We start from the raw sequence: 72,089 nt of genomic DNA, 5'->3' as shown, positions 1-72,089 counted from the left end.
CAGTCGAATGGTACATAAGTATATACAAGATAGATCATAAAATAATTCAAGAGATGCGGCATTAAGTTATCATCCAATTTGTTTTGTTCCAGCATTTTCCAGTGTCAGCATACCAGTTTCCTTAGGGTTTCTATTGCAGAAAAATATTATTGTTTATTCTTGTTGTTCTAAATTTTGTATTTTTTGTTTAATCTCATTCTTTTCTATGTGCCCCATGCAAGTCAAAGGTTTGTGCATGCCCTTCACACCCAACATTTGTAAATTATTGAAAATCTTTTTAAAAAATCACCTTAACATTAATCAGGACCAGAAGTGTCACTATCGCGTTAATATGCAATTCAGAATTAACCATGAATGCAGAAAATGTTCCAAAACCTATTTATTAAAAAAGGAGAGAAAGAAAGAGGATTATAATTACCGTGGATGTGAAGGATCCTGAAGACAGAAACAGAACAATTATTGGGGGTTACACTTTCTTCCAGTCTCCGTTTCGCGGACCAACGACAGGCTTGTGAGAAAATGCTCGCGCCACCAGAAAGTCACCAAGCTTGCTCCGTGATTTTCGAGTTGCTATTTGTCATGTTGGTATAGAGTTTAAGTGTTGCCTTCGAGAGAACGCACCCCGCGACGTCTGAAATGGGGACTGTATATAAAAGCCATGCGCTATCCAGTGTGTATAATAAACTATGGTATACGACGCAATGAATGAAGATGTGTATGCTTAAAGTGTCGTCTGCTTTTCTCGAAGCCCGGGCTTTTTGATTGGTCGGCTGACATTCGACGAATCACAGAAGCGAGGCTGGCGCCATGTAAATCTTTTCTCTCTCATTCCCCCTCTGTCTTTCTACATTTAGTGTGGTGGGCAAGTTCTTTATCAAAAGTAAAGATAGTTCTCCCTTTTGTAATTATTTTTTTGTGCTACATTTTCTTCTTCTTTTTTTCCTTCACGCATGCCTTAGTCAAGTTAGTTATTATTATCATTATTTCAGAACCACTTTGTCTTTTAATATACCGCTTAAATAACTGTTTACTCAGTTTAAAAGCTTGTCTAATATTATTATTCCATGTAATTTGTATTATAATTTTGGTTGATCCTTTGTTTCATATGAAAAAAACACTTTTAATGCATCTCTGATTTTATTTGCCGACTGGAGATTTTTTGACGTACATTCGTTATCCCTGCACCCAGCTAACTAGAATAAAAAAATAACAATTTTAGATTTTTCCTTTGTCGAATCTTTATTATGGGAGTATCCATTTCCTATCCCATTAGAATGCTCTGTTTAGATGTCCTACTTTTCACGTTTTCGTTTGTCTGGAATTAAACAAATGTGGAATTATAAACTGATGTAGCAAGATGATCAGCAAATTCATATCCAGGACAAATTCATGAAGATTCGCCTTGTAAAAGTGTATTACGTGTACTACTTATTTTTTTAACATGATTAGTTTGTTTGTCTCTTTGGAATGATACCTGCCCTCCTTTCTCCTCCATAACAAAAGGGAAAGGATGAAAATCTTTCTGCATTTAGATGTAAAAAAAAGAGAGAAAAAAATCTTGAAAATAATTGGGTGTTGTTACAGGAGGGAGAAGCGTTAAAATGGAGGAAAAAAACATCAAACGCAAGACCCCAAGGCAAATCTTTTGAATGCACGCTTACGAATGAAAAGCAAATTGCGTTAATTTTTAAAAAGTTCCATTAATTACGATTGCAATTTTGATTTTAAGGATCCCTATAATACTGTGTTTTTTTTTAATTACCAATCTCTTTACACTATGGTCATTGACATCATACTTTTGAATCCCATCAATATATACAGCTGCGAAGTGATGGAATAATTATCCCCCCCCAAAAAAAAAAAAAAAAAATTATGATAATAACAATAATAAAACAAAATAATAAATTAAAATAAATGGATAAAATACTATGATACGTTTTTCCACATGCTATGATGTACAATATCAAAGCATTAGACCAAGAGATGTTGGACCGTGTGGTACAATTAGACCATCCGTTAGTAAACCAAGTGGATATAAACTTCTGGGTTCCAGGACATTTGCTCCGGAACAAATTCCACACGTCATTGGAATGACCAACTTCACGATACCCTATCCTAACCTAACATAAAACCCTTTTGCAACCATAACCCTCACCTAACTCTATAGCCTGTATTCTGAAGTCGGGTTTAACTTAGACCACGGTCTAACTCTGTGCTAACATTATGGGGAGGCCCCCCCCCCCCAAAAAAGAAAAAAAAATGTTTATATTGTATATATTTATTTATTTATTTATTTTGTTTTATTTATTTTATACTGCAGGGTAGGCCTGTTCAGTTCTTAAAAACTGCTTTACAAAGGCGCCCTGCAGTTTAAAATACATGTCAAGATAACTATGAACAACAACAACAAACAACATCAAAAATACAAAATACAAAATATCTAACATCAGAAACAATTAACACCAAAATATAGAGTGGGAAGTGACAATTTAAACATACATAGCATTGTAAATCAATGGAATATCATTTCGCTCTTTATCAATTCGTATGAAAGGCTTTGCATAATTTTTTAAAAACTAACAAGGAGGTACAAACTTGTAAATTTGAAGGAAGTGCATTAAATAATTTGGGTCCGACATATGAGAAAGATTTTCTTTTATGTTCAATTCTAGCTTTGGGAAGCTGAAGGGGGCATCGTAAAGAATACCGTGTCCTGTATTTCACGGGCCGTTTACATACTAAAGGTTTTAAATAATTTGGAACTAAATCATTCATTATTTTATATACAAGAACACAATACTGATATTTTATACGCTGATCTACTGATTGCCACTTCAGTGACTGCAACAAAGAAATTTGTGATGTATTATAATCTTTTTTCAAAAGCATTCTGGCATATTTATTTTGAAGTTTTTGTATCTTATCTAAATGTATTTTTGCACTGCTTCCCCAAGATGTAATACAGTAATCAATGTAAGGTAAAATCATAGAAAAGTACAGCTTCTTCATAATATCAAAGGACAGTAAGTGCTTAATCCGCCTTACACAACCTATTGCCCGAGATATTTTACAAACGATATTAGTAATATGTTCGCACCAAGTCAAGCCCGGATCGAGCATGACACCTAAGTGTTTAATCTTTTTTACATTTTCTAATTGTATGTTCCTGAATTTCACTGACAAATGAGCACCCCTCAACTTTTTCTTTTGACCAAATACCATGGCTTTTGTTTTTTGCGGGTGTAAATGCATATTATTTAAGTCTAGCCATTTACTTATTGAATCAAAATCATCTTGCAAATACTTTTGTACCTCCTTAATTGATTCACCGTGATTAAAAATGGCGGTATCATCAGCATAAAGAGACATTTTAGAATGTACATGCAATTTCAAATTACACATGTCATCAATAAAAATACAAAATATCAATGGACCCAGTATAGATCCTTGTGGGACACCTGATTTTATCTTCAAAAATTCACTGCGACAACTGTTAATCATTACAAATTGCCTTCTGTCTGTTAAATACGATTCCATCCAGTTGTATTCATTGCCAGTAATACCATAGTACTTAAGTTTTGCAAGTATAAAATTGTGAGGAATAACATCAAAAGCTTTGCGTAAGTCCAAGAAAATACCACCAGTAACATGTTTTCGGTCCATTTTATCATACAAAAAGTCTGTAATCTCAGTTAGACAAGTGGCAGTAGAATAATTTCTTATGCTTACTATTTTGATGCCTTTTACTTTCATAATGAGGAAATATACTTCAAAATATTTCAGTAATCATTCCCAGACAATTATGAACAATTTGAGTGTCATATGAGTTTATAATAAATTGGATATGTACTGTTATGGATTTGCGCCACAATAATATTGGCTCTCCATGCATACTTAACCACAACTTTAAACCAGGGTTTATAGTTTAAACCTGACTTCAGAATACGGGCCATATCTTAGACGAAATAAAGCCAGGAGCTATAGTCGCCGGAGTGTCGCGTCACGTACCAAACTTCTGATCACTATATATGCAGGCCCAAATACTCCATTTGTTCATTGACAACGCACTGTCTGCTGATTGTGAGACGTTCCTCTGTAATTTGGTTAAAACTGACATGTAACATTCTTTATCATTTCAACTTAATTACAGAAAACAATACGATTTTTGTTCCAAGTCATACGGTTTTAGATGCTGTATTAGTAAATAAAAAAAAAACCTTAAAATGGTTATCGCTTACGGTTTTTCATTTAACAGATTCCCAAGTACAGGGGGCCGTTGCAGAAAGAGTTGCAATCAATTGCAACTCTAAAAATCATGCGCAACTTGATTTTCAACCAATCAACAGCGTGCATTTGGGACTTGCGATTGATTTTTTGACTTGCGTTTAAACGCAACTCTTTCTGCAACGGGCCCCAGATCGTCTTACTGTATACATCTGTCTGTGTAGATTGGATGGCTTATTCTAACAGGCCATGTTCTTTGTTTATTAAAGTTAGCAAAATCACCTTGGCTGCTTTTAAAGTTAAACATGTTCGTTAATTGAAACAAAAAAAGAAGGACGAAAAGGATTCTTTTTCTCCCGTTGATGTTCCGTAAATGATCGCGACTGTCACTTTTACTTAACTTTCATTGAAACTGAAAACCCCAACTAGCATCCTTCTTATCTTCTTCGTCATTACCACAACACGCGATACATTTAGCACTGATCCCTCTTTCAATTCTATTAAACTTTAAATCCTACTCTCTTCGTGGAAAGTAGTGGTGACAAATTAGATTTGAAATCGTAATATTTGGATCACAACTCTCCACTTTGCCTCAGACTGCAGAAGATGCAGCGAGAAGAAACACGACTTAAGCAAATGCTACATTTTTCGTCTGCAAATAGAGATTTAAGTTGTATGTTATTTTCTCCGGCTTCTATCTCGCATTTCACTCTCAAACGGCCGCGGGCAATGGAGAGATCTTAACGCAGTGCGGTGTATAAGATCCGTTTTGGCGGGAGACAGAAAATTAGAGCCGCCGGAGTCAGGTGATAGGGGAAAACGCGATTTGCCTGCGCAGTCAACCCACACCACAGATCAGTTGACACCGATCGCTGCCTAGCAAAGCATGGCCGGAGGCTACGCCGACGGGCACGGCAGAGATGGGCATGAAGCGCTCCGTCGCCTGCCGTCCATCGTTGATCAAGTTTGGGGACTGTGTCGCGGTAATCATTCGAAATAGTGGTGAAAATACGGAAGACTAGGTACGAAGAAAAATGGTACATTACACCCTTTTTGGGTCTCTTTTTACCACGTTGATTTAGATTGTACTGGCTATCATTCCCGTATTGCGAACCCGCTAAACCTTAATTTTAAGCAGCTTTCATTGAATTAGAGTCACAAATTAATGTATGTAATTGAATAGCGCAATTAATTACTATACATGAAGGAAATGGTCCTTTTCTTTGTACGACTTTGTATAGACCACCTCTTAAGTTAAGTTTCAATGTATCCGACCCCCCCCCCCCCCCAGATTGTCAAGCAGTGTCTTTCTTATTCATTGCGAGTTTTTACTTTTTCATATTAATCTTTCTTTTTTCTATCTTCTAAGTTTCTTCTCCTCTTCCATCCTCTTCTTTTATACTTCTTCTTCTTCTTCTCTTCCATCTTCTATACTCTTCTTCTTCTTCTAACTCTTCTTCTTCTTACTATTTTTTTCTTCTATATTCTTCTTCTTTCTTCTTCTCCTTATTCTTCGTCTTCTTCATCTTCTTCTCTTTCTTTTTGTTTTACTTCTACTTTTTTGCACTTTTTCTTCGTCTTTTTGTTGTTCTTATTCTTTCAAGTTCCTCTTCCGTTCCAATTTTTCTTACGCTTTAAAAAAAGTCCTGACCCGAAAATCGGTCCATTGCCGTTAGAGCCACAATGAACGGTTCTGGGTAAAATTGACTTGGCATGGGCCACGGAACGGTTTTGGAAGTGGGGGGGGGGGGGTGACCATGCAAAAAAATCACACTAAAAAATTGTAATTTTTACGTTTTGTACACTGTTTTGGAAAAAAGTGGAGGCTGAAGCCACCAGCCTCCCCCCTCCCGTTCTGCGACCCCATGCTCGGAATTACTCAGATGTGACCAATATATATTTTTTTCTTCTCTCTAACATTTCTGTCCACTTTCTTGGTCACATCTAACTTGATTTCGTTTCTTGTGTTTGTTTTCGTTTTTATATATTATAATATATATTTTAGCTCGGAACGGAGCGCTGCCAGTTCAACAACATCACCACCTCTGTACCATCATCAAATTTCATTAGATTAGTTATAACAATAATAATATCCATCATCATATTCACTATTATTTGTCAATTTGTAAATAAAGACCGTTTTAAGCAGAATGCACCGTATATAAGTTCCCGCCTACTTCCGAAATAATAATTCATTCGATTGAGATCAATGAGGCACCCATCCACGAGTCCATAATGCTTGTTCGGCTTGTCCACCAGCCGGCAAACAAAGGCACGCGACCCAGCATTCGATGTACCCCACCACTGCCGAGGTTTCCACCCACTGATCCCAAAAAGAAAGATGAGGCAAAATTACCAGATTGAGCTAAAACCAGGTGCTCCTTAATGCTACCACGTGTTATTAAGTTAAAAGCAGAATGGCAGAAAACTAATGCGATATTGGCGGCTTGCATACAAGCATGTGAGTGATGTTAGCGTATGATTCCATCATCTCGCCCAATTTAAATTCGCCGTCTATTTTTTTTATATTTCTTCTACCCTTTTTTTGTTTCCTCATTCCCTCGTTCTACATAAGTCTGTGAAAATTGGATCGTGGGCTATCTCTATAGCATTCCCTTTTCATGCCGACTGCAAAAAAATGCTTTAATCCCATGTTAAGACATGCCAAAAGGTGCTTCAATTAATGCTTATTTAGCATCCAATGCCCTCTAACGATTTCAGTGTACTTTTATGAACACTTTTTTTTATACTTCGTGAATCGCCTCGAAGTGAGATTGGGGAGGGATGACATTTGAGGACTACGGAGTTACAATCACGAATGGTGAGAATGTGTACCGTTAAAAGTTTAAACCAATAACATGGCATATAATCGCGTTTTCTTTAAGTGGTACAAGCGTTAAGGAGCTTAGGGTAATACTTTCATCTTTCATCGTGATCTTGTTACATCGCATAATGTTTGACCGGACGAAGGAAAAGGCGAAGTACTTTTTGTAAACAGAAGAGAAAGGTATTGGGTTTGGATTGCATTGGGCATAATAAAGGATACAAGCAGTAGAGTGATATACACAAGATGAGGCGCCACAGCATGGCGCATGTACGAGCGAGTAAAGCGAGCAAGCGAAAATTGTGACCTTCTTAAAATGAAAATCTGATAGATTGTGACACGATATTCAGAAAATAACGTATCCTACAATATTCTTGTTCTTTCTCTTTTATTTTCCATTGTTTTTGTTTCCCCTGTTCGTAGACCTTTGGGGTGGGGACAACGGCCCCTTGTTTCAACGGCACTTTTACATTACAAATTTATATTTTACTTCTCAGGGGGGGTAGCGGCCCCACACTGTTAAAAATAATTTAAACGATGGTCTTTACTATGTGAATCGCACAGTAATTTTTTTTTGTTTAAACAGAAAATCTTAATCATGCTTAAATTAATGATTAAATACTTGAATTTAAACTTTGTTCTTTAAGATTTTAAACACTTCTTTGAAATGTTTAAGCAACTGCTGTGCGATTCACATAGTAAACAGCGTTGTTTAAATTATTTTTAACAGTGCAAGTTCCCCCATCTGTAAACATGTCAGGGAGGGGGCGGATGGGAGAATGGATTGCTAATGAAAAGAACTAGTATACCAAATTCACTGGCGGATCCGGGGGGGGGGCACAGCCGGCCCGTGCCCCCCCCCCCCTTGAGAAGTGAAATAGTAATTTGCAATGTAAAAATGCCGTTGAAACAGAAGTGTGCCCCCACCCCGCTTTGAAAGTAAAGACTTTTTTCTTTTTTTTTGCTTGTTAAATTTTCTGGGACGAAATATCCTTAATTTTTTGTTAAAAACTTTTTTTTTCTTGTCAATTTTTTTCCTGGACGAAATATCCTTAATTTGTGGTTGAAAACCCTTTTTTTTTGCTTGTCAAATTTTTCCTCGGAAAATGTGCCCCCCCCCCCCTGGAAAATCCTGGATCCTGACCAAATTATAAAGTCTAATAATGATATTTAGACCAGTGTATATAATAATCACTTTATTTTTGGCATAGCCGTGCTAATATTAAACCGACATTTATCACCCCCCATCATAAAGTTGTTCTCCTCTTTCTGTTTTCTCTCTCACTCCATCTATGTCGACCCATCACAATTATCTCTTATGCTTAGCCCATCCAAATCATCCTTTCTCAGTTTCTCTCTCGAGAAGGGGAAGAAAAGACAACAAATAGGTATGGCCTACAATCTCATTTAACTTTCATTTAATTGAATAAATTTTTGTAAAAATAATGAACAATATATTATTTCTCCAAGTCAATTGAAAATGAAATGACCTTTGACCTTGACCCAGTAACCTGAAATTACACTGATCTTATTTCTGATACATGTTAATCAAATCCAAGTTTAACATAATACAGAATAATAATTTCAACATTATCTTAAAAATTCAATATTTTAATTTCAGTCATGTTATTTTTGACATCAGTTGACATCAGTTTATTGACACCCAAATGACCTTTGACCTTCGCCTAGTGACCTGAACTTTCATTGGTCTATTTACCGATACTTGATAACAATTATATGTTAGTCCTATTCAATAGGGACTTATACTTTCAACATAACCTATAGTTCAGTCATATGATTATGCCACAGAATGGTCAAAAATTTAATTGACTGAATGATTTTGACCTTGATTAATATGTGTCCGGAAACTCATTTAAATGATCAGCGAAACCTGATTACTTTTATTTCAAATTTCATGAAACAGGTCATTATAATTTACAAGTTAGATAACTATTTAAAAGTTTAACCTTGGTTAAGATTCCAATACCGACGCCGCCGCACCACCCTCGGAAAATTGGCGTCTATAGTATACATGTAGTCTCGCTCTGCTTAATACTCGATACAAAAAATCGTGACCGCTTTTTTTAAGGTGGGGCGAGGTTGCAGTATTGATTCATATTTATTCTTGAGGAGTTTCTATATTCTGGGGGAAAAAAGCAACAAAACCATCTGTGTGGAAGCAACATATATTCAATCAATAGAATAATTACAATGCCCCCCTCCCCCAAAAAACAAAAACAAACCTACAATATCATTATGAAAAAAAACCCAAACTATCAGATAAAGCAAACTTAGTCGAATCCGAATAGATTACCCGCTCGACTGAAGACTGCGATTTGTATTAGTAAAAGACGACATAACTTTTAAAGAAAAAGTTCACCCTGATGAAAATTTTGTTGTAAAAATACCCCCCCCCAAAAAAAAAAAAAATATATATATATATATATATATATGTATATCAATAAATAATAATTGTAAAAATAATAACAGAATATGTGTGAAGGTTTGGGGAAAACCCATTAAAGATTAAGAAAGTTATTTGAATATCAAGATTTTGAATTGAGACGTCATATACGAGCAGGTGCCCCATATGTTACGATACATAAAATGCAGACATTCCGATTGGTTAATGACTATGATATTTTTCTTCTTTCATGAGCGCGTATAAAATGATTCGTCTGTTGATACAGTATACTAATGGTACAATAAAACCCACTTTCAATTTTATGAAGAAAAAAAAAATCTAATAACTTTTTAAATCTTTGATGGAATTTCCTCAAACCTTCACAAATATATTTATTTTGTGCTATTTCCACAATAAACTTTTGGTCACGGAGAGCTTCCCCTTAATAAGATTATTTTGAGCAATATGTATCGTCAATTTGGTGTTGCCTTTAAAGGGATGGAATGACAAATGTATGGTATTAAAAGATTATTTAATGAAAATATTGATGCTTTGCCAACCGAAAATAATATTAAGCCAACAATCGTACGACAATCAAGACAATTGAAACCAAATGTTATCATTTTTGTTGTTGTGTGTTTTTATTATTAACGTCATTATTATTGATCGTGTATATATATTTTTAAATTGTAATAATACTAACTATTCCAAACTTTAACCACGAGACGAAGCTCATGATTGTCAACGGAGCTTTGACCTTTACCCACCCGAATCCATCGGCGGGGAAATCTTTCATCAACGGGCCTTGCTGGAGACGACTCAACCCAATCGTTTCAGCACTGGTAAACGCAATAAACAAACCAGCAATGTTGCATGAGCGAGTTTACATTTTCTGTGAACACACTATATATAAACCCCATAGATTCTCAATCATTAATATATCCTAGTAAGAAAATATTCCACAAGGCTGCCTTGCCAACAACACATTGTATTTCTAAATAAGGAGTATTTTCAATTAACATTTCCAAATACTTTGTGGATTCATTTACATAAAGCTCTAAGCAATGACATTTTAATACAAAATGAAATAATTTATATAAAAAGAAATCCATTTACATATGACAAAATGTTAGTTACACTATTTAAATATCAACACTACATCTTGCAGTGCATACATTTACTGATTTTAGAAAAAGAGATGAATAAATACATTTTTGGCATATATGACACATAAAATGTTCATGGTGTTTGTGGAAGACATTAATAATTGCAAAATGAAATGTCACTTTGAAAATAACTTTCGAAATAAAAACAGCTCCCTATCCAAACCTTCCTTTGAGAGAGGTGGTGAATTGATGAGACAATAAATAAAAGGTAAGAAAATGGTTGAGCATAAAATATGAACTTTCCTTACGTGTGAATAAAATCTAGCTTATATCTTTTTTTTTTACTGCAGTCATTTAAGATGAAGAGGAATATTCATGTGCACCCTTGAACTTTTTCATGTACAACATATTCACAATCTGCACCAAATTATTCTACAGGTGTGTTTTCTTGGAAAAAAAATCATGCTCAAAATACTAATAAAATTAGGGAGAAAGAGAAGGATATTTCCCAACCCTAGGATCTCATCAACGAGGAATGGTCACTAAATCAAGTCAATCTGGATAGCTTACATGCCGGTTCTGAAGATGTGTGAGATAGTATAGGTTCACAAAATATTCAGATGAATGAAATTTAGTACCAAATCATAGAAATATAGGTCTCATTATCCTCCACACCGGTATTTCCCGCCCATATTGACGCACTTGCAATCGTATATGCACCAAACAAGGTACTAGGTAATTAATAGATGGATCATATCGAAAAACATAATTATCAGAGGATCCATTGCGATTATCAAACTGATGAGGAAAAGAGTTTCTTTTTTTCATTCCTAAACCTGAATGTCCCGGTCTACTTTGAATATCAATTTGAATTGAACTAAACCTCGTCAGATACAGGTATCTGATTGAAAATTGGAAGGTTGGAGTTGTTCCAATTTACAAAATGAAAATTCAAGGAGACTTTCATGTGAAATGATCAACGGTAATCTTTGAAATCTACTTTATCCCGGCAAAACAAACTGGCACAGTTATCAGAAAATGAATCTTAACAGAGAGAGTGAGAGGGGGAGAAAAAAAGCCATCAATACACAAGGGCATGAAAAATGAAAAGAGAGCAACAAAAGTATCACAGGGATAATCAAAAGGAGTGACCAAGTGAGTGAGATGAGCATACTTGATAAGAAGGTAGATAGATAGAAAGATAGATAGATAAGATAGATAGATAGATAGATAGATAGATAGATAGATAGCTATAAAAAAAATGAGACAGAAGAGCTGGGAGCTGAGCACTCAGATATGATTGTGGTATATCAGCAGATATATAATTTATATACCAATGAATGATTTGTGATTTATGTAACAAACTTTCTAACTGTATGGAAGATATTGATTTAACCAAGTTCATATGGTTCCATGGTAAAAACATACAAGTATTTGAAATAAATGATTAAAAATGTTAAGAGAAAGAAAAGAAACAACCGAATAATCAACACAAAATCAAATAAAACTTTTCAGAAGGTCACTTGTAGGTTACAAATATGTATTTCATAAAATAGCATAAACCATTTAATCTACCTTCATCCAAAACTGTGGTAAAACCACAGAGGTATAATTGTCAGAGTGTGTTGGACATATTAGCAACTAAATAATGTATTCAGAACCTAACTGGAAAACACATCAGTAACTTAATGATCTATTAGATTATAAGATATTTAACTGTCATTTCAACTAGTCTATTGCAAATAATAAAAAAAAATATAAATTTGTTCATCTAAACATTGCACAAAGATGAGCAGTAAATAGTATTCTCAATATGCCATGAAGAATATTACACAATTCTGAACCCCGCCCCTAATGTTTTAATTCTTTGATAAGATACAATATATATTGATAACATATCTGGTCCTCACAAAGCAGACCTTGCAATCAATAAGGTAATTTTATTTTGAATATCATCTTAGAACATACAAATGGAACTTCAAGGGAAGCAAGACAGTTATTATGGATACCCAAGACACTCGCCTTCATTGCCCTGGATCAATGCAAAGTCTGCATAAAACTATTGAAAACATTCCACCAATATTGTATGGATGATAAGGATGCAACCCAAAGATTGCAATATTGGATATCTTCACTATAACTGATATTTTGTATTAGGACCCTAAAGAGGAGAGAGATTTAAACTTAGTGCGAAAGTTTTCAAATGATAAAAAGGACATGTGATCAGCACAAAACAAACATTTCTCTTTGGACCTGTTTAAAAGGTGGCATGACATTTGCTCTGGTCTTAATATCTCAGAGGGCATGGGGTTAGAATAAGGATTGTAATAGAGTTTTTGGTTCAGAATAATGTAAAGATAAGGATTAAGGTTTATCTAGCTTTGGAGGTTAGGTTTTATAATTGGCTTAACGTGCAGATTTTCCATCGGAGCAAATGTCATGGAACTGTTTAATAATCAAGTCTTGATGCACATAATCAGCGCCATACCTTCAAAGGTTCCTCAACCTGCCTCATCCAGGATTTCACAGAGGCTCTCCCAATTAATCTCCCACCATTTCATCTTTGCACAATTTGGAATAGAGCAGAAAAGACGTTGAGAGTGATTCCCGTACAAGCATAGGCGGCGGAAGTGGGGGGGGGGGACGTGTCCCCCCTAAATTTGAGGTGGGGGGACGACCCCCCCCCCCCTAAATTTTTTGTTGATAACTTTTTTTTTTTTTTTTTTGCTTGTCAAAAAATGTTGGTTAACCTTTTTTTTTCTTTGATTGTCAATTTTGTTTTCTGCGTCCCCCCTAAATTGTTTGGGTGATAACCGTTTTTTTTTTTTTTGCTTGTCAAAATTTTTTGGTGGTCCCCCCCTAAAATTGTTGGCTTCCGCCGCCAATGCGTACAAGCCATATCTCAAGATGGCTAGCACTTGTCAACACCGCTGACTGATCAACCCCCTTTCATAGCCTACTGACATGAAGAGAGTGTACTAGGGAAAGCAGAGGGAGAGTTCAATACTACAAGTAATAGCTCCATGCATGGTTTAACCGCAAAGGCATTCATTTGGTATACAAAAATGTGTGGGCTTTGTGTGGTACAGTAATAAGGAAATAGTGGTTTGGGGGTGTTTAGAAAAGGAGATAACGTACAGGAGCTGGAAACAATAGACAAGAAATAGCAGACACTACATAACAATAGAACCTATTCTATTCAAGATCCTGGTAGATCAATGACAGGATGTGACTATTGTGTTTGAGCAAATACCAATACCAAAACACACCACTAATCCACAAAATTCTCAAACATATTCACTGTGATTCCTTAACATAAAGAATGGTTGGATCACAATCTAAGCATAGAAGGATTATTTAATCGACGTAAAAACCCATTGATTTTTGTGGTAGTCTGGAGTACGTACATCAAGCATAATATGACCAATGCAGTGAATTGTTTTTATACTCATTGCAAATAGGAAGTTCAGTGCAATTTTCAGTCACACTTAAATCTTTGTGAAACACCTCCAATTCACTTTGCAATTGATAAATAAGTATCTCTTGTAAATTCTTTCCTTGCACACAAGAACTTTTGTGGATAAAGGGATCAGACATGCAGCCTACGTTCTCACCATAAACCCCCGACTAACTGACTAATGAATGTACTGTAGAACTTCATATCAGTGACAAGTTTAATGTTCATAAAATATTCATGAACATCAAAATGGCTTACCATATCTACCCTTTCAATATTGCACGTAAGAAAACCAGGGGCCCCGTTTCATAAAGGACTTGCAACTGTTGTTACTTTGCCATTATGGCAACTACCATGGTAACCTTGATTGTGATTGGCTGCTGAGCCCTGTTACCATGGTAGTTGCCATAGTTGCAACTGTTTATGAAACGGGCCCCATAATCTCACTTTTGCTTCTCTTTGAAATCCCAGATCTACATGGGTCATATGTGTATAGAATTTGAGATTGACACATGAACACTTGTATACCTAATGTAGTGTTCAAAATATATAGTTTATAATAAAGCAGTAATTGGCATCAAAGAAAATGCGAGCCAACGATGTTACACACTTTTTTGTATTTCATCTAATACATTTTCTGATTATTTTCTGAATTTTCATCTATTAAAATTTCAACCTGTCACTATTATCCATGTTTTTTTTGGAGGGGGGGTATAATAAGTGGCTGTCTCCCAAATTTAATTGAGAGCTTCATGATTTCACGGTTTGTCAAACTGAATATTTAAAATTTCATGTAATGAAATATTTATGCAAAACTCTGGAGTATGACATCATCAGTTTCCTCATTTCCAAACTGACCTGTGGAGCATATCACTGTTCTACAAATAAAACATGCAAACATTCATCAATGCCTGCCACGTTTGAAATCACAAAGATTGTCATTGTGATGCTTTGTTTTGGTTTCCTCTATTTATTTACCGACAGGGATGTTGTCCAGGCTGATACTTCAGTCACGAAGCCCCTCGAAGAAAACCTTCTCCAATCTACTTTGTACACGTGACTCAGTCCAAGGCCGAGGCCGGCAAAATATGTGGCCTGTGGCCCTGGACTACATCCCTGTTTACTTGCATATTAAGTTCGTGTCAGATGGACTAGGCCTTTCAGTCTGTATGATATGAAAAATTCGGTAGCTCACAGCTTCATAAACCAACTCCTAAAATATACATACAATTAAAAATACTATGAAAATAAACAAAACAATAAGCTGCTTGTTTAACATACCCTTATAAAACTTATACCATGAATATATAACAAACTAAAAGCATTATTGCACAGAAACAACTTGAAGCTAAATCAATAAATATGAATGAAAAGTTATATGTACTCAGTAAAAGATTGACTTCAAACCAAAAGAGTTGGAGTTAATTGCAACTTACCTATTACACTCTTTATCATACTAAAGAACCTTGTATTGGGGGTTAATTATTATGGAAAAGTACTCCTTCAATATTTCAAGATATACATAAAGCTTGTTGATTAGCTATTAGCTCAATGAATATCCACTGCATTGTATAATCTAAATATGCTGCATAAATAAATAAAATATCTATAATAGAAGGATGGGGATTTACATTGTTAAATATCACAAAACCAACTTTTAGCACCAACATTTGGAGTTTTCGCTTGTATTTTGCTGCAGGTATGTGACATAAATGCTAACTAATTATGAAAAAAAATCAAAACATGGAATTAAATTGGCTTTTTTGTAAGAAAATATATTTCACTACATAATACACCAGAAAGCTTGTTGATATGTAACCTTACATGTAGTAAAAACATCATGATAATCAATTCCTAAAAAGACCTGCTTTTACAAATTTTGCTCATTCTCCTGAAGACGACGAGAACACACTTGTTGAAACGTTGAGTTTGGGTGGTCCTTTTCAGGACACCATTCTTCTTCACCATGGAAACCATCAGAAGTTAAAACATGATAATGCTTCACTCCCCACCCCCCAATAAAAAATAAAACTCTGGGATGGGGGAGGGGTTTACGGATATGCTATTTATAAGAACAGGCTTTCTTGCGTGAATAAGACCCCTAATGCAATGACTCTATGAGCCTAAACCTGATCACACAAATTGTAGATAGATCCTTTTGCAAAAAAGGTATTACAATACATGTACCATCTTTTCAAAAGATGAGAAATCAAGGATGTTTTTTTTTTATCAACATGAATATGATCAAACCATACAAGTCATTCAATGTCAAACAATACATTCACATAATACTAAGTAATCATGTGATTCATATAAAACAAATGGAAAATTAATAATACATCTGTATAAATACAAACAAAAGAATGCAATACACACATGCATGGAGGACATTAACATGCACAGAACAAAACAATTGATCAATGATCCATGTTCAAAATGTGTTGCAGTAGTTAAAAAATACCTAAAACTATCATGGAAGAATGTAGTAGATTCAAGAACAAAACATTTGGCTATTAATACCTTTTGAGATCGAGAAACTCGAGAAGTTTGATGAGCGTATTGTCGGATGAACAGACATATTATTTATTCAAACATCAACAATCATTGTGTTTTGACTTAACCCTTTGGAGGTTGAATGATTTCGCTTTATTCCATGATTTCCATAGACTCCAGCCTGCATTATAGAGTACCAAAGTGATGACGTCACAAAAAACTTGCATTTCAGCATTTTTTATACCATATTCTGGTAGAGCATGATGAAAAACCCCCACTTCCAAAATTTGGTGAGAATCGGTCCATGGGGGCCTGAGATATGACCTCATGTATACATAAATCGCCCCACTGAAGTCAATGTCTTATTGGCCTGGTTCCTAACTTTTAGAACCAAGCCAATAATACACTCACTTCAGTGGGGCGAATTATGTATTAATGAGTTCATATCTTGGGGCCCCACAGACCGATTCCCACCAAATTTGGATTGTGGGGGTTTTTCATCATGCTCTACCAAAATATGGTATAAAAAACGCTGAAATGCAAAAAGTGAAAACTTGATGACATCACACTTCGGTACTCTCTATATGGGCTCAGTTTCCAACCAAGACAGGCATCTTAGCATACCATCTCAACATACAAACGGATGAACCACACCTTTCAGATCCCACTCAGCATTCTTATCTCAATAATCATCTCATTTCAGCATAGAAAAAACAAATAGGAAATGAAGGCAAGCCACTGACTTCAAGGTGCTGAAGTTGATCAACACTCCGCATCCTTTCCTAACCAATGCTGCCATTTCAGCATAGACAAAATAGAAAAGCAAGAAATATACTGTAAAAGACACTGAGGTTGGCTAACACTCAGCGTCCATTCCTCACTAATCCTGTCATTTTAGAATAGATAAACAATGGGAGATGCAGGAAAGCCAGAAAAGATGCTGAGGTTCCTACTATTACAGACATGGCACTGATCTATTGTTCAGGTGCCTTTAAACATAAACAAATCAAACATTTCAGCACTCATGTGTCAAGGGATCATATCAAGATATAAGTTGGGTTTGATTCATTTTCCTTTTTTAAGTCTTAACGATCCACAGTTTCACTGGCTACAACGATACATGATCTTCTATTAAAACCAAATTATGGGTGGACTTTTTCCAAGGGACCTTTTACAATGTACAAGTAGAATTCTATGTGGTATCAAATAGACTGTTATAGAACAAGAAATAAAAAATAAGCTAAATGTTTGTGTGATTACTAACTATAGTGTCAAGGGCAAGCAAGGACAATGCAATTGCCCTATCGTCCATTAAATATCTACACCAGTGTGACGAGAGTGTAACTGAGGAAAGTGTAACTGAAAAGAAGGTGTAAAAATGTCCTGGCTACAAATTCATACTTTGTTTTGGTATTAATGGTAGGATAATTGATGAAAACAATTTGCAGTAATTGAAACTTTGTCAAAGAATAAATAGATGATATATTTTTTTCTAGCAAGAAAGCCAAAGGAGATACATGGGGTATCTTATGAAGAGCTGCTTGCAGGAATCTTGTGGGGGAATATGTGACCCATTACTTTTGACAAGTTACCTGATATATGGACCACCAATAAATGGACCAATAAACAGCCAGGCGAAATTAATGGAGATTAAATCATTTTAGTCATGATGTTAGGTAATCTACGAATTAGAACAACTGGTATTCGATCATGTGCCTAAAAAACTGACTTTTTTTGGATTTCTGTCAAAATCTTTGAGAATACCTTACTTGTTTCCCGCATTTTATATAGCTCACTAAGGTGACCATAAATACAGATATACAGTGCAAAATAAAAGACATTATAGCAGATATATTTAATATGTAATCCTATAAAACATTCTCTTTCTTGTAATAAATATGATGCACAGTGTATATTACACAGTAAGTCCACTGGCTAGCATTATGAAAGACAAAGCTTATATATGAGCATTTTCTTGAGCTAGAAATGTATACTGATGAAGTGCCCAGAAGATACATGTAGGAGTGCACCCAATAAATACTTTCTGTTGAAATACTTTTGTATAAATAACCTAGAATCAATTAGAAAAAAGTAATTTGTAAAAGGTTAGCTGTCAATATTACAGAGTTCTTTCTTAAGTTATCAATTTTTATCAATTCTTCTTTCAGTCCACATAAAAAAAGGTAAACTCAATGTGAAAAAACAAGAACATAGGGAAAAAAGTCGATACATTCCCTCTAGAGAAGAATTCAATGATTAAAGCAAATATTGATAATCTGTCTAAGATTAGATCAAAATAAATTGGTCACTAACATAGAAGCACATATTTCCTACATGAAAAAATAGGCACCATATTTTCTGGGAGTTGTACTGATATATTACTGTTTGATTCACACAACCTTTTCAATATTACATTATCAATGCTTAAAAAAATTACCGTCTGAAACAAAATCCACAAAAATAAACAATAAAAGAAGAATCAATAGCAAAAAATAATAATCTGCTTATTTCTTTAGAGTGGCAAGGTTGACTGATCTTAACTACAGTAAATATGACCCAGATAGATATCTACACAACCATGTAGTGTACTATCATTTCTAGTCCACCAAAAAGTAGGTTATTGAGCTAGCATCTCTCTAACATCATGTGGGTGATAACACTTAGTACAGATGACTATGCCTGTGTCAAATCTCTTAGGACAACAGACATCTGGGGCCCATTTCATAAAGGACTTGCAATTGTGCCATTATGGCAACTACCATGGACATCTTGATTCGGGTTGGCTGCTGAGTCCTGTTGCCATGGTAGTTGCCATTATGGCAAAGTTACAACAGTTGCAAGTCCTTTATGAAACAGGCCCCTGTTTGACTAATCCAAAATTTGACTTAGAAGATGTAAATAACACATTTTTTGCATATTCTCCCCTTAAATAATGCTCTGAGTTAGGCGACAACTTATTGAAGGTTGGCCTGTACAGAGTCTACTGTTTTTCAATTCATCAACCAACAGAGAGCTGACATACATAAAGCAACTTGTCAAAAGCCTCTGATGTGTCTTTAGCAGATATCCTGCTATAATGGCACTATGCATCTTTTCATGGTGGCTTTCCGCAAATCAAACATGCTTGTATAGTTTCCCCACGATTCAAGTTCCTTGGGCCTAAGTTCCCCAAACTATTTTTCAATAACAGTGTTGGCTTTTTCTATTATGAATTTGCTTTTAGCCAAACAGACATAAACCATTCAGTAGCTTATAAAAGGATCTGTTCACTTGCTTCTGATGGAAAAAGAACTGGGACTATGTCTTACCACCCAAGTGATGCTATTGTCAATCAATCAAATTAAGGTCACGTGGATGTAACATATACTTAGTCCTCATGTTGGTCTTTAGTCTCAACGAAGTAAATACAATGATAATATAAAAAATGACTGTGACAGTCTCAAGGAAATAAACAAGTATAAAAAATAAGGATGGAGAGGGATGCTGTCGCCATGTTAACAGATATCAGCCGTCTCATCTGGAAGCCACTGTGCTACTTGAGTGATTGGATCCTGACCCCGTCTGCCTCCCTTCTTCCAATGCCCTTGGGTCAGGCACAAACTTATAGAGGGGGGACCCCTGCATCAGGACCCTCGACACATCCTCACGTCCCAAGTCTTTGACTCTGTTTAAAAGCAAACCTACAGAGTTCGTCTCCTCCTTCCCCCACTCCTGCAGCAGACGCTCCGTCGGGGAGTCTGACTCGTCAGGACCGCACCTTCGGTTGAGGGTGTCCAACATGGGGATCTTCTCTGTGAGTCCCAACCCCACGGCTAGCAGACACCAATCCTTGCCCATGGGGTCCGGAGGATCTAACAACATGCTGATCTGTCTTCTCGTCAACGATGGGATCTCCAGGATATGCAGGTCTACACCTGCAATTAGATTGGATTCCACTGGCTCTGATCCAAAACAAAAGATATCAACAAAATCCTCCTCCTGGTTGGAAATGAGATTTTCAACCGTCCTCTCAGTTTTGAGTTGTAGTTTAAGCAAAGAACATGGGTCATATACCATGATAGTCTTCTCATGGGAAGACAGTTGGACTGGTGACAGCACCTCCATATTCAGCGGTAATCCGGGATAAGAATCCACTAGGACATGTTTGACAAGATGGACAAGGTCTTCCAGGAAGATGAAGCATCCTTGTCTGGAGTCGTTATACCCTCGCACTTTGATCTCAATGGCACATTCATTGTTCGTCATGGAAATCAACCCTTCAATGCTTCCACTAGAACACTTGGCTCCATTCCTCCACATTAAAAGCTCATTGTCTGTTGTGTCTTCCATGTCCTGCTGAAAGTTCCTCCTCAAAGACATCTGAATCCTGGAAAACAACCCTGAGGGCAAGGTGCTTCCACAATCACTCAACTGCATCCGGACACCACCATACACTCGGAAGTTGCCGTTTTCATCCTCCTTCTCCCAAATGCTCTCTGGGGCAGGACACCGCATGACGGCGGGAATCTCACACACTGTTCCGTGAACGCATATGTCCATAGCCTCCATCAGTTGGGAGATGTCCATGGCATCTGTGTCTGGGAACAGGGATTGGATGTAGTGGATACTGTACTGGCCTTCAGGTTGCTCTGTGGCATCGTGGCTCAGGAGCCTGCCAATGATTCCTGAACACAACCAGGTGGGTTCTATTACTATCACTTCCTGAAGGAGCTCACTGCTGAAACATTGAACCTGTGAAATAGATCACACAATATCATGACGTTCAGCACCAATATCAATTCAAAACTCAATAACTTAAAGAGGTATGAAATTGAATGAAGTACCAGTATCATCTAATCAATAAGTTTTTTTTGTGGTGATATGTATTGCAACCAGACTCGCCAGTGTGTCAAAACTGGTATGAGTGGCTTGTTATCTTTAATTATGATCATTACAGCCCAATTGCGATAGTATAAGGCACAATCCACTTACTTCACTCATTAGATGAAGTTGTCTCCCTACATCCCTGAGATGAGCTGGACCAGCTAGAGGGTTAATACTGGCATGGATGCCTTCTTCAAACAACACTCACCACCACTTCTGCCAATATGATATGACCACACCCACTTACCTCTCCCATTAGATGAAGTTGTCTCCCTACATCCCTGAGATGGGCTTGACCAGCTAGAGGGTTAATACTGGCATGGATACCTTCAGAGAACTGTTGCCATGTCAACACAGGAAAGTTTGCAAATGTTCTCCTCCACGATGGCAGTGCTGACGCGACTGCTTCGCACAGGACTGACACTGGGGCTTCAACCTGTTAAAATTATGTTTAAAAATGAATATTTGATTATCGCCTTTACCAAGTATAAGTGTGTGATGGTGTAATCATTTCAATAGACTCAAGCTAGAGTTCGAGTTGGCTCAAACAATTCAACTTGTTATTCTACAAGAGTGATATCATCAAAATTTCTTGCTTTGCAATGATTTCTGTTTTTAATTCAATTTTTTTGTAAATATTTTCATTGAAGAAAGATATATGCTTCTATGATCAGTTCAAGGGCTGATCCTCAGCTAAAAGGTCAAAGGAGAGGCTAACTGAGTAAATGTCATAGCAACTCACAACAAGAACAGTGACTTCAACCTTGCAGATAAAAACCGATGTATATTCAGTCACTGGCTACAAAATTATCAAAAGAAATTAATATTTTACCTGGTATAAACATTATGACAAGTTTCATTACCCTGCAGATCAATCAGTACCTGCACATTATTTTAAAGAATTCTGTAAATTACTGTCATTATGTATATAACTATATTTAGACCTAAACTGTGATCGAGTCTATAATTGTAAGAAATATTGCCTCAGGCCTACAATGAAGAGAGACATTTTGCAGTTGCCAACTTTGGAGAAATATAAGTGATTAATCGATAGTAATGTTCTAAAGGAGGCTAGATATGTTACCTTGAGTATTGAATTCCTCAAGCTTGATATGTGAGTCCTTAGCATCTTAATATCCTTGGATTGAGCAATGTGGGCATCCATTACAAAGAGGACATCACAGATGTCAAAGAGCCGGCCGAACAGCCTCTTGGTTTGGTATAGAACGATGTTCCCTTCCCCACTGACCATCTCCCCCGTGGGTTGCTTTGGACATTGGGCATGGTCAGCGTGTGTGGCCACCAGGGCTATCTTTGGTTGCTGACGATACTTGCCACAGTAGCCTAAGAAGGAGAAACATTGCATATGATTACATTGGGTGCGGTCAGGCGTAAACCAGTTACCTAAGGAACTTTGGTGGAATCAAGGAGTTTCTTGAAAGGAGGTACAGTAATCTGTGGAATGTGTCAATCTTGCTTGAAATCTGTGTTATGCATCGATCTTGGAATGTGTCGATCTTGTTTTCGATGAGAACAATAATTTGTCCCTTCTGAGTTCAGCAGTATCGTTACTGGGTCCACAAAGCACATCTAAAATACACCGTACGTTCAGAAGCATGAAAAAAATAGTTGCCAAGTCATCGTAAATGACTGTTATCCCCTTTGATATGAGATCATTGCTTCATTTTTGGAGGACAAATTTGTACATGGTTGCATCCTGCCTCAACAAGATGGAGACACAGAAAAGGTAAAAAACAAACTCTTCGGACCAATCCAATCCCACATATACATGTAACCCTGCATGCTGAACGAATCCTGTGCATTATATGTTCTAGAACAAAAAATATTGACAGTACAATATGCAAAATATGCAACCTTTTCTGTACCTCGGACCCACCTATTCTGAATTTCTAATACACATTTTCACACGACCTAAGAAAGGAGATGGCCACAGAAGGCGTGCACGTAATTGTGCAAAATGGAGGTAGGGGGTAATGGTTAATACTGTGAGCGTGAGGTGAATCCAGCCAACTATTTGAAATGAGGATAAAACCTGGATTTAAAACTATGCACCACTACTAGTACTGCTACTGCTACTGCTACTACTACTACTACTACTACTACTATGGGGAGACAAATTATTTAAGGGAAGTTCTGCACATAATTGATGGCATTGTCAAACCGTTTCTGAGGTCATACACACGCAAAATTCCCGAGGCAACCCTTACCAACTGGTTCAGAGGACGGAAGCTGTGATCTCAGGAAGTTCATCCAGTACGTGACCTGGGCGAGCTGTTCTTCAAACATATCCTCCAGGCTGAAGACTACCAGGTGGATAGCACCCTCATCAGACAGGAAGTGAGGGTAGGCAGTATGGTAGGTGTCTTCCCCAGAAAACTCCAGGAAGGTAAAATCCCCAGCACCTGCGTTAAAAATAAAATGGATGTGAAATAGAAGTTTGGTCTTTAATACTCTAAAGGGGCAATTACACATCGCTGATTTAGATGGCGGTTCCCAACAGTTTACCTCCGCAGTTACCTCCAGAGTCTGCATGCAATCATAACCCTGTATTTCAGATTTTGGACACTCCATTTTCAGTGGGCTACAACAAAGCATGTATTGCTTTGTCAAGCAACCAAAATTCAAAACAAAATTGTGAAACGTTTTAACCCACTGAAAGCAAAAAGGCCAAATGCTATAAATATGGCTTTGCTTGCATCTAACTTCGGGGGGGGGGGGGGGGGGGATCGCCTTGAACCACTATCTACACCGTCAATGTGTGATCACCCCTTTACCAAGAATTCACTAAAACAATTCAGTAAACATTGAATTGTATCACAAATGTGACAAATAAGTCAGGTCTACACTGCTAAAAAAGAATAAAATTAACCTCAAAGATATTAATCAGGCATTCTACATTGTCAATTGTTTTGTGAAAATCAAGAAAATGAATGGTCACATTCAGGTACTAATGAAGAATATAAATCGGGGTGCTTATATTGATGAACAACTATTACTGGCACATCACTTTTAATATTATAGAGTATTGTTAATCCTGCAAAGTCTCTTTTATAGAATTAATTATTTATATAATTTTAACAAAAGTCAATAATAATAACAATAACAGTTCTTGTATAGCACATATCGTATTATTATGATTATAACATCTCGGTGTTTCCCAAGGACTTAGATATGAACAATATGAATTATAACCGATAGTAACAATATATATATTTGGGGATCTACATTCTATGGACTGTGCCTTGTGATCTGGATATTAAATCAAAATAGAAACAGTTCATGATTTATAAATCCCTCATCACTGTATGAGGACATGATACGTTATATAAAATCATAATATCATAATTGTGGGTATGGGTGTTCCTGGCAAGAATTGCTAATCAAATATATCATTATTCTTCTCTGAACCTGGAATGTTTCCATGAGTGAACTCGATCCCTCTTGTGACCTCTGAGTCCACATCTATACTGGAAGACGTTGATGAAAGCTGCTTCCGCCTCAGGCTCTCCATGAAGAACCGGCTGCCGTCCATCTTCTTCCCGTTCCCGAACATGGGGCTGCGCGGGGTGAGCGGGCTCCGTGGACTCTTGGGAGAGCGTGGTGAGCTACGCCCATTGCTGCTACCGATGAGGCTGATGTTGGAGCGGGAACGGCGGAAGAGACCTCGAAAGTAACCACACTTGAGGGAGTCGATGAGGGTGGTCTTGCCAACACCAGAATGACCTAGAACCTTGATGCGGATGCGATGGAGAGGTCCAGAGGTACTGTTCAGCTGGTTGATAAAGAGCTCCTTACTCTTATCCTAGAGAATTAATCAAATCACACAAAAAATATTATATTCATAGTCGCACTTGCTGAGCATCGGTTCTGGATTCCAAGGGGGCATTTTACTCAGCATCAGATTCACTCTCAACCAATCATATGCAAGGATTTCAGTAGCTTATAACAATTGCTATTGTAATCCCTGACAAATTGTTTCATGAAACACTTCCCTGATGCTTTCCTGATTTTAATAATGATTTTTTTTTTCAACTCATGCAAACAGATTAAAAGCCATTCAAGCTGCTAACTGAAATGGTTCTTGGCAATCGATCCATGAATAAATCTTGGGGAAATGTAAAGTTTTTCTTTTCATATTTTTGACAGATTCTCTTTTCATATTTCAGTTTCTCTTGTACACTTACCAAAAAGAACATGAATTATTACGAATGTTGAATTATGATTTACAAGTGGTAATGATACATGATAGTCAACACCATATGGCAAAGAGTGAATGTGAGTTTACAATGTACAATACTGAATCTACTTAAAGCCGTTACCACAAATTTCCTTTCAATTCTTCTTTAAACCCATATTACATCACAATAATTTTATATTTAGTGAATTTGTTTCCAACATATGTACTTTTTTCAAAGCTTTCCAAAACTAAGATCACTTCATTATTATCATGATTATACCGTAATTGTTTTTGTAATTTCTTGACTCTTTTGTAACATTACTTTTTTTGTTGATTTTATGTATATTTTTATGCTCTTTTGTAAAACATGTTGGAATACACGTATATAATACATAATTATATAACACGCGCTATATTTTCGTCCATGCACCCCCTACCTTTCGGGGCATCTTTAATACTCTAAAGGGGCAATTACACATCCCTGATTTAGATGGCGGTTCCCAACAGTTTACCTCGGCAGTTACCTCCAGAGTCTGCATGCAATCATAACCCTGTATTTCAGATTTTGGACACTCCATTTTCAGTGGGCTACAACAAGGCATGTATTGCTTTGTTACTCATGCACAGTTCAAAATAAAATTGTAAAACGTTTTAACCCATTGAAAGCAAATAGGCCAAACTCTATAATATAGGGCTCTGCTTGCACCTAACTTTGAAGGGGTGGGGGGCACCTTGAACCACTATCTACACCGTCAATGTGTGATCACCCCTTTACCAAGAATTCACTATAACAATTCAGTAAACATTGAATTGTATCACAAATGTGACAAATTAGTCAGGTCTACACTGCTAAAAAAAGAATAAAATCAACCTCAAAGATATTAATCTACTTAAAGCCGTTACCACAAATTTCCTTTCAATTCTTCTTTAAACCCATATTACATCACAATAATTTTATATTTAGTGAATTTGTTTCCAACATATGTACTTTTTTCAACGCTTTCCAAAACTAAGATCACTTCATTATTATCATGATTATACCGTAATTGTTTTTGTAATTTCTTGACTCTTTTGTAACATTACTTTTTTTGTTGATTTTATGTATATTTTTATGCTCTTTTGTAAAACATTTGTCAATTCAGCTTAACAAGCTGCGATCATATGTTTTAATAAATCTTGAATCTTGAATCTTGAATCTCGTACACTTGTGCTACAAATAGGGACATAATTTACCCCTTCAAGTTGTGTGAGTACATCTGCTACATCCTCATGCCCTTCTAGACTGGCCAGCTGAGAGGCGGTCAGTCCATCCTATGACAACAAAAATCCAAACAAAGAAAAAGTGATGATGAGAACTCACATGAATTAAATTATGCACTCAATCTGTTAAATGTTACATGCAATTCATTACTTCTTATTCACTGGGACTATAGAGTGCCCCAAAAAATAAAGGGAAAATGAGGGGCCTTTTCTGTATAAGAAAATAATGTACTGTAAATGTATCATCATATAATCAATCTTTCTTATTTGTCACACAACTCATAATGATTAAAATAAAAAACAACAAGCATGCCAAGATGCTCAGAAACATTTTCAAAATAGTAGTGGAAATAAAGGGAAAACTGGGGCAGTTGTTGTTGTTTTTTTTAAGAATGAAATTTATGCAAATCTATTCATTATATAACAAAATCTTTCCCTTTTTGTTACACACTTAATAATGGTAAAAAACAGCAGGTATGCAGAGCTAGTGCCCACATACATTCTCAGAATGAAATGAAATTGAGCAGAATAAGAGGTCATGATTAACTCACAGGTTCCCTTTTCTGTGACACACTGTATATAGTGGCCTTAAGAATGAACTTCAAAACACACGCATCGTCTCTTCACAAGGTGTCTTTTGAAGCACTTAGATACATTACTGAAATCAGACACCTTAAACAGAGTTGTTGGTTTTTTTTTAAACCAGAACAATTATCTTCTGTTTTCATCAAGCTTTTTCTTTTTCTCACCTGATTTCTTTGGTGAATGAGAGAGCCTGCTAAACAGAGATACCTTACTACCTCTATGTGACCACCTCTGGCAGCCATGTGAAGTGCCGAGTTCTTATGCTGTAGAAAGCAACCAAAAAAGAAAGAATTAATCATGCTGACATGTCATTGTGATTAACTTAGAGAAGGTAAAACAAAAAATGTGAAATAACCTACAAAACAGAGATACATGACTCTGGCATGTTGTCAATTACATTATTGTATGTTCTTTCTATCCTAATATGAACATTGTACCCAAACAAGGAATGCCAGAAGAAAAGACAAACTAGTTTTTTTTACCTGTAATTCACAATTTAATCGAACAACAAAGTAACACCTGGAATTGCAATATTTTGAAATGGTTATAAAAAGTTGTTTGTACATGAAGTAGATAACAGCAGATATTGTAGGTTATAGAAAAATGTAGTAGAACTAAAAGAATGGTTAGGATATGTATGTTCGCCACACACAAAAAAGGTTAAAACAAAAGCATTAGTGTTTAAATCATTATTCTTTTCATTCCCTGCATCATATGTCATCTTGTTATTCATCATCATCATCATCATCATCATCATCATCATCATCATCATCATCATCATCATCATCATCATCATCATCATCATCATCATCATCATCATCATCATCATCATCGTCATAAACATCATCATCATCATCATCATCATCATCGTCATCAACATCATCATCATCATCACCATCATCATCATCATCATCATCATCATCATCATCATCGTCATCGACATCATCATCAACATCATCATCATCATCATCATCATCACCATCATCTTAACCACCATCATCATCATCATCATCATCGTCATCAACATCATCATCATCGTCATCATCATCATCATCATCATCATCATCAACATCATCATCATCGTTGTTGTCATCATCATCATCATCATAATCATCACCATCACCATCACCATTATCATCGTCATCATCATCATTAGCATCCCCATCCTCACTTTTTTCATCAACAGTAAACCAGGGGGGGATTAAATTCTTTTTATTTCTTACCCTGTTTAGAATGTCTCTCTTTGCTCCAACAGCATGCAGCATTTCCACCAAGTCTAAAGCCCCTTCTTTGCATGCAACATTCAATGGGGTATCACCAAGCTAAAAATCACACAAAATTAATTAGTAAAGTTAAGAGTGTTAAGCATAAAACAAACTTGAAATAACTTTATTATCTTTTCCCCAAGTCTACCAAATATCCAAATTTCTAGGCTTGGAACAATGGCAAAACATCAAACTTGAAGTTTCCTAAGCTTGGTATTAACTTCAAATTACACACACCGAAAGGCTAATGTTAAAAAATGCTTCAACAAATTTGGTTTAAAAATGAAAATAACAATATATCCAACCATGTTAGTTTGGAAAAACAAGCTTCAACTTTTGAGAACAACACTGCAAAAAACGTCCTTTCCTGTTTTGCAAAGACAGACTACAACTGATGTCTGAGGAAACAAACATTGGAAAACACCCCATCTGAAAATGAAATATCTAATGACTATTACAGGCCACAAGAGGGCGATATACATTGGAATCAAACCATCCACGATGGGTGCCAAGAGTCCACGTTGTATGACTTTAATTTGTTTAACCCATTGGCGACTGAGCCTGCACATATATGGACTGGCGCCTACAGAAATGTGTGTTGGAGCAAAATCATTCAGTCTCTGACAGGTTAACTTGTAATATAAACAAGAGAAGCATTTCTTGCTTGTCCCAATCACATACATTTTCCATGTCTTGAAAACTGACATTGAAATAAAAACAAGATAATGATCTATTCATTAATTGTTCATCCCATCCAAAGGACCTGGTATTGTCCAGGTAATATCTCTATTGTACTAGGTCTTCAACTTCATGCATCTGAGGAATATACACCATCTACAAAAACAATGCAAAATATAGACCCTTTCGCAAATTTCAAAGACATTTGGTATCTCTTAATTATTGCAGGTTTGAGGGTCACAACCTTACTGTCAAATTCTATTAGAGCAATTCCATCAAGATACGTACATTTGAACCCCCCCCCCCATTATATGTGGGACTTTCCTGAAGTGAATAATATCTTGGGTTTTCTTTTTTTTGTTCATACGAGCAAGTGTAATGCTCTCTAAGTGTAATGGATTGGGCATTTCATGAAAGGAAGCACTAATGGGAGAAAATGGGGAGTTGGATGTAGAAAAAGGTTGATTAGAACATGGAATTTCCCATTATTTACCTTATCCTGGAGATTGACATCACAGTTGGAGTCTACCAGGTACTTGACGATATCATAGTGCTGTCTCCTGACGGAGTGATGAAGCGGGGTGATGCCATGCTTTTTTTTGTTCATACGAGCAAGTGTAATGCTCTCTAAGTGTAATGGATTGGGCATTTCATGAAAGGAAGCACTAATGGGAGAAAATGGGGAGTTGGATGTAGAAAAAGGTTGATTAGAACATGGAATTTCCCATTATTTACCTTATCCTGGAGATTGACATCACAGTTGGAGTCTACCAGGTACTTGACGATATCATAGTGCTGTCTCCTGACGGAGTGATGAAGCGGGGTGATGCCATGCTTGTCAATGGTGTTCAGAAGGGCGCCGGCTTCCACCAGGATCTTGACGATGTCTAGATGGCCTCTGGCTGCGGCACAGAGCAAGGTTGTTTCACCATCCTAGACAAGAGACACGATGACATACAATGCTGATATACTGTACGTGAATGGTACCCAAAACAAGACATATATCCTAAATTCAGACTAGGGCAGGAAAGCAGTGCAGTGAAGTATTGCTACATCACAACCCACAACATCACCAAGGTCCTCAAACCCTTTTTGCCTTTTTTCTTGCACTTTAGGAGAAATCACGTAAAACAAGCTTTTGATCATGCTGGACCAGCTCTGTGGAATGCAGTTCATTTGGTTCTGAGAGACAAAACCATAAAATGCACCTAAATACCTGTAACTCTATATGAGTTAGACCTGTTAACATTGCTTTTTATGTAGATTCTGACTTCTTTCTTTATTCTTTACACCATACCTTACATATTCAATCAAAATAAAAAATAGTGTTAAATAAAACTCTTTTTTACCATCATTATTACTGACCATGTTCTGGGCCTAAAAATAGATTTGCCAGCCAACTCACACTCTGTAAGTCTCGGCAGCTCCTGAATATGAGTAAAAAGGTCATTACCTTGTTTTTGAGATCTAACGTTGCACCAGCTTTGCATAGTGTCTGAACTATACTGGTGTAGCCATGCCAGGCAGCTATGTGAAGAGGGGTTTCCCCGTCCTCGTCTGCTAGGTTCATGTTAACAGCCTGATCGCAGAGATACTGCACCGCTTCCCCCTGACCGTAACGACCGGCAACGTGCAGGGGCGTCTCACCCGTCTGAAACATGAAATGAGCAAGAATATGTAGTATCCATTATAAGTGTATCCATTATGCTAGTAAATTAGCTTTTCAGATGTGACAAAGATGTAGAGACAAGATGGTGTCTCACTGTCTCATAAAGCTGTTTATGAATGATTGGAAAATCTACAAAGATGCTTAGTCAGCTGTATGTACATACTTAGGACATCATTTACTAAATTTCTTTGAAAATGTCATTGTACTGTGAGGTGAAAAAAATCAAATCTTTCACCTTCTAGCTGTAATTCCTTTTTTTTATGAATTGTTTGGTTGTAATGAAATCATTATTGTGATATCATACTTGACTTAATACTTGTATTGAGACTTGCAATCCCATCATGATAGTTGCGTCTATATAGCATACCTTATTTTGTGCATCAAGACGACAGCCTTGGTCTTTGAGAAAGCTCATGGCCGCAATCTGACCCTGCCTCGCCGCCCAGTATACTGCATTATCACCATGCTGTAAGAACAAAATATAAATAAAAAACAATCAAATTAGATTGTCATAATATTAATCACATTCTATTTAAATCTGATGCGGTTACATGGAATTTTGACAGGAAGGCCTGGTGGGAACCCCTGCTTCCCATTCTCCATCTTCTTTCTTATTCTTTTTTTTCCTGCTCCTTCCTTTCTTTGGCATACGATAGAGACATCTGCCAATGATAAGAATTCATTACAGTTAGAACAAGAAAATATGATTTATGTGGATGTCGAGTCTTGGAGGTTTTCAGATGCTTAAATTGACTACATACTGAGCATTCTGTTCGTACAGGGCTGTTCAAATGTGTCTCATTGTTGCTATCCACAGAGATAGCAACTCATAGTACAACACTCACACACTCTAGATCTAGAATACTTGCAAACAAAACTCTTCTTTACCCCTCTAATAGACCAGTTCGTAGTTACATCAGGGACAATTTTGGTCAAATGACCTTTCATTTATTTCATTATGATAGGCAGATTTCAAAGCAGGATATAACATATGCATGCCTTACATAGCAGGATGAAGAAATTGAATTATACCAGGTGACTAGAATAGCAAACCATTGAAGATGGTATTTGTTGCATTTCTACTTTGAATGCATAGTATAGCATGTTGTACAATGTACTTGGCAAACTGCAGTGAAATACCAGTCGTGGACGCATTTTTGTTCTTTGTGGATGCAAATGAAAAACACAATTGAAAAGAATATATTAATAATCAAGACACCAAAGTTGGTGCTTATCTCATTAAATTTTAAACCACCATGCCACTTTAGTACAAATGTCCTTTCTCTGATCATGCGCAGAATGGAACTACGAACTGGCTTATTCCATCTCTCTCCTTATCTCTATCCCCTCTCCTTGTCCATCTCTCCACCCCCCCTCCTTCTTTCTCACTCTCTCTGTCTCTCTCCAACTCCATCTTTCACATTTTCTCTCACTCCCCATCACCATCATCCCCATCCATTCAATCCAACAAATTCACTTAAAAAGGATCTCATAGTCTCTTTATCACCCCCCCCCCCTTCCCTTTCTCACCCTCCCTCTCTCTCCCTCATTTGTTTTGTTGTTCTCCTTTCTCTACCATCACTGTCTCTGTTCTATTTCCGTATAAAAATTCTTCCTTGATATATTTTTCCTCTCTCTCTCCATCTCCCGTGCATCCTTCATCCAGGGTATCTTAATACCATCTTCCAAGAACCGCATCATCCAGCGGATGTTGGATAAAGGAGATGGCATTTCAATGCATGTCTCCTCTTCATTAACTCTGTGCTCCACACTGTGTGTACAGAATTCATTCCATGAGTGAATGACATTTAAAAAAAACATCTGTTGCTCTACAGTATGCACGGATCCACAAGGCCTCATTAATGGATGTTCTTGCCTCAGATATGTCTGTTCTTCAGGTTGGTGAGGAGGGCAGAGCACTGGATACAAGATGGTTAAAAACATCAATTTCTCAATGACCCCAAAGTCTATGGTTTCAAGAACCAAGCTGTAGGCTATACAAAGTAATGCATTAATCAAGCCTAAGGGGAGGTGATCAATCCAAATTCTAACTCTCTATCTTAAAATGAAGCAATTTTGCCATGTCAGAGTGAAGTTCATTCCATTAGATAACAGTGTCAATGTAACCATGTTTTTCAAGTTTGTGAACATATAATTTCCTTTAGATACACAGGCCCGTATTCTGAAGTCGGGTTTAACTTAAACTCAGGTTTAAAGTTGTGGTGTAAGTATGGACAGCCAATTGTTACATAATCACTAACAGTAGGGATATCATACTTTCAGCTCATTCAGCTCTCAAATCATTCATAATTGTGTAGGAAGTATAAATAGATGATTGTCTTCACCATCGATGAATCAGGAAAGAGCACAGTAAACATAAGAAACATACAACTTAAAAAAAAATTGATACTTTTGGCTTCCCATACTTAAACCACAACTTTAAACCTGAGTTTAAGTTAAACCTGACTTCAGAATACGGGCTACAAGGTTTTATTAATCCAGAAGCAATGACATTTTTCATACTTGCTGTCTATGAAATCACATATCTGATTTCCCATGGCATCAGAGTCTACGGCACACCCAACCTCTATGGAAATTTTATCCCCACTAGTCGTCATCATAGGATACCTCAGTGAAACTGGAACAACTTATGACACATACAGAGGACCTTGGAACCCCCTGGACAAGGAAATATCAGAGTGCTGAGAGTTTCTTTCTTGAAGAATGATACTAGATGTAGCTTACTTCAAATCTCCAGTGAAAATTGCTTATCAAACCGTTTAAAACGCTCAAATCCAGTTTTGGTACATAGAATAATGTTAATCTTAAACTGTTCAAACCTCCTATACTGAATTGTGTCATTTTGCTAGGTTTTCTACATGGATCATTTAGAGCCCATGGGTTAAACCATAATGGCAAATCAGCAGCCTCCAATTATAAGCATGCATGGGAAAGCTTGTATGATATTGCACTCAGATTGCAAATTATTGACTTTGGTTTATTCTGAAAATGAGATCAAAATCTTAATTTATTTCAGTGTTATGCAAATAAACCTTTTTTTCAGCTCACATCATTTTTTATTTCTTAACAATTGCCTAAATTTTCATTTATTAATTTTATTTTTTCATTTACTTCATTCACTCATTCACTCGCTCGCTCGCTCGTTCGTTCGTTCATTCATTCATTGGTTCACAAAGAAGACAATATGGGCACATTTGTAAGTTGTAGGCCTATGTGTCAACAGTTGATCTCTACATGGCCTCTGAATCTCTGACACCCCACTGTTTGTTGGCAATTACTCTTGTTGTAATTAACTGCCCCAATCTATACATCACAATCGGATCATCAAGCAATTTCCTGGCCATGTTTTATTTACTATCTCACATGACGTACCCTAATGCTAAACTCCACCCACTGACCAGTTACAGCTTTCAGTGTGCAAGCAGGGTAAGAACCCACAAGCCAAGGGGAGGCAGGCCCCTTCCCCCCCCCCCCCCCCACTCAATCTGACACAAAATCTGAATGAGGTCTTTAGATTGTAGCTGCTTTTCACCATGGTATATGTAATAAGAATAACTGTCAGCATTGCAATGTAAAACAAAAAAAGAGAGAAATTGTCGATGTGATGGATCTGCTGGAGGTAGTGATGTTTAGCTGAGCAGCTTTAGATCTAGGGAAGATTTTTCTTCCACCAAAACCTGCTTGTGTCGATGCCAAGAGGTTAAGGTTATTGCATACTGCCATAATGAAATATTTAGGAGGCTTACATCAGGCTTATGATCATTGGTGTAATGTTATAACTGGTGTTGATGTATTTGGGGGTAATCAAGCAATGTAGGTGTAATATTGGTGTAATGTAATATACCATTGTTCACAGGCTGATTTTGACTTTTATCTTTTTAAGGTTTAAAAGATAGATTTGGATGGAAATCCAGCAACAAGATTGCCAAAGAAACGGTTTTCACCAAATATTTTTACCAAAGATTTTATCACTCAATGGAGAAATGGAAATGTTTACTGTGTAAAAGATGGAACAGGGTAAAATTTTCAAGCACCTGCACATCATCTCACTAAGATAATGCATCTTCAAATGACACTGTGATGTGCATGATTTGTGGTGTGGAACCATCCATAAACTGTGACGACCATGTCTTAATTGACTGAAACTTGTTTACGGCGAGACCTGCAGTTACTACATCAAGGAAAGATGTGCTGAAAATCGGCGCAAACAACATGAAAAGACAATGAATTGCATCGATATACTCAAATCTGTTCTATGAAACCTTTAGGCCTTTCATCACAACCACTTACAAGATTTATTTTTGAGGTTAATACGATAGAATCCTTTTCTACTTCTTCCAGTTCCGGCAAATTCATCATGTCCTATTAAACCATTTCTTCAGGGTTGGTGTGCAGTCAATGGAAGGGATGCTATCTTCACAGTAAACTAAGCAAGGTCTGCTTCTACACTTCGTACTGCATCTTCTAGCTTTCAGTCACATTCTAATTAGCATCTAAATGGAAATGCCATGAAGGAGATGTGCAGCCTTGGGCTCATTGACAGTTGGTTAAAGTATGCCTTCTATTGTATTCAGGTGTCTTAACTTTCCCTGGGAACACATTCAGATTAGAGTTTCCCAGCTTATGTCTAACGTCATACCAGGATTATCGAGCGCGTCTTGAGGTTGCAGTGGTGACAGTGATTGCAATTTATTGCCTGGGTGGTTTTATGCAAGACCACAATCAGTTCTTTTCACTCAGAGCCATTATTCCAGCAAAGAATCTCCAGCACATTCATTTTCAATCCACATCCGTGAAAGCTGCTGGAAATTAGATCAGCATGTTGCAAGCAAGCATTTTTCCCCTAAATTTTACCGTCTTATCATCATTTCTATTTCATCACTGAAAGCTGGTGGCAGGGATCACCTGTTTTTGAATGGCTTGGTATCATGTACATTGTAGAGTTGGATGCATCAGAGCAGTCACTTTATAGCAGACATGCAATAATTATGGTGTCAGGAGTGGGATTCTGCAGTTGACCTCATCGATATCCTCTTCAAACCATCTTCCTTCACGAATCAAGAACTCTCCTACAATGTTTATTACAAAGTCCTTAGGTTTTCAAAGCCAATGAACCAAACAAATGATTCTACTAACAGGTCTCCCAAAGTCTGATATCTTTCCCTGCTATCTTACATGTAGTTCGCAGCAAACTGCACTAGGGAACCATCATCATAAAAGTTGTCAACTCCAACACACAGTCCTTCTCTGACAGTTACCATGGTAACAGCCATATGCCAGTGCTTCTCAGCCAATCAGCAATGCAAAGTTCATTCAAAACACTGACCAGGAACCAATCCAAATTGTTCTTTAATACTTGCAATTCATCATAATTTTTTGTGTGTAAAGCCACCCAGCTCTCAGACATCATCTAGGTGGGATCTTGGTGGAAGTATTCTTTTTGTCCCCAAAGTCAACCAAGGGGCTTGCTTTGGGCAAATCTATGTCAATTGAGTGCCCCATCAACCTCCGGTTTGGTCCAGTTCTATACAGGTACAATTCTCAAAGAAACATAACTTGCTCTTGATAACTGACTCACTATATAAGGAGCATGCTGTGAAGGAAAGTCAAGTTCTTTGATATTGGCTGTCAATCCAGAGCATTATTTGTTACGGAATGTCACTGCTGATTTCCTGGGCCAATCTCTATCAATCCATCCATGATTCTCAGATTTATGAGGTTCAAGATTCCTTCTGTGGCTCCCGCTGTCTATCCAATCCCGCATGCAGCTCAAATGTACATGAAGATATCCAATCAAATACATAGTATACATTTTCAACTTAAAATAAAAGAAGGGCTTTTCATCAAATGGAAACAACCTCAACTAAACCAACAGGTGTACAATTACCAAATAATGTTATCCATTTAATTAACCCACCCCTATCTGATAAATCTATAGACACTGTAAATTTTTTTTTCTTCACTCCATTTAATAATTGAATTCATTCCTTGTAATCTTGTGTAACTACATTCTTGAAATTTTACTTGACATCCTAACTGTATAAATACCAATGACTCTATTTGTAATTTTCAGGCTGATGATGAGGTGCGACACCTCGAAACATGTTCCGTTTATTAAAATGTTATGTTCTATTCTTTATTTTTGTCTTCAAATACATAGTCATCTCCTTGGCCTATTTTCAATGAAGGTTTACTGAGTAAAACCAAGATTTGAATACCAATATTTGAATAATGTTGCTTTAAAGTCCACCCCAGGAAAATGCTGACTTGAATAAATAGAGAAACTAGCATAGTGCTGAAAATTTCATCGAAATCGGATGTAAATTAAGAAAGTTATGACATTTTAAAGTTTCGCTTATTTTTCACAAAACAGTGATATGCACAACTACATGTAGGTGAGCCAGTCGATGATGTCCATCACTCACTATTTCTTTTGTTTTTTATTGTTAATATTATACAATATTTCATTTTTTATAGATTTGACAATAAGGACCAACTTGACTGAACCATATAGTATAAAACAATTATTTTTTAACATTTTGATAAATCTAACAACAACTGTTATAACCTTGTGTGACATTCGGTTATCCATTCTTAATATACGGATTTAAATCATGGTTATAACTTAGCACATCATTGTGACTATAGCTTATATGCCAATAGCTTTGGAATTAAGGAACTTGGGAGTTTTTTGTTCCTTTAAAAAGTCAAAATGTATAGGCCTTATCTCACCTTATCAGCGACGTCAATGGTAGCACCTTTATCTTGAAGATACCTGATGATGTCAACATGACCGTAGCCTGCCGCAAGATGGAGTGCTGTTTCTCCATGCTGAAGATAAAAAATATAGAAATAGATTTTCTAATCAATATATTTCTAAATGACAGAAACTTGATCAAAGTTTTTGCAAACTCATAAATTGATGTGGATTTCAATAGCCAATAACGAACAAAAATATTTCACTGAAACAAAAATATACCATTCGAACAAAAGTATATGATACTGTTGAAGTATAAATTAATCAATCTACTTTGCGATGAAACTCTGTAAAAGAAAATTGCACCAATACATATAAATGATTGAAAATATCAAGGAATATCATTTAAATTCCATCAAACTGTATCCATTCATAGGAAGTATAATTAAAGGACTAAGAAAAAAGTTTATCATTAAAAATGAAATCTAACTCAAGTGATTATACATATTCATCCCTTCATTCACTCACATAAATTCTAGTCACAAAACATATTCCAAAGACACTAAATAATACATTTTCATTAGGAAATAAGCTTGCAATACTAATCTATACTTGATCAGCATTCTCTGTGTGATGTGCGCTGTAACATACTATCATAAGAAAAATGAACAAAGGAGGGAAATGTATACAATCTCGAGAGATAAAAGTTAATGCATTATTGTCCTACAATCAGATAAAATACCAGATAATAAATTCATCCACAGGTTGGAGCAATAAGAGAACTTTTGAAAGCTTAATTATTCATAATTCGGGCCCACGTTCAATGAATTCAATGTTATGTTAGCTTTCCTTTTCTCTTTTGAGATTTAATCAGGGCAATATGCACTCATTTGAAATTCATGAGAACCTACATTCCATGTAGGACATCTCTTATTTCATTGTAGTGCTTGAACAAAATTTTCATAATAATATCAGTTATAGTCTGTATTACAAAGCAAGTCTTGAGCGATCTAACATTGCATCAGGATGAAAATTGTTATCTATCACAAAACTTGCAATGGCCATTGGCAGTTGAATGCACATATTGTTCAGTGTTTCAAACAACAACCAATAATATTGGCAATGAAAGACAGATGTTTGTGGTACAGAGCCCAGGGACCCGTCTTCCAAAGAGTTTTTGACTAATCAACCACAACTATGGAAAGCCAGCAACGTCAGAATTTAAAATGCATGTTTGTTCAAAATATTTTCTAGATAAGATGTATATTCATGTTTTCTTGAATATTAACTGTGCTTCTCTTTGTTTACAGAGGACATTGTGCAAATTCCCTGTAGAAGAAATAATGACATTGATGGATTTTCATATAGTTGAGGTTGATTGGATCAATCGTAACTCTTTGCAAGACTGGACCCAGCCGGTGTCCTTAGAACATACAAATTTAAAAATGTGTCAGAATATATCAAATTTTATATTTATGTTCATGTTGCCAGGAAAGGAACTTCCCTAACTTTGAATGACTTTGTAAACAGGCTTTTGTACATGTATGTAAGAAAATATAAAACACACTTTAGCATCCTCATGCTTTTAAAGCCACTGTTATAAATTACGAAATCTCATCTGATTGGTTCACATCAGAAGTCCGGCTCAAGCCTTAATTGTCTTTTAATTACTTCAATATAATACCCTTTATGCTCTAACAGATCAGGGAATATTAAATTCAAATGTCTTTTTTTTTAGTATTACATGGCAACAATTTTTACAATTTAACATGTTAAAGACAAGCAATCGCCACTGCCATTAAAAGAACCACACATCAAGCAAACATTGATTTTAAAAATAGCCTTATTTTCCCCTCAGATTCAATTAAAATGGAAAGATAATATATGATTCTGACTTGGCATCTGAATGCGAGTGCCTTTCACTCAGGAGATTGTATAGCATTGACATACAAAAGAGATCCAATATCAATATCAATTTGCTCTTCAATCCACTTCACTTAATCCACTAGATTGATCAATGTTCACAATGGATAATTCATGACTGTGACATTGTACAAGCTAGACAAGCCGAGAGGCTCTTAAAATTGGTTGCATTAAGGAGTACATACATGTAAAAAATGCAACTTCTAATTCATTATCATAGGCATATTATAATTTTCAAGAATCTATCATGCCTTTTTCTACTCTAGAAATATTGAAAATGCCAACATTAAAAAAAAATCCTGTAAGCCCCTAGACTATGAGATTAAACTCACGTTACTTTTTGTTTCTTATATACGTCATCATCATTATTACTTTTCTATTATGTATGGTAGATATGTATAATTTTTTGTATTAAAAATTCAATCAAACTCATAAAATCAAATGGGGAGAAGTATAATTAATATCCCTCTAAAGTACAATATTGTATAAACTCTACAATTGTGATTTTAGTTTGAATTTAGAACTTTCTATTAAATTCATTTTCCTTTTTTGGGGGGCAATATTTTCCATTTTCCCAAATATTTTCAAATATTTCTCAGAGCTCAAAAATACACAGTTCAAGAACACAGCAATCAATGTATTCCGACAAGTTGCAGTATAATATCCCAAATCAATGGAATGTTTTCACATAAGAAAACTTGTTAATCCTTTGAGCCAAATTCGACTCTACCCATATCTCATTACTGCTGATAGGACACTTATATCAAGCACTCATGACACGAACCTTGCTGATAAATTGAGCTCTTTACAGGCCAAGTATAGCTATGGGGTAACCACGGAATGAATTACAGTCGGACCTCTAAACTTGTGAACTTTCCTGCTTTTCCAGGTTAGAGGAAGATGATAAATTCTCACTCGATCGCTCGCTTGAACCAAAGCAGATACTTTAACTAATTGCCATGCAAAAGGCTCCGGGGCGGGGCAGTCAAATATATTGCTGTACACTGAAGGGTGTTTTTTCAGTTTTGGACGCGGGTCGTGCATGCACTCGTTAAGGGTATCAAAAACACTGATTTTCAAAGAAAATGGTGGTTTTGAAAGACTGGTCAATGGTCAATCGCGATGTCAAATGTATTTTAGGGCATGTTTATTTTTCCAAAGCTTTTTTTTCAAGACTAGCCAAACGTGTTAGGGTATGTTTTTTTCCCCAAGCTTAATTTTTTCCCGGGGTCCTATTTTGGCGACAACTTGTTTAGGGGCCAAAATGTGTAAATAAAGCCCATGAAAAACTTGTTTAGGGGTTATTTTGCACACAGAGAAAAACTCGTTTAGGGGGTGTTTGGAAATAATTTGGTCACGCATGTGTAGAGCAATACATTTGACTGGCCCCCAACCCCCCCCCCTCACTGGAGCGAGGGATAGAGAGGAGGAATCGTAAATACAAGGAAACACATTTTGAGAGAAACCTTTACAAAGAATATATAAGCAAGTAAAATGTAGTGATTGTGAAAAAATGAAAACTGAGTAGCACCTTGTTATCTGCATGGTAATACTGGAAATCACAAACAAAAATTACCAAGGTAATTATCCTTTTTATTACAAAACTATTTCGTTTATGATTTTAATTTACAAGCATTGCTTCACTTAGGTCTCCTCGTCTTCCTTTAAAATTATTTCTTTTCTGTCTTAAGCTGTATAATGTATTTAAAAACAATGTTTTCTGCATACTCTGTTTTATGTATACCTACAGGTATGTGTTATCATGTACTCTGCTTAATGTTTCATACACACTTGTATGTTTGTCATGTATTCAAACTCAAAGTTGGAAGACACATAAAATGAACTTATAACTAATTATAAATGGAAAGATTTGAACATCACATTTTTTGTTTATCCAGTACATTTGAATTCATTGTGTGGTCAATAATATTGGAATTTGAATGGATGTTATCTCTAATTGTATCCTACTGATTCAGCAAGGTTATTTTAATGTATAAGCAATCGATTCTCTAAAGCTATCTGACCTTCTGCATGTCATTCATAAGCCCATGCCACCCCACCCCCACCATTGACCTCCATCGCCCCCTCCCAAGCCCCTTACTGCAGTAGCACTGCCTATCAGCTGAGAGAGTCATTTTTCCAGGTTCGCTTCCCAGTGACAGTGCAAAGCCTTACTCATCTTCCTGCCCTAGTCTGCCTCTATAGCTGATTCATTCCCTATACATGCATACCCAGGCAAACCTGTGTTAACAAGTGTCTAACTTTATTATCTATCCCATACGCAAGGACTAGAGGCACAATGCTATCGACATGACTATTCAACATGCAAGATTCGCCCAAAAGGCATCACATAATATACATAAATCGCATAGAGCTGCGGGTTAACTAAATTCAATAAACAAAGTCTTAACCAAAGCAGCAATCAGTGGACACATTTCGTTCAAACCACAGTTGTATTTAATCAACATTTTTGTCAGTATGATTTTTTTTATAAATGCAAACAAAAACACAAAGATAAGGTGTATTTTCGAAAGCCAATGCTGCAGAAAAAAACAGACATTAATATCTGATTGAATGCCTCAATTACCTCAACCATAATTCCATAACAAAAAAATTTGACCTTCTAGAAAATATATGCATATGGTACAGGCAAAGCTGGTTCTAGGGTCAAACTGCATAGTGTATGGGCTAAAAAAAAGTTAGGGAGAATTGGCACAGAGGGGGGAAAGTGCTTGAAAATGGCTCACAGAGACTGTCTTGTGTTTACATGTTTATTTGTGATTCATGTTTGTGACTCAAGCATAAGAAGATTCGATTGCACCCTGAATCAGATTCAAACTTCCAAGAAAATACAGGCAACATGTAACCCCATACTTTTGTAAATTGGACTTCTGTCAAAATGTCTTTACAATGTCATCTTCATTAGATTAAAACACACAGAACTGTTTTTGTGCAATCAATATGGATAATATTCTTTGCAATTCTTCAAAAAAGTAATACAATTCTATAATCACGTGGATAATCATTGGTTGCAGAGAAAGAAAAAGGAGATAATGGATAATATTAAATATCTTCTTTGATTGGTGTAATTTGCTATGTTATTCTATAGTCTATTTCAGAAAAGAGCATTACACCTTTTTTATCACTATGAACATGTGCATAGCTTGGGGATAAAATTCCAGAAAGTTTTGTGTCAAGCACAGTGATGCTGGGTACACTAGACCATAATGGAGTGTCCAACGACGCCTGCTGAAATTCACAAGTCTTTCACAAAAATCACTCATGTCTCATCATCATCGTGTGCATAATGAATATTACATGAGGAGAGACGAGTAAAAGCACAGCCACCATATCCCAAGGCTCTACAAAAGCAATGGAGTAAAGTAGAAGTTAAAGTCGAAAGGACTTGGTGAGTCAGTGATATTTACAAAACATGCATCCCCCTCTTCCCTCCCCCCCCCCCTCAACTCCTCATGTAAATTTCATTTGGCAGCATATTCAAGTACTTTGGATATGTTTGTCATTTTGCTTTCTCTATTTTCAAAATGCATGTAGCATAAGACCATGCGCAAGTCCATTTTCCTATGACGAGATATATTTTGTTGAGGGTATTTTAATCTTCGGTGAATCCGACTATTAATTCATTGATCTATTGACTGTTTACTGATTTACTAATTGGTTGAAAGACTGATCTATCAAGTATCCATCCACTGTTTGATGTAGATGCCCATATTGTGGAGTGTCTCCCTCACGAATAGAGGGACATATAGGTTCAATCAAGGAGTTTTAAGACATTGAGAATTATCAAACACTTTCCCTTTATAGCCACTTTGATGCCGCAATGATAAAATATGTTACACATGTGTTTCATTGCATATTTATTGCAGATTGTAGACAAACGATTCCTACCTTACTACAGACTTACAGGCAAATTACAAAAGGAAATATGCTTTTGAAATGATAATTACTTCACGCTGCTTCTGGTTGAATAACATGAGCAGACACACTGGTCACTTTTACAGGGGACAGCAAAAATAAATGTTGCAATTTTTCTTGAAATATGATTTGAAATCACTCGACTGGCCGCATTTGGCCGCAGTTCTGACACATAGCATCACAAATTGATACATTCCAACAAACTAATCATAACATTTGTTTAGTGTGGAAGTGTGTGGGGTTTCGTAAAATGTTGATTTTATAAATGTCAAATTATTCGGTTTTATCACATTTTGAAACTGTTATCATTCAATATTTCGCCCACTATCAGGACACAATACGCCTTTGATATATATTTCGTCATGTGTTCAATATCTATGTTTGTGCTCAAATAAAAATTGAAATATCCCAGTTATTTTTTTCACCACAAATACTTTTTCAGTTCTCCCATGAAACTGACGGCATCACCAGGTCGGCATCACCAGGTCGGCATCACCAGGTCGCCACCAAAGGCTACATTGCACCTGTGTATTTCTTTTGTACTTCTTTACAAATTGGAAGCTATTTGCATATCGTTGTCACTCCATTCTTTTTACCTCCATGGTTCAATACATGGCAGAGTAATTCTGGAGACTTACAAAATGGGACCTTCTTCACTCTTGTGAGGCACACAGCATATTGCAATGCAGAAGCATATACAGAAGGGTAATTACAACAAGTTAATAATGCAGGGCCACTGGAAGACTGGCTAATAGCTGAAGTAGCTGCTAAGGTAAAAAGAGAGAACTGTTATGAGAAGAACTTCTGTACTTACTTTGTTCTTTTGGTCCGGATCATAAGTGGTAAGGTTTTCCACCAGTTCTTTGATACCATGGAGGTTCCCCTCCTCTACGGCATGGAAGACTGCCATTAATACAAATGATTCATGTTCATCCTCTATCACATCACAACTCTGTAAAGCAATGGAGAAAAGAAAAATGGAGACAGAATGTCAATATTATGTTTGTCAAAATACTAAGTAATGTAATAGCTATAATAAAGGTGATAATATCATTAAATTAAACACTGCATAGTTTATGAAAAACAGTGACATAATTATTCTTAAGTGAAAAACAGGAAAAGAAAAAAAAAACACTTCTGGTATTTCCTAACAACCATGACAATCACTTAGACAGTACATACTTAATTTTTACAATTAATTTTGTTGAAAACCATGCTTTTGACAATAGGTTTATTCAAAATGAAGCTTTTCTCCCTTCTCCTCAACCCCTATATTTCCCTTATTTTTACCCCCTCCCTTTTTTCTCTTTCCTTATCTCTCTCTCTCCCTCCAAGAATCTCAACCTGTTGAATAGACTTGTTATTTTGGTATAAACTAGGTTAAAATCAATAATATTTTGCAAAGGCTGGAAAGCAATGTTTAGCAGCAGCTGTCAGGATTCTTAATAAGACCTGTTATCTCCCTCTTTTCCCTGTTGTGAGTCCAATACTAATTTGAGAATTGGTTATCTACATTCACAAACAGGAGAGTTGGTACTTCAAGTTTGCTTTGAGTTAGTATTCTAAAAGCACCAACAATATCCGGTACAGGGATGTGAGTTGTCATGAGTTGCAAGAAGAGATCTCTGTGAGTTAACGCGAATGTTTCTCAAAAAAGAACTAACAACTTCGACAAACTGCCATAACCCGAAGTAGCAACTCTCTTATATGTAAACGTGATATTAGGAGTTGTCTGTTGGCCATGTGCCTTCGTTGGGGGCAGGAAATTAGGCAGGTGATGTCATAATTGACTCAAAATCCTTGAAGAATGATGTTTCAGAGCCACAAGGCTTCAAATGCATATCATATAAACTGCACACTCAAAGCTCATATGCCCTTTTGATACTCCTTCCAGGACTGATTCTTCCACCCTTCTCTCCCTCCATCTAGCTTTCAGACACCCCCCCCCCCATTTGCGCAATAGACTTTATATATTATGTTGTATTTTGCTCTGATTAGTGATGAAAAATTAAATGGAGGAAGAAAATAGGAGGAGGAAGAGAATAAGCGGAAGGAGAGGAGGCAGAGATGAATCAACAAGCATAATCATCACAAATATCTGACAATGAGAAGCATTAAAAGATGTTACTGAAACTCCTCATGCGGAAGTCACTCAGTTACCATGGTAATGGGATATTAACGCATGTTACCCAATCCTGCTTACTCACACACAAGCACCTAGTATGGGCAAAGTATCTCACCCCCTTCTCATACTACTGAAAGACATATCAGAGAAGATAAAATAAGGGGTGGGAGGGGATGAGAGAAGCAATAATCACGAAGGGGGTGATGGGGATGGAGGGGGGGGGGTCTGCCACATATCATCAGGAAAGAAACATTATTCAATCTGCAATTAAGGGTGTGTTTATGCTATCCATTGCGAGGACAGAATCAGCGTTTTCAAACGTCGATCGTAAACGTGTTTCTGGGAGTGCTGTTTATGCTTAAATTTTCAGAGGCAAAATCACGATCTCCAGCTGGCTTCGCATCGTAATTTTCATTGAGCAGGAAAGCGAGGTCAAATTGGGCGCGCCCTTTTTCGAATTTTTTTTTTCCGAGTGTTGTTATGGGGAAGGTACGTCGACTGTTATATAAACAGATAACAATTTCCGATATTTTAGTCATTGCATGGAGCTTCTTGATATAGCCATAAAATTTCCACCATGGTAAGGATAATAAAGAGAAAAAAATTAAGAATATTAAGTATACAAAATAATAAAATATCTATTTCTTTATGCTACTGGGGCATCTGGCGATGTCTCCTCATTATAACTCTTGTTCCAGGTTTTTTTGTGTGTAAATCCCTCAACATTCATCGTGATGACAAATTGGAAGAGTAATACTAGTAATAGTACTACACATGCAAAACAAGGGAGATGAGAGGTAATTCCGTGGAGGTAACATGCAACCATGGAGCAATGCGACTGTATTTGCCCGCGGATTTTCATCTCACCGGAAGCATGTACCAAATGAAGTCATTTAAACACGTTTACGATCGTGGTTCTGTTTATACTTCCCCAGAAAGCCTGATTCTGGTCAAACGACGTTTACTAACGCACCTTTTTGTGAGTTTACGATCGGCGTTTTGAAACAGCGTTTAAATGAAAGTAAGCATGGACGCAACCGTCTAACCGTCTAAACACGGCCTTAGTCATCTTCAGATGCTAATTTGGTGCACGAATGGTGGCAACTGAACATAAATTAATTTGTGTAAACTTCAGTGAGGCAGATGTGTGGCTACCGGCAAGAAGGGGAAAAGATCTGAAAAGAAGGATGAGTGAATGACAGAATGAAGAGGAGACCACGGTGAGATGAAGAAAAAGAAATGTTTTCAAAATAAGAAGAGCAGAAACGATAAAGGATAGAGATCAGCAGAGAGAGAGAGAGCGCGAGAGAAACCAAGATATAGTACGTGGGAGGAGGGGTGGCAATATTCTAATAAAGAAGTAAAGAAACAGTTGGAATTAAAAGAGTATAAAGAAATACCATCAAAGCAACTGACAGCACCATGCATCATCCAGGCATGAATTGCTTTCCAGGGTGACCATGGAATGCATCTTTAAGTGTCTTATAATAGTTTGATGAATGAGTACCTCACCAATGAATCCATCATCTCTCTTCTTATTCAACGAAAAGGACAATTAATATCAACTAAAAGAGCAATAAAATAGGTTTCAAAAGGGAATGATGACTATTGTCACCCAGCTGTAATATCGGTAACAAGACATTTGCTCCACCGACAATTGCTCGAGGCTTTATTTTGTCTACAATATAGGGTTAGGGTTGCAATAGGGTATATTGTTAAATCCAGGGTTGAAGTTGGTCATGCCATTAATAAGTGGAGTTTGCAGCAGAGCAATTGTCACCAGAGCAAATATTACAGAATCGTAATATCATTATACATTTCTGCAAAATCACTAGGAAAAATACTACTATGTCCCAAAAAATTGTGTGTGTAAGAATTCACTGCATGGTTACACTGTTAGTTGGTATCAGAGTGTTTTGACTTTAATGCTGTGGCTGTGTTGTGCTCTATCACGTGGAATGTTCCGTCTGTTCGTGCCCACACAGTTTCACTCAAAGATAATCATGTACTTGATCATGGGCATTAAAACAGAATGTAAAAAGAAGCTGCTTACATTTTAAAGGGATAGAATAACTTTGCGAGAAATGAAATCATTTTGATTCTGGCAGAATGAGAGTTCTAGTTTAGTTTTCAGAGTGTATATTCAATGATTCTTGGAATTTCAGATCAAATGGAAGTCACCATCTAAAATACAAAACAGTAATCTAGATTTTTCTGCTGTCCACCATGCCTACTTTTGTTGCTTTATTTATTCAGTTTACCTTTTATAACCAATCCCATCCTATAAAATGGGACCTGAAAATAATCTAAAATAAAAAGTTGAAATTAAGAAACTTAATATAATGACTCTTATCAGAGTTTGATGTGTTTGTTTTTATAAGACGTGCTGACTGTGTGAGTGTTGGATTTTCCAACCACATACAATTCATGAACAACATTGTTTTGGTATTTTATTCAAGTCTGATTCAAGCGAGTTCAACAGTCCATATTAAGTTAATCCGGATGCATGCAGGTTCATCTTGATGCCACCTCACTGAAATGAAAGACGACACCCAAAACTCAATTAAAGTAAACTCAACTCTTAGCAGGTAACTTAATATCTCACATAGATCGCAGACAGAACACAGTCACACATCACACTCTGTCAAAGAAGAAACAATGTCCTTTAAATGTCCGTTAAGGTGTGGTTACAAAATAACAGAATCTGATGTTAAAAATTACAGCTTCTCTTTTGTGTCAAATGGTGTGTTTTTCAGTGACATGAATGTAATATCCTGATAAATACTGCAAAAAAGAATGCCTTGAGAAAAAAAAATAACTCATATGGTTCACCTATGTAGAAGGCCTACACAAGGCGCAATCGGAGACCAAAGTTGTCCACATCAGAATCCTCCCCTGGTGCTCCAGGTGTTCTGGGTCTCCCTCCCCCCCCCCCTTTTTTGTCATGGTCCCCTGTATTTCTGTATTTCAAATTTTAATCAATTTGAGTGTGCTCATTTTCTGCAACTGAATTTCATGCAGCTGTTATCTTGTGACATCAACTTTGTTTTCTGGACTGAAGAAAAGGAAGGAATCAATCTATCGCATATGTAATATGTAAAGCACTGACACTGATTCACAGATCTGATAATACCAAAGTACTAGTAATGGAGCACACATTAATTTCTCTTCATTAGACCAGATTACCAGATGAAAAAGAGGGCAATTAACAATGTCTCAAGGACCTCATTACATTAAGTTTCAGTTTCCCTTCCACATAAGTATAAAAGCACTTGGCATTTGCATAACAGAACAGTCATTACCACTACCTTTCCCTAAGTATGTAGAACATATGTTCTAATGTCTTCTAATGGCTTTGAATAGAGGGAGGTGTTATGAATATCAATCCAAGGCTCTTCTTATAGTTTCAAGTGATTTTGGCCCGACGTCATTTGATGCAAAAAGACACAAATATTTTGACATTCATATTGCAAACACAGGATTTTGTTCATAAAATGACCAAAATGCTTTTAACAAACTTTAAAAGGGCAATGTGTGTTTTTTTAATTGTAAACTCATCATGTTGTTCTATAACCTTCAGACATTTTGTCGAGTATTTCAATAAAACCTATTTCAAATTAAATTTTTATTTGAATAGATATTAGAGCAAATCACTAAAAAGGAAATTTTGTTTTTCACAATGAATGCTTTTCATGAGAAGATGCATGTTACTTTTGAAGAAATGTGCTGGTCTTTGCGATTCTCTTATTCTGAATGTCAACATCAATGCAATATATATGCTTACAGCAAGATCAACGGCAAGGATTCATATTGAATTTAGTCGTATATCAAATCATTTCCAATTCCAAATATATCACTAATAAGACTATTGAAGATTTGAAAGTATGATGTGCACAAGTACAACATCAGGAAATATATTTCCTAGTTTCAAATCTTGATTTGTGATGCACATTATTGTCATGATTCTATATTGAGTGCTATAATATAACAAGTGACTAAAAACTCTATAACAGGTTTTAAAATTACAATTGCATAGAACATAAGTGACAACGATTTCCCATATATAGATCAAAGCTGCTATATTCATACTTGATTTTTTTTCCTTAAGAAATAATCCCTTCACAATAAATAGTAAAATGAAAATACAAGCCCTAAAAAAATCATGAATCTCAAAGCAATTTTGAAATGGATACCATGCAGGAAATAGATACTGGAAACCACTCATCTTTATACATGTATATGTCATAATTCCCACAGCACAGCAACACAGGTGGAAGAGTTCTTCTCAAAATAGAATAGAAGATATATTCATGGAGCACTTCCGGACATTGACAGTAACTGTCTTAGATGCATAAATAGGTTAGTCAAATAAGCACAAATTTCAAATGAGATATTCACTTTGTGGATCTGCTTTGATAAATGTGATATTAAGTTACTATTAAAAGCTGTATCAGTAAGCATTTCTAGCTGTTTCTACATAAATCTTGTTCTTCAAAAAATAATTCCAATTTATATAATCATAAACCATCCTTGATAAAAAAATCCTTTTATGCACATGTTCCACGGCCTTGAAGGATACCTGCACATATACAGCCTACATCCATCCCATATAACACCAAAAAATGAATTGTTTTTTTAACCAAGGTCTATTCCGAATGCTATTCTAAAGCCAGACATAAATGATAGCATGAATGCTTTTCCCCAGCAAGCCATTAGAAGATATTTTCTTCCCAATGTTTATCATCTCCCATACACAGGTCTTCATTCCTCTAATGGACAATTACTGGAAGCAACTATCTGCCATCCCACTTTTGAAATGTGGTACGATGTCCAGAAATTGCCACGCTCTGGAATTTGAGTGATCACCGCAAGGGAAGAGCTTATTTTTAGATGATAAATCCATTTTTGATGATCCTGAGCAAAAAATACCCAAACACACAGCGCATTAAAGGTGCTAAGCCTTAAATTCTAAACTTGACATGAAATAAAAATTATTTTGAACATTAACATTTTATCCCTGATAAAACAAAGCTGGAAGTGAAGGCTAGGTCCTCTGGTGTCGTACAATAATGGGATAAATTTTTCCCCACCTTTTCTATAAAAAGGAAAAAAAAACTTTACATGTAATCGGCTACAATGTATTTTCATCAACTTGAACCTCACTTTATTGGTGCCTTGTCATTTTGTCGACCAACGCTAGCTCATTCTGACATTTTCTATTTGTCGTCTACGGGGCCTGAATTAAGCGGTGCTCAGCCAAGCACGAATGCATTCAATTTCCTGGCGTGGACACAGCCCAAACGCTGAACCCAAGCCCCAGAGAGAGAGAGCCAAGCACAATGATATCAATCACAAATTTGATCACCGATCATTTGTGAATAATGAGGATGGCAAATTGAGCGTGCATTACTCCCGTCCATTTCCCCGGCGAGAAGCTGATGAAGACAAATCGAAAGAAAATCAATGGAGGTTTGCTTGGTTCAGTCGATGTTCATTTTGTCTTCGTTTTGCAAATCAATTTTAACCGCCCTACAAGTACATGCTCTGCCCTAATAAAAACCAGGAATTAGAATTTGTTTGACATTTTCTGGTCATTTCCTTCAATTTATAAAGTTTGAACTGTCTTGAACCTTAATGATGTTAACCTTTCATGGTTAATTGGCTCATCAACAACGGTTCCACAACTCTCGATAGACAATCAATATTCTTTAAAGATGTAAAAGGAATAAAGGATAAATCGTGGAAGAGAAAGAGGTAAACTGGTGGCATAGACTATGTGAAATGGACAATTTTTCTAAGACTGATGGTTTTTACCCCCCCCCCCCCCCCCCGGTAATCTTTTAAGTCTTCTTACAGAGAGGTAATAGCTTTAAAAATGCATTTTCAAACTTGCTAACTCACAAGTATAATTTTTTTAAAGATTCTATGTATAATCAATATGAAACATTAAAAGCATGTTGAAAGATAAATCTTCATGACAATTGCACGACTGTTTGTGGTAGCCTATACGACAATCAGTCAAATTGACTTATAACATATCATGTAATAGTATTATTGGTATAAGATATATGGAAAAAACAGAAGTAAAATTGATACCATTATCATGAATTTTTAGACATCACTTCCAACAGTAAGGTCAAATACTCTCCTTGCAGAGTTGATACCATATGAAGATGTATGCTGAAATACTTTACATATCAACATAACTGAAACAAGAAGCAAGTAATCATGACACCATGTCATACTTACATATATCCACTGCAAGTGTAAATCCTATGAATCAACCAAAGTAGAGAACACGACTGTCAAAGAGTGTTTTCAAAGCAGTGAAAATGTGAATTCCATTTAAATGCATTCCAGAGAGAGTTCTTTATTTCAATCAAAAGACTAACTGACACGTATCATTGAAGAAAATGAATTGCAAGCCAGTGCCAATCCAATATACCAGTATTTTTTGTAATTTATTTATTTGAAGAGAGAAGTCTGAAGTGCAGGTACATGTATTAAAGACCAGTCATATAACTCTTGCCTTTCCTTGTATGTTCTAATCCTCTGTAATTACAATAAATCCTCCCTGCTTTTGAGGAGTGAAGTCAAAGTGCATGGCGAGCACATGAAGCTCAACTGTGTTCCATTTGATTCCATCAGGCCAGCCACGGCGTGAGGCAAGTGTGAAGTGTTCGTAATCGCTTGGAGCGGTAACGTGATCAGCGACGCTTCTTGTTATTACAATCGGGGCACGGGCAGTCAACACTCTCCACGGACTGCACCACTGCTTGGTCACACGGGAAGGGGAATGATCATGGGGGTGGGGTGGGGACGGGAGATCTGGTGTCATTAAAGAGAGAGCAGAACTGGGTATATAATTACAGAAACCTTGATCATTGGGGTGGGACGTGTCATATATTAAAGGAAGAGGAGCTGGGTATGGAATTACAGAAACCTTGATCATGGAGGGGGGGGGGGGTCTGTCATAATTAAAAGAGGAAAGGGACTTGAATTGTAATTACAGAAACCTTTATGATGACTTCCTTTTATAAATTAGCTATTTGCAAACAAGAAGAAATAGAGATTGAGCGGGCATTGAGAGGGGAAAGGAAGGAGAAATGAGAAATTGAAGGGAAAGGAAAAAGAAACATGAAATATGAATACAGATGGGTTAAAGAGGATAGGATGCCAAGGGGTAAAGGTAGGAAAGGGGTAAAGGTAAGGGGTGTAAGAGGGAAGGTTGAGATGGGAGAAGGTACAGAGGAGAAATGATTGAAGAAGAAATTGAGAAAGGAAAAAGAAAGGCCAAAATGAGGAAATGAAAAAAGGAAAGTGACAAGGTGAGAAAAGGAGGTTTTCCCCTTTCCTCCTTACCTTGTCACTTTACTTTTTTTTCATTTCCACATTTTGGCCTTTCTTTTTCCTACCTCAATTTCAAGTTCAATCAAGAGGGAATGAGAAAAGGGGGAGAGACAGAAGAGGGGGAGGGAGCAGGGGAAGGGCATCATGCAGGACCATGAAGAGGGGTGTGGGAAGGGTTAAGGGGCAAACAGGAAGAGGGAGTCACAGGTCCCTGGGAAGGAGACAATTTTACCTTGACTTAAAATGGTGTCACATTCAGATCAGGGGAGGCAATGCACTGGGTTATAATATTGACTCATAACTACATGGGGGTTACGTGATACGACTACCAAACCACGTTATGAAGCAATTGAATAACCCCTCAACGCTTGAAAACCACACAGATCATAATCCCAGTGCTTAAGGCTTTAAGATAGGAATTACGAGCCAGCTTAAAGGGAGACAATATTTCCATATCTGATTAGTGTAAGATCTACTATATCAAATACAGCAATCTGATAAATGCTAGTTGGAGGTACATCTGGATACACACAGCTTAACATTATGGTTTTCGCACCCATCCCAAAACAAAAACAATATTTAATTTTTAGTGAGCCCCCCCCCCCTTCCCCTCCCCCACATTAAAATTATGTCATACATTTATACATACATTCTATATGCATAAATTCTTGGAATAAATAGGGCCTGTGAGGTGTTTTTTTTATATTTCTTCAGAAATTTTTTGTTGTTCTTGCCTCGAAGGCTTCTATTCTTCAGCACTTTAATATTGTGTTTGTATTACAATCAAGATGGGTAAGTAAAAGTTTCTCCTCACTCTTAAAATAAATCAGTCAAATTGACTAGACCAGTAGTCAGCTGGGTACAACTGACATGTCTAGTAACATTTCTGACATATATTCTACTCAGAAATAACTCTGTTCTAGTAAAATATGACTAGAAAATAGTAAAAAATGACTAGAATAACAGATGCACCCAGCTGACCTGACCCCAGGCGCGTAGCCAGGGGGGGGCGTGGGGGCGGTCGCCCCCCAAAAAGAAAAAAAAGAGAGGAGAAAAGGAAAAGGGAAGGGAGGAAAGGGAAGAAAGGTAGCTTTGTGGTTTTTTTTTCTTTTTATTCTTTGTTTTTTTTCTCAAAAGAGAAACTCCTTCACTCTTGCTCTAAATCTATATATGAATTTTGCTTCCGCGCTGCGCGCGGTTAAATGTCAATACTGAAGTTCTCCATTCTTTCCCAACACTGTTTTTCCACCTCAGCTATATGTGTTTCTTGCCAGTTAAAGTTCAAATGTATACATTAGGGCATAGAATTAGAGTAAGGTTAGGCCGAAGTATATGAAGTTATCGTTTTTTTAATTGATCGCGCAACTTCTGGTCGGGTCGGCTCTGGGCGTGTAAAATCTTAGTCAATTTCTGCCGTCACCTCCTTAAAGTCAACTTCTCCCGCTTTTCAGCTCATTACTAAACAACCATAATTTTGGGGCAAACAGGTTCCTAATTTTAAAATAGGAAGGTATAAAATTCGTGTCGTATTAAATAAAAAAGTACAATATTTTTTTATCAAATTCTATTAAACTTCATGTCATTTTCCTGCACATTCATCTCCTGTCCTTTTTTGCGCCCTCAGTTTTAAATTTTGAATGACACTTAAGTTTCTGTATAATTCAAAATGAAGCGCTTCAGGATAAGTCAAAGAAATTATCCTTTTTTATATGATTTCAATAAATCACAGAAGTTTCAACTTTTTGCGCACTATTTTCCTTGTAGTGAAGTTCAATAATCTTAGAAAATCAATTGAATTAGAGCCGATGGGGTATTAGAGATATCTGCATTTGATGAAAAGTCCGCTCTTTGAAATTCCAGAGTTTCATTGCTCTGCGCGGGGAGGAATATCTTCCTCCCGGCATATACACTTTTTCTCCTCTGTTTTGCGAGTTAAATATGTGCACTGTCGCTAAATTGTTTGTAATCAAATCTGATCTTTCCAAGGGAAGTATTCAATATATCATTGAGAATACCCTTTTCTCTGGACCCTTTTCATGGCAAAAAAAATTGATAAAACGCTTCAGCTTCCGCGCCTCGCGCGGGGTTAATATTTCCTCAATTGTATTCCTTTTTTGTGCGTTCACAATCACTTTTGAAAACAAGGTTCAAAATCACAATATAGTCAACTGAATTGGAGCTGATATAGGTACTAGAGACAAGAGGGACGGCTCCTTTTCATTTTAATTTATGAAACACCAAAAGCTTTGCGCTTCGCGCGGGACCCTCCCTGCACCCACCCCCTAGGGAGCGCGCTCTGTAAGTGTTGGCACGCTTCGCGTGCATTTACCGCCCCCTCCAAAATGAAATCCTGGCTACGCGGTTGCCTGACCCTATTAACTAGTCATGTTTGACTGATTTGTTTTAAGAGTACACAGGATTATGCTAGTTTACTTTAATCAACTCTCACTAAATATAAAAAAAGCTATGGCAACCATTATGATATAACCACATAAACAGTTAGCACAAAGGGGCACCATGCACAGCACTCTCTCAAAATGCATGTTTTTGAGTAATGTACTAATTACGACACAATTATTACATCAATCCATATCGAAGGCCGGACAATGATGAAAAGGCCTCATCAACGGATATGATCAGGGAAAAACAAAACTATGAGAGAATATTGTGCTGATTTATGGCATAATTAGTCGGTCAATCCAGATCAAAACAGCTGTTTCCTGTGGTCAATTATGGATGAGTTTATATTCTTGTCCTTTGAAGAAAAAATGAGAGATAGATTACAGTCTCCATGACATTCGCTCCGGCAACAATTGCTCAGATGGAAAATCTGTACTTAAGCCAAACAGAAAACCTAATCTCCAAAATGAAATATACCCAAGTCCTAATCTCTTCATTATTCTTAGTGAACAAAAAACTCTAGTACAATCCCAACTCTAACCCTATTCCCTCTGAAATATTAGGGAGGAACAAATGTCGCAGGAGCAAATGTTGTGTGCTCGGATTATAACTGCCCATAATCATTTCTATAGACAGGACTTAGAGAAACACGGGAGGGGTTAAGCTCTTTACAATTATGATTCACTTGATTAAAATTCATATGGTTCAGAACTTTCTTACAAGCAAAAAGGTAAATGGAATCCTCGTCGGGTTGCGTTAATTTTGTCCCCATCCCCACCTACTTGGTAACCACCATAGTAATGCAATTCGGGCATATAGCGCCCTCTTATCGAATCTGCTGATAGTTAAACAAGGTAATTGGAAAGAGGAATAAAAAAATACTAATATTGCAAAAAGATGCATGGTAAATATCAAACCAAAACCAAAAATGCAGTTGAATTTATGAAGAATAGGCATTAACCACTATCAAAAGAAAATGATGATAGGTGTGCAACTGCAACCCCACCCCCACACATACCTTTATCTTCACCCTTATCCTACACCTTCATTCTTTGCAAATACAGATTGTACGGAAAGCCTGTAAAGAGGTGGATTATTGATTACAAAGCACCAGCTGTGATTATTTTTTAAGTACAAAATCAATACAATTTCATAGGGATATTTTAAGCAATAAAGTTGTTGATAAACTGTGAACCTACAACTTACTTTTAGAGTCACCTACACATCACCTCCCTCAACACCGTTGCAATTGTTTGAACAAGGAGGTAGAAATTTCAACCTCTATGCTTCGAAAATGGAAGAAATAATGTACTGCCTATATTTGACAAAAAATACAACAAAAAATGAAAATGATGTAAACAAAATTAAGAAATAAAACTACCCCCCCCCCCCAAAAAAAAAAAACCAAAAAAAATCCTACCATGTTCTGATTTAAGGGAAAATCAAACGTGATGAATAAGGAGCAGTCCATGAGTCTTTGATTATACTATACTTAAATCTCAGTTGCACTAATTAGCTAATTAAAAATAATTTTACACTCAATCTGTTATAACGCAAAGTGGAATGTCAGATGTCAGCTCCCAAAGCTTGGAAAGGAAGCAATTAGTGTCATTAACACCAATGGAATTGAGGGGAATTAGGAAAGTAATCTGTAAACCTGATTATATGATACCATTCTGAAATCAATCCACTCGAAATGAATATCATTTTTTCCATGTTCCTATTACTATATTACATTCCCCCAAAGCCTTGATAATCACCATTTCACAGGAATATGAGTTAATTACATGGAAATCACCACACTTGTCATTTTAAGCCCCCATCAGGCTGTCTTTTCCTTTTTTGTTCTTCTTTTGCTTGATGAGCAGCTGCCTATCTAGGGGCAAAGGGGGCATGATGTGCCCCTGCTGGCAAGTGACTCATCTTGAGTAAAATAAAGTGAAAATGGGGGGGGGAAGAGGGAAGGGGAGAACAAAAATTAAAACTTTTAACCTCCTAAACATTTAAAGAAGCTACCAGCTTCAAAGGTTGGAAGGGGTGAGATTTCCACTTATTTACCCCAGCATCAGTTGTTGGGAGGTTGCGAAATCAGCACTTGCCCTGAGCGCCATTTCCCCCCAGAAATACCACTTGTGGTGAGAAAGTTGTATAAAATATATCCTACAGGCTAAATCTGAATAACTTATTTGGCCCATTTTAAAAAAAATCAAAACAACTACTTTCTTAAAGATTAATCCCATTTCCCAAATAGATCTTACTGAGTACAGAATTATGCACTTAATATTTGCATTGTTAGAGTACTCGGGGGGGGGGGGTGCATAGCCCTTAATGAAATGACTTGTCACATGTTTTCTCCAACAGAGCATTTTTAAGTTGACAGTTACTGTCAAACCTAAAGTCTGTTTACAGAATTTAAACTCAAGAGTAAAAGGTCTGTGTAGCTAAAAATTACTTGTCCATATTAAGGATATTGGCAGGCCAATCGATCAACGCAGAGTAACATGCCTCATAAATTAAGTTTTTGCTGGGACTATATCATTTTGCATGATCATCATGGTAGCCGATGTGTGGCCAAGTGTACGGGAGTGCTGGATGGGGCCTCAGGAAAGGCGACCCCCTAGCTCACAGCAACTGCACGTTCCTGATTAAAGGCAGAGTCGAGGATGATCGCTCATGCAATAAGACCACCCCTGACTAGCAACTGAATTATGTTGTATTCTCATACACCTGAATTGGCAAATAGAGTCAAATAAAATCTGAAATTGATAATACCTATAAAACATTACATCCCTCAGAGTAGAAGATTTTGTATTTTAGGGTAAAATTTGAGATTTTTCCTATAGAACTTCAAGAAAAAGTACAGCATGTATGCAAGACATTGACTTCTTTATGTCATGAGGACAAGCAAAAATAATGCATGCAAACTCTTTTTGTAGTATGTGTGTTATATGTGTAACTTTGAAAATATATGATTTTAGAATAAAGACATAGTAGTACACGTACATATATGGACCTACACTTTAATACTTCTGAATAAAAATATTACAAATGGAAGAAAAAAAATCACCCAAAAAAAATCTGTAACCATACATGACTCAACAAAGTCAGGTTCATGGGAACGGCACTGCATCGGAGTAGAGATTTAATTAACAGGCGAGCCTGATTGACTGACACATATGGTTCTCATATGGCGGAAAGCTAGAGGTTTGACCTCATTATCAAGGAAACAGATTTTAGAAATAGGTGAAAGAAATAATCCTTCCTGACTCAAACAAATTGGAAATGTATATTGTATTTTCATAGGGTAACCATGTTCATGTATTGTAGTATTCACTTTACTAACATAGAAAAAATTGACAAGCGTCCAAACGTTCAAACTCCATATAGTTTATAAAGGTTGCTTGTTTTTTTTCTCTAAAATTTGCATTCCATTATTCGCATTAGTCTTTATTTTAAATTTTAACAGCCATTTCTCTGCACATGCCATAAATTGCACCTAAAAAAGTTCTCCAGCACATTTTTTGTATGAATTTCAATAATGATACTAAATATTAATTGGTGAACCTTTATCCACACCCCCATAATAAAACTGATTTCCTTGTGTTTTTTTTTCCGGGAGGGGCGGGGGGAAGGGGTCTATTGTGAGAATACTTGAGTTAACCAATGAGGAAGAATGAGAAACATTAATTACTTTGGATTATAAATTATGACCAAAATTATTGCTCAAGTTCAAAAGGTCTTAAAATAGTGTGGCACTTTTTTTACAAGATTTTTCCTATTCTTTTGTTCACACGCAAAAAACAAAAACATAAACAAATGCAGCAAATGAATCAATGGCAAGCTCAATTCATGTCCGTCATTCATGGCAACAACGATTTACCCTCTTATTTTTATTTTGCTCCGTTTTCAACCTAACCTTGGTTATGATTCAATTAAAGCACAGACTCTAATACGATAGGTCAAGCTTGCTTATCATATCACGTCTACTTGAACAGTGAAGGGCTTGGAAGAGTAATGTTTTCAAATGCATGTCATGATTATCAACAGGCCACTGCCAGGGGGGACAATGTACTTTCAACGGCCTGTTTTGAAAATGAACTGGCAAACAGGTTGTTTAATTCCCTCCATATCTTCTGACGAACATGCCTCTTTTATTTTGCAATTTGAAATGCTAATTTCCTCTAATCATTTTGTAAATTGCTCAGTTTCAAAAATATTTTGTTCTGAATCCTGAGGTTGTTATTATGACTATTTACTTGAAAATATTTTGAAGTCATCTTTGGTGAGGGACATGGAATATTTTCTCAACAATGAGAGTGCAATTTTACCAAACACTTTGTAATGAAAATATATAACACTACTGAACTGGCGATGTGAGTATTCAAAACAAATAAGTTTCCTACAATGATTATCGAAGTCTAGTATGCAACGTTCGGTTTGAAGGGAGAGTATTGTTTTCATGTGAAAACAAGGTACAATCCCTTTAATCTCTTTTTTAGCATTCACACATTAATGATATGCAGCAAACTTCGGCCCCAAAATCTGAAAAACAAGCTCCGACCCATACAATGTACGGTGCCTTAAGACTTCGACAGGCTGTCGCGATTCATCCCATTTTCCTCGAGAAGCGCAAAATCACTCAGTCTAACCATCCCGAGGGAGACACTCCCAGTCGATAGACTGACGTAGAGTGTATCCAATCTCAAACAAGAGTTCATCTCAGATGAAGAGATGAAGTTGCTTTGGAAAGATCAACTCGATGATGGTTCGATCAGACCACAGATAGCATGTCTGTTGCATTTTTGTTTACCTAGTGCTCCGTGTTGACCAGTGTGGACAAATTGAGATGCTTTTCAAACATCAGTACTTCACGAAAGTTTCTATATCACAGTGTTTCTTGTATCCATAAGCTGCTGTCATAAACAATGCTTTTATAGTACATGTAATTCACATCAATGCATACAGTCCTCATGGCATCTAAAATTAGAGTTTAATAGATGATAGTATCAAATTCAAAGGGTATATTTGAATACACACAACAGTTTAGGCCTACACTGTATATGATATTCGGCAAAAACTAAAAATCATCAATTTTCAAAGTTTTAATTCTTTATCAGATAAAAGATTACATTTCAAAGTGCTTTACTTATAAAGAACAAAAAAGGATGATCCTTATCAAAATGTTGGAACACACTGATACTATGGTTTGCAATTATTCAAGCACATAAATTTTCCATCAATAAGAAAAATACATGAGATTCACAAACTAGTTATTAAAAAAAAATGTATATCCAACAAGTGTAAAGATCCATTGCATTCTAAAATAGATATATGAAGTTATATGCAGCCAGATGCACAAAATCAAAGACCGAATATCAAGCTCCAAGCCATACAGCTGAAGCCTGCTGATGGGACTAAGCTGTTACGACTCATCCCATTTCTCTGTTTCTCTGGAAGCACAAAATCACCCAAGTCTACCCCTCCTCAGGGAAATACTCCCATGCAGTTGATAGATTGAATGTATCCAATCTCAGACGGAAAGTTCATTTTGGATAATGACGATAAGTTGCTTTGCAAAGCTCAACTGTGTGATGGTTCGATCAAGACAGGCTGTTTGTACGTCTCTTGCAGATGTGGTTATAAAATACTTCTTTAACATATATTAATTGTACACATTTTAAGTAATATTTCTACAATATATATTTACATGTTGATGAGCAGCTCAAGATATATCCTTTTCAAAATGAGAATTCAAAAAGAAACAAAGAGAATGGGGAAGACAATGTTCATATCTTCTTCTGATTAGCAGTCAGCAAAAGTGTTCCATAACCTCTAAATTATAGGATTTAAAACTTGTTGAAATACGGATACAGAACTACGACAGGGACTTCTGGTTATGAAATGGTAACGGTAAAGGAATAATCAAGTTTAAAAGGATGGTCAGGGCAGAAAATATTTATATCTTAATACATAGAGTAGAATTCACTGAGCAAAATGCCGAAAATTTCATCAAAATCGGATAACAAATAATAAAGTTATTGAAGTTTAAAGTTTAGCAATATTTTGTGAAAACAGTCGTCATGAATATTCATTAGGTGGGCTGATGATGTCACATCCCCACTTTCCGTTTTCTTATGTTATTACATAAAATCATAATTTTTTTATTATTTCATACTTATGTAAATAATATGTCTCCCTTATAATGAAATAAGTTGCAGCAATAAACATCTAATGCACTAAATCAGTTGTCAATCCAATTTTTCTAGTTCTTGGAGGAAAAAAATTGAATAAACCTGATTTCATATAATAAAATACAAAAGAACAAGTGGGGATGTGACATCATCAGCCCACCTAATGAATATTCATGACGTCTGTTTTCACAAAATATTGCTAAACTTTAAAATTCAATAACTTTGTTATTTGTTATCCGATTTTGATGAAATTTTCAGCATTTTGCTCAGTGAATTCTACTCTATTTATTAAGCTATAAATACTTTCAGCCTGGACCATCCCTTTAAGAAAGTACAATTTATCAACTACTCAGATATAGCTAGCCACGGCAACAGAACATGTGTCGAAGATGCATCCCCCGACCCAAGCATCCTCACCGCACATGAAACCGATATTGAAAGTGATTGATCGTTCGTACAGGATGGCGCGGGTGGGCACCACGGAAGATGCATTTCCCCTGACAGCTTTCTTACATTCCTAGAGCATAGTTATGCAAGGCAATCAAGGTGCTGGATTACAGTCATGTTACACCATGGTGGCAGACATCGATGTCTTGGAAGGAACCCGAGACAACCATTAACATTAACAGTCCTGCCATTATAGCCCTATCACAACCACCATTACTGCAAACCAATGAAGATCCTTTGCTACAAACATTATGGTCACACAAATCAACACAGTCCAGACTAAGAATACCAAGGTTTTCTCACGTCTGATGTTGCTCTTGATCCTAAAGATGTAGGTCATCATTGCTGTCCATGGCATGCTATTATCACAGCCCATAATAATCTTGCCAATACTATAAATCTGATAAAATTTGTTAATAAAGAAAATTATGGACAGAAGTGAAATGTGGGTTGCCTCAAGAAGAATGGATTTATCCTAGATTAATATCTCAATATGGAAACATCAACATCGTCTTGTTACAAAAAAATGAAGAAATTATAGTACTGGGAGCATGTAAATTACCTAAACTCAGTAAAAACTGACCCACCAATTCATGCACACAGTGAGACCAGTCTATACAGAAGGAAGGGGTCTGTCATTTTAAAACTAAGGAAGTGTAAAGAATTCAATATTTTTGGGGGGCAACTTATTGTTGATTTTGGGGTGGCGGTCACATATATGCTCCTGAATATAATCAGCACAACAACAACAAAATATCTGAAAAATATCACAAAATAATACCTTAACATTCCCTCCAACTCTTGCACTTCACTTGGCGTTGTTCCATGATTGTATGAGACGAGAACAAAGCGCAAGTGATAACACAAATTGGCAACTTGAGCGATAAACCACGGGCTTTCACACCCAAGCTCTATGTTATATCGGTATTTGATTAAATATCCACTCAGTACTCTGACATATCATGTCCTTGGAGGTGTCAGATCAACGCAAGGAACATGGGGGTGACACCCACAAACAGCTGGCCATGAAAAGGGTTTTTTATTCAATCAATATATTACATGTATATTGATAAGTATCACTTGTAAATTAACCACTCTGTCTCCCCAAAAAGGGCTGATCTCTGAAGTTACTCCTTGGAGAGTGAAATTATATCTGAAAAGAGTGAAACTATCATTTTGACCGTTTCTTTTTTTTTTCCAAAGAACACTGAAAATAAATTGGTATTCACCCCTTAAACAATCCACATGGCTCTTGATTATCTGAAGTGTAAAACTTACTATTATCCCCAATAGCCTAAAAAATTACAATATTTACACATCTTATTCTGCACATACTGTACATGATCCTTCTTCATTTCTAAATTTGTCTCCTGTAGCCTTAATATCTCATTCTCTATCTCTCTTTCTTTCTTTCTTTCTTTCATTTTTCTCTTTCCAATCATTGACTTGCATGCCTGTGGAACTCCCTTTTATAATGTAATTTTTAAAAAATTCCCCTATCAGTCTTCCCTCTCCTATTACCCCTCCCCCATCCCTATCCCTTCCAACTCTTCCTCATCTTCCATTGCCCTGGGTGAGGATAGAAAGACCAAAGGACTATATTCCTTCACATACTCCTACTTCACGTACTCACAAGTACATGTAGCTATAAAACTCCTGGCATGACACATCACATTATAAAGAATATATCGGAGGCCACATGTGGCCAATTGTGGCCAATTAAACATCCCCAGCAATATGTCACAGGGCATGGGTAATGTGAAATCACTAGGTAAGTTTGAGCTTTAAAGAGATTGTTCAAGTTAAAAAAAATAATAATTTATCTCACTGTTTTCATTTACTGCTCTTGGTGTAGAAGCCTGGAAGAATATAAAATAGTTTAAATCTGTACAGCAAATGAATGCAGTTTTTCCCCCTTCTTATTGTAAGTAGTGAAACTAAAGACGGTTGATTCAAGTTTTTAACATATTTAAATCGATCCAGATGTTGATTTGATGCAAGTAAAACTTACAAGCAAACCAAATGGAGTAAGGTTCTCACATAACATTGATAAAACCAATAAATTAGAGCTGTAAATAGACCATGAAGTTGAATATATGCACAACCAGGCTTCAACATGATACCTCCCTGCATGTGTTACCTCTATTCAGGGCCATACTCTAACTAAGTCATGAAATGTCTATACAACAAAGGTTGAATTCACTTCCATACCTGGCGACTGTTTCATAAAGCTGTTCATAATTTAAGAGTGACTGGAGAACCTTTCTTATGCGCTAAATCATCGCCAATTAACATTTTGGTGTATACCATTTAGTTACCACAAGAAAGGATCACCAGTCGTTCTTGACTTACAAACAAGCTTTATGAAACACCGACCAGGTTTGATGGGGGTTCAAACCATATGGTCGACATACATGTAGGGGCATGTCTTCTGTTGTAGACTTAAAGTGAAAAAAGTCCATTGCCGAACCATATGCCCTAAAATTCTGTCTCTCATTGTTTAAAGGTCAATATGTCATTTCAATGAAGGATATATCTTAATCTACTTTTTTTTCATTTTGTTTGTTCATTATTCTGTTTAATGCGGAAGGACACTTCAGTCTACTCAAATAAACTTTCAAAAAGTATATGATTAATACCATAATCTTAAGAGGCTCCTAATTGCAGCACATATCTATGACAACCAATCATTATGAATTCATAATTAGAAATCTGAAGATGAAGAGAAGCACTTCATCAGTATCAAAACCAACCCAAGGGGATCAAAGGCTCAAGGGGCCATAAATCCTTCCAAGGAGGCTACTCCTATCTAAATAAGATGTAAACATGTTTTCCTGAGACACTGCACCGTAAGAATCAATCACAGAATGGTCTTGCGCTGTCTCAAGAAGTTTGAGGTTATAAGACAGAGACTGGTTTCAAGTAGCTCAAATTCTGTTGAGAGGAACTGAGAACCAGGGTTTTTTTTCCGTAGGTTGAATCGGAAAAAAACCCAGAATACCCTTTTTCTCTCTAACAATCCTTGTTATTGCACGCTTTCTTTGTCTCTATCTCTCTTTACCGTCTCTGCTCCATTCTCCATCCTCTTTTTCTTATCCTTCTTCACCTTTGTTAATCATTCCTCGTAACTTCTTTTTCTTCCTTACAACCAACCTATTTTTTTCTTCTGTCTCTCTCTCTCTCTCTCTTTCTTTGTTTTCCCAGCCTTTCCAATCTTTATCCCACTTCCTTTTCCAACCAACCACTGTCCACCTACATGTTCCTTAAAACACTTTTCCTCCTTTTCTCCACCCTCCTCTCCATCCCACCAAATTATCCTCCTTCCTTCCTTTCTTCTTTCAATCTTTCCTCCCTTTCATCCTTTCAGTCTCCGTTAACCAGCATAAAAGCCCGATTATAGCAGCATTACAGGAGGCGTTTGTCTTGACACATTTCATGCATTCTACGCAGCTGGAACCATAGACCAACTCAACTCCCTCCCTCCTACTCCATTTTTAGATCTATGCAGATGTCCTTCAGCTTGCGCTGCATCTAGGCCTTTATGCATACAGACCACAGCGCATTACTTCGACACAATGAAACAAAATTATTTCATCATGTTGTGGCAAACCATAACAGTATATTTCTGCATAATGAGTTTGATAGTCCATGTTTTCAACGAATTTCCTATGATTGGTTTAACAGTAAATCACAATGACACATGATAATCTGATAATAGCACCAACAAGGAGGATATACTTAATAGTGTAGTATACATTCTGTCATTCTTATATAGGCTTTGGATATGATAACCTTAGATATCATATCCCACAAGGTTGAGATATAAATGATATTGGCACATTTTATAATAATGGCCCTATGGGGGACAGGTCCCTAACACTGATAATCACAGATCAAAGCTATATTTTTCTTGGTATGTATTATTATTTTAGAAAATATATGAATGAAATTTCAGAATAATCTCATTCTCAATTTAGTACTTATTGTTGGTCAACAAATGTCTTATGAATATTATATTTCTTAAAGAAATTAAAAGGTGTGTTTATATTCTTTGCATGCAATGCCATGCACCTTATACTCAAAGGATTGTATCAATTATACAATTACTGCACTGGTCTGAACAGGCGATTACTATTCCCATCTCATTAACCATCTGAGATTTAACAACATCTCACATGATTCCATTTTGTTCCTTTGGTTTGAGCAGGACATAAGCAAGCATTATACCCCTTTCATAAACCCAATTATGCGGCTAATAGCAGCATAATTTGGTCGTAAAATCGGAGGAGGACCAGAGTTATCTGTATTATTTTGATGCTGCAATTATCCGCATAATAGCGGCATCGGGACCAGATTTTGACTTTATGAACGCATTTTTAAATAATGCGGATAATTGCCATGGTGCGGTCACAAGGTCACCCTTTTCCAACACAACTGCATCGGAGGGGGCTGTGCAGTTGTCATGACGATTATCCGCCTTTTTCAGGACGGGCGCTCGTAAAAATAGTGCGGATTATTTTCGGAGTTTGTGAACGCAATTTTTATTGAATTATCGGCATTACTCTTAGGCGGCTAATTGGAGGATGGGTTTATGAAAGGGGTATTAGTCACACCCTATCTCAATAGTTTTTTTTTAGCTTGACCACGTTTCATTATACCATCATTAATCTAGTATGAACAGGTCTTTTCTAAGATTTCATCCATAAGGCATCTGAGACAGGAAATCAATTTAATATTGCACATTATACAATTATTTCTTAGTGTGGACATGTCGTCAGTATTACATTCCATTCTATCTTATCAAACATCTGAGGCTGGAAAATCATCTAAATGAAATATAATTTTCTATATTCATTCACGTTCCAAGTAAAAGTTGCGGACTAGGACTTATGATCCTTAATCCCCCATGACAGGCCTTTTCCTCTGTCCCTTGGATTAAGATATTAGAGATAACGACAGAAGAGGCAGGTTAATGCTGCAGTGACCAAAGTCTTAATGAACGATGATTGACTGACATTAGGCAGAGAGGGGATGATAGAGAGAGAGAAGTAGAGACAGATGAAAGAGTACAAAAGAGAGGGAGAGAGATGGAAAAAGTTGAAAGAGGGAGAGAGAGAGGGAACTTTCATCAATGCATTGGATAAGACAATAAAAATAGGGTGAAAAATTGCACAAAATGTTTACCATTAGTGAGTTATCTTTACTAGCTTTCAAATTATTCCACTGCAGTTGTACATGTATATATATGCATGTAGTTCAGGAAAGTGATTTTTCAGTAATTGCACATATTAAATTCAAAGACGTAGTCTACAAGTACACAGTACCTTGCTTGCTCTAGTTAACAGAAGATATTCCCACTACTTAAATAGTCACGTAGGCCTACTGTCTTCATTCAAATATTGTAATGAAAAAACTATTAATGAATTACAAAAAAAAATCTCTCCAGCTGCCAATAATAGGCCAGAGTTCTTGTCTAATATATGTTCATAATTTAGAATGCATTGTAATGCCAAGCTTACCCTGTAAACCCCAATTTGAGGCAGTGAGGGATATCGCACCGCAGTGTGTTTTCAGGATGTTATGATTTCTAGTGCAATGATAAAATACACCTGCCTTGGTTCTGATGGCCATTAGAAAATTCATTAATTAAATTATAACAAGTGGAATGCCTCTGGCCGTCTCACCTGCATCACGCGATTCAATATAGCAGCAGTGCTGATTTTGAAAACTACTATAACTCGCACAAGATGTTCAGTGATACTTGGTTACTCTTATTTCCACGTTTTATGAACTAGACCAATACACTTATAGAGATATGATGGCAATTCAACAAATACCCCCAACGTGGCCAAAGTTCTTTGACCTTACATGACCTTTGACCTTGATCATGTGACCTGAAACTCGCACAGGATGTTCAGTGATACTTGATTACTATTATGTCCAAGTTTTATGAACTAGACCAACACACTTTCAAATTTATGGCTGTAATTCAACAAATACCCCAATTTTGCCAAAGTTCATTGACCCTAAATGACCTTTGACCTTGATCATGTGACCTGAAACTTGCACAGGATGTTCAGTAATACTTGATTACTATTATGTCCAAGTTTCATGAATCAGATCCATAAACTTTCAAAGTTATGATGGTAATTCAACAGATACCCCCAATTCGGCCAAAGTTCATTGACCCTAAATGACCTTTGACCTTGGTCATGTGATGTGAAACTCATGCAGGATATTCAGTGATACTTGATTAACCTTATGTATAAGTTTCATAAACTAGGTCCATATATTTTCTAAGTTATGATGACATTTCAAAAACTTAACGTAGGTTAAGATTTTGATGTTGATTCCCCCAACATGGTCTAAGTTCATTGACCCTAAATGACCTTTGACCTTGGTCATGTGACATGAAACTCAGGCAGGATGTTCAGTAATACTTGATTAACCTTATGGCCAAGTTTCATGAACTAGGTCCATATACTTTCTAAGTTATGCTGTCATTTCAAAAACTTAACCTCAGGTTAAGATTTGGTGTTGACGCCGCCGCCGCCGCCGTCGCCGTCGGAAAAGCGGCGCCTATAGTCTCACTCTGCTATGCAGGTGAGACAAAAATCACCTGTTCTCATCTTGAATTTACCCCCCCCCCCCCATGGCCTTAATATCAGCAAAACAGGCTGGTTAGTATTCTCAATGGTATAGTTTTGTTCACCCCTGTTTAACTTGATAGACCACTTTATGGAGTGCCAGTTATCAACTTATTCAACAAGTTCAAATTATTTGAATCCTACAGCAAACAGGAGGAAATAATTGAGTTGTGAAAAAGCAATAAACTTGGAATGCTAGATGAATCCGTCAATGCAGTCAGTAATAATCAAGCAAATCTTTGAATATGATAACTCTACTATTATTTTTACGTTTTATTTTGATAAAATTTTCAACAGTACACTTTTTATGTTACTCCTCTTAATTCATTCATAACCTTTTTCTGGAGGGGTGGACTAGGGATTTGAGGGAAACTTGCGGAGATAGGTCTATATATCACACAATGGAATATCATTAATAGTATCAATCATTTTGATCAACGCGAAAACATGACTGTGAATATTCCCCAAGGCTTATCACAAATACTTGAGCACCGTTCTTTTATTCTCATGATTATAAAGCCATTGCTTTTACTTTATTCAAGAATTTGCACATGGCAAATTCACAAAATTCATCAGATAATTGATCATGTACAGGTGAGGGTATAACCCCTATCATATCAAGTGGGAAACAGATCATTTGTAAATGCTCCCGTGTATTTACCGACATAACTGCAATGCAATAAAACACAGAATGACTGATGCCAAAAATGGTTTTGTTGATCAGTTAAATAAACAGAACCAGGTGCAATGATGACATGTTTACATTGTTCTATTATCAAAACGATAGCTCTATTTATGTGTAAAGGGATGACTATATCGCCTGTATAAGAGAGTATTGAAGATGAAATATAATATTTTTGGTATTCAGTCTTTTTTTTTGTTGCTTAAATAAAAGTCAGAAATGGATACGTATAAGGATAGATTCATCTCAATCCAAGAACTATGAGGCATTCTGTACAAAAAAAAGAAAGAATGATATTGATAATGATAATTATAATAATGATAATAATTAATGGTAAAAACAATAATAATAATGATGATAATGAAAATGATAATGATGATGATGATAATAACAATGATAATAATAATAATAATGATAATAATGATAATCAAAAATAATAATAAAATAATCATACAAACAAGTATAATTCATGATATTCACAATGATATTATAATTATTGCAAGTTGTTTCTCATCAATTTACCAAGAGGATTATAAGCGAAAACATTTCTGAATAGACCTAACCAGCCAATCTGTCCAAAGCATTAGCTTGATCTCAAGCTGAAGTTGACCAATAGTGCATCTCAGAAAAAAATATTCTATTTTGTTATCAATTTCACTATAATTATTACTATTATTACTACTACAATGCATGGCAATTTTCAGTGGGGGAAGGGACAAGCTGATCCTCTCAGTTTAATTCAATTCATGGAACTATCATTAACATCGTTTTTTTAATAATATTTATATTATGATCAATATCATTGATATTAATAGCATTGCCATTGTTATTAAGATTAATTATCAACAAAATAATTATTAGCATTATCAAAATTCATAATCATAATATCATTATCATCAGAATCATCATCTCCAATAATAAACAATAATTCTAATGAATATGAAATATGCATACCTTCAATATGACCATAAATGAACCTCATCAGCTGACCAAATATCACTCAAATTACTTTACCATCCACTAAAGATATAAGCAAAGTTCCAGAATAAGCAACGATGCGTAACGAATACACACGAACTATCTGTTGACACTTCAGTTTACAGAATAGCATTCAGCACATTTAATAAAATTCACACACTAAAGCCCATTGGAGAGCGCATCCGTAAGTGATTTACTGCGAATCTGTTGCTTCTGTTTACTTGGGAAGAACGTGGTACTCATCATCCAGTGAAGTCGGCAGACGAGACCCCTGAAAGGCTATTTGCATGCTGCTTCAAAATGATTGCTAATGATGAGAGAGGGAGAGAGTCGAACGGGCGGACGTGCCGTGCTCCGTAAACAATGTTATCCCCTACTCACATGCATGTAATGCCATTGCAATCCAATAGACACGGCAGTAGTGCAGCCACTCGAATATGAATATGCAGAGGAGGACCTTGTGTGTGCACCACAAACGTGTTGTGTCGTGTGTGTTTGGGAGAGTGCCTTAAATTACTGGGGATTATATTTACTCAGACAATGTATACAAATAATTATCATCATAAATACCCATTTACTCTGAATTGTCACATCTGTTTTGTTTATTTTTCTGCCCATATAGATATGTTTGCCTGTGAACCATCTTTGAAAAGTTAATTTACTTATCACCAAATAAAGAATAAAGTACAGTATATTGGTTATCTTTGTGTAATTATCAAAGATCGGACATAAGTGTGTTCTTTAATATTTCACAAGATGACATACTGATCAACTTTGACTTTAAGTTCTTGGTCAGGTATAATTCCACTGCAGGAGACTTATAAATTATTTAAAAGATCAGATCAAAATTAATGCACAAGTTGATATGAGGTCCCCTGGAGAAATTTGTGGGGGAAAGATAATTGAAAACAGAAAATATATTGACAGGATCAATATAGGGCTTAATTTAAACTATCAGATAATTCATCAGGTTTGATAATTGTGAGATCTATCATTTTGTGACATTGAAAGGTACATGTATAAATGAACAGAGTTAAAGAATATTGACTCTTTTCAACGGTGGTCACTGGCATTAGCTATTTTTAATGGCAAAACTAAACTAAATGAAAATGAATAAAAATAGTGTTTGAGAAACTACATTAAAGACAAATGACAGTTGTGGTAACAATTTCAAATGACTTTGTACAGAATCCAATGATTTGACCACCTAAGCATCTGTTTCAAGTATGAATAAAAAAATCTGTGCCCAAGAGTACTGGAATAAATTGTGTAATTGCAGAAAAATAAGTAAAATAATTGTTAGGTGTTCCCCAGCAATAATAATACACTGTCCCACGTGTGCTTGTCTGTGTTGGCAATCTTCAGCGTGATCGTTTTTCAGGTTAAATTTCTTGATTTCACATAGTTCAGTTTACATAACTGTAACAGATCTGATGAGAATTAACTTTGGTTTTATAGATTTTCTCATGAAATCTGTGTTTACTGCAACTTCTTCCATTTATATCTTTAATAAATGGTGAAGCATCATTCAAAATAATCTACATTGTGTGATAGGTACAAAATAGGTTCCTATGTGTACCATTCACAGACTAAAAGGGTACATTTCCCAAAATGGTAGACTCCACCTTTAGAAATAAAAGAAGAAGTTTCCATGTTTCAACATGCT

At 36.4% G+C, this 72,089-nt stretch overlaps 1 protein-coding gene across 2 annotated transcripts; it reads right to left on the bottom strand.

Moving 5' to 3' along the window:
* Positions 1–16,298: 16,298 nt before the first annotated feature.
* On the bottom strand, positions 16,299–52,526 carry LOC129262115 (death-associated protein kinase 1-like). 2 transcript variants are annotated; one of them, XM_064100236.1, is made up of 14 exons: positions 51,978–52,526; positions 44,418–44,555; positions 37,780–37,878; positions 31,394–31,492; positions 30,811–31,008; positions 30,093–30,290; positions 28,638–28,736; positions 27,579–27,677; positions 26,803–26,880; positions 24,801–25,194; positions 23,600–23,794; positions 22,456–22,715; positions 21,619–21,807; positions 16,299–21,239 (listed from the first exon to the last, which is right to left on the bottom strand). In XM_064100236.1, exons 2-14 carry the CDS (start codon positions 44,511–44,513, stop codon positions 20,022–20,024), a joined length of 3,222 nt encoding a protein of 1,073 aa, XP_063956306.1. In that variant the 5' UTR covers positions 44,514–44,555; positions 51,978–52,526; the 3' UTR covers positions 16,299–20,021. The 2 variants fall into 2 exon arrangements, with proteins under 2 accessions (XP_063956306.1, XP_063956307.1); XM_064100237.1 differs by lacking the exons at positions 37,780–37,878; positions 44,418–44,555; positions 51,978–52,526 and adding an exon at positions 35,338–35,520.
* Between the last annotated feature and the right edge of the window lie 19,563 nt (positions 52,527–72,089).

The sequence above is a fragment of the Lytechinus pictus genome, chromosome 5 (assembly GCF_037042905.1).
Source record: "Lytechinus pictus isolate F3 Inbred chromosome 5, Lp3.0, whole genome shotgun sequence".
In the NCBI taxonomy this organism is placed as follows: Eukaryota; Metazoa; Echinodermata; class Echinoidea; order Temnopleuroida; family Toxopneustidae; genus Lytechinus; species Lytechinus pictus.
This window is presented reverse-complemented; position numbering and strand designations above follow the sequence as displayed.

Coding starts and splice junctions, on each gene's coding strand:
- LOC129262115 (XM_064100236.1), bottom strand. CDS start 44,513: ATGGCAGTCTTCCATGCCGTAGAGGAGGGGAACCTCCATGGTATCAAA. Junction 31,493..37,779: donor CCATTGACGTCGCTGATAAG/GTGAGATAAGGC, acceptor TTGTTCTTACAG/CATGGTGATAATGCAGTATA. Junction 27,678..28,637: donor AGAGAGACATTCTAAACAGG/GTAAGAAATAAA, acceptor TGCTTTCTACAG/CATAAGAACTCGGCACTTCA.